We start from the raw sequence: 72,089 nt of genomic DNA on the forward strand, positions 1-72,089 counted from the left end.
ATAGACTTCAAACCAAAATTAATCTACAAGACTTTTGAAGTAGAGCTAATACCAATAGTCCTCAAATTATTCCACAAAATAGAAACAGAAGGAACATTGCCAAATTCTTTTCATGAGGTCACAGTTAGCCTGATTCCCAAACCATACAAAGACTTAACAAAGAAAGAGAATTACAGATCAGTTTCCTCCATGAATATTGGTGCAAAACACTCAATAAAATACCAGCAAACCAAATCCAATTAACACATCAAGATGATCATCCACCATGATCAATTAGGCTTCATCCCAGAGATGTAGGGTTTGTTCAACATATAAAAATCCATCAGTGTAATCCACCATATAAACAAACTGAAAGGAAAAAACCCTCACGATCATATCATTAGATGCTGAAAAAGCTTTTGACAAAATCCAAAACCCCTTCCTGATAAAAGTTTTGGAGAGATCAGGGATACAAAGGATACATATACATAATCTTGGTCACAAAAAGCAATATACAGCAAGCCAACAACCAACATCAAATTAAGTGGAGAGAAACTCAAAGAAAGTCCACTAAAATCAGGAACAAGACAAGGCTGTCCACTCTTTGTATCTATTCAATATAGTATTTGAAGCTCTAGCTAGAACAATAAAACAAAAGGATACAAATTGGAAAGGAAGAAGTCAAAGTACTATTATTTGCAAAAGATATGATAATATACATAAGCAGCCCCCAAAATTCTTCCATGGAACTCACACAGCTGATAAACACCTCTAATGAAGTGGCTGGATAGAACATTAACATCAAAAAAATCAATAGCCCTCCTTTATACAAACAATAAACAAGCTGAGAAAGAAATCAGGGAGACAACATCCTCACAATAGCCACAAATAATACATAAAATCTTGGTGTAACTCTAACTAAGCAAGCAAAAGACCTGTATGGTAAGAACTTCAAGTCTTTGAAAAAGGAAATTGGAGAAGATATTAGAAGATGGAAAGATCACCCATGCTTATTAATCAGTAGGATTAACATAGTAAAAATGGCCATCTTGCCAAAAGCAAGCTACAGATTCAACACAATACCCGTTAAAGTCCCAACACAGTTCTTTACAGACCTTTAAAAAAAAAATACTCGACTTCACATGGAAAAACAAAAAAATCCTGGGATAGCTAAAACAGTCCTGTACAATAAAAGAGCGTCTGGAGGTAACACCATCCCTGATTTCAAGCTCTACTACAGAGCTATAATAGTAAAAACTGTATGGTATTAGCATAAAAACAGACAGGTGGATCAATGAAATCAAACTGAAAACCCAGACATAAATGCACACACCTATGGACACCTGATTTTTGATAAAGAAGCCAAAATTATACAATGGAAAAAAAGAAAGCACCTTCGACTAATGGTGCTAATCTAACTGGATGTCAGCATGTAGAAGCAAGTAAATATCTTTGACCTGCACAAACCTCAAGTCCAAGTAGATCAAAGACCTCAACATAAATGCAGATATATTGAACCTGATAGGTAAGAAAGTGAGAAATAGCTTTGAACACATTGGCACGGGAGACAACATCTGACAGAGGGCTGATTCCCCAAATATATAAACAACTCAAGAAACTAGACATCAAAACAAATAATACAATTTAAAAATGGGGTACAGATCTAAACAGAGGATTCTCAACAGAAGAATCTCAAATGGCCGAGAAACACTTAAAGAAATGCTCAACATCCTTAGCCATTAGGGAAATGCAAATCAGAATGACTCTGTGATTCCATCTTACGCCTGTCAGAAAAACACAAGTGTCACTTGGGGCTTCATCTACAATGACCCCAAATTTTGGGAACTGACTTTGTTCCCGGGGTGTTGATACCCTCATAAAAACCTTCAAAGGCAAAAGGAACAACAAACTCATTGAATAGCTTGTCAGGGAATATATAGCCATTCTAAATGACCTACTTATGAATAAGAAATAAAAAATGGTAAAATTTTTAAAAATTTGATGTTTGGGGGGAGAAAAGGATGAGACATTGAAGTTGAGGTAGCAAGTGTTTATTACTGAATATTTTCATTTTACTTACAATTTTCCTTCAAAGATTTTATTAGAAGACATCCTTCTTTTAAATTAAAAAACTTTATTTATTTTACATCCTGACTGCAGTTTCTCCTCCCTCCTCTCATCCCAGTCCCAAGTAACCCAAACTGTTGTAGAATATTAAAGATGTGATACATTTGTTTATGCTGTGGAACATTTGTTTAATGATGCAAAGATGTGTTGTGTTGTATTTGTTTAACTCTGTGAAGCTGTGTTACTTTGCTTGTCTAAAACACCAAAAAAAAAAAAAAAAAAAAAAAGGAAGAAAAAAAAAAAAAGAGCTGAACAGTCAGTAGCTAGGCAGGAGAAAGGATAAGGCAGGGCTGGCAGGCAGAGAGAATAAAAAGGAAGAAAAATCTGGGGAGAAGAGATCAAGGATTGAAGAAGAGGACTGCAGGGACCAGCCACCCAGCTACACAGCAAGCCAGCAAGCCGTGGACATGGGTTAATGATAAAAGCCCAGAGGCAAAAGGTAGATGGGATAATTTAAATGAAGAAAAGCTGGCTAGAAACAAGCCAAGCTAAGGCCAGGCATTCCTAAGTAAGAATAAGTCTCCTCCGTGTGATTTCTTTGGGAGCTGAGTACCAGGCCCACAAAGATCAAAGAGCAAAAAACAAAACAAAACAAAAAACAATCAACAGCACCAAGCGGAAGTTTTGAGGTAAAGGGTACAATTCAAAGGCTCTTACCAATAACTTCTCTGAGGAAACAGAGGCCTAAGCAACAGGTGGGTGCATAGTAACATCATGTTGGCATGAATGCCTGAGGACGGCAATCATGGATGTTAACTGACTACATATGGAGGACAGAGGAGAGGGCTGCTCCTCACCGACTCCAGTAAATGAAACATGGATGATTTGAAAAAGTGAGTTCTCTGACCAAGGGAGAAGTGTCTTCTGTAGAAGTGACCCATACAACATTCTTAGTCAGGCAGTACTCAAGAGGCGTTTCCAGGGCAGTTCTTAAAACAGAAGGAGCCCGAAGACTTCCATTCATGTGGAAACTGACCAGTAAGAAGGAAGCAGCTCTACCAGTCTGAAAAGAAATTTAGAAAGTGTTTTCTGTTTTGTTTTGTTTTTCTAGCATCCAGGCACACAGAGAGCTGCACCAAATGCTAACATGAATACTGGTAGTTTAACAGGTTTGGGGGTTTCATGATGACATAGAGAAGTGTTGTTTTCTGACAGTAAAAGAATACACTTGTGAATGAAGAGGCAAGAGGCAGCCTGCTACTGGATGGAGCCACATCTGAAATACTTAAGCTCCATACTAGTGGGACACTATCAAAGAAGGAACAAGAGTTTCTTAGGTAAAGACACTCCAGACCTTGAAAGTCAGCACAATACTTTTGAGATTCATTTATATTGCTGTGTGTATTGCTAGCGTGTGGTGACTGATCAAAAGAATTTGTTTTGTAAATCAATGTGCTGTTCCATTCAATTGGCAATTACCTCTTTGGCGGTTAAACCAATGAACTGTCACACACATTTGTGTAGTCTTAGTGTAGATATGTTCTCATTTCTCTTTGGTACGTGCACAGGAAGGTACACCTGGGTCATTTGGAAAGTGTATGTTTTTCTTTATCAGAAACTACCAGATGTTTCCAAAATGCATGTACCACAGTACAGCCAGTGTGTCGGCTTGCTTCACACCCTAATCAGTGCTCTTCTAGCTTTTTTAATGTTAGCCATTCTACTATGGATTTAGTGGTGTCTCATTGTGACCTTAGTTAGCCTTCTTAATGACTAACGACATTGAGCAACTTTCCATGTGAATGTCTTTTTTTTTTTTTTTTTCAAGATGGGGTGTTTCCCTGTGGCTTTGGAGGCTGTCCTGAAACTAGCTCTTGTAGACCAGGCTGGTCTCGAACTCACAGAGATCTGCCTGTCTCTGCCTCCCGAGTGCTGGGATTAAAGGCATGCGACAAACACCGAAGAATGTCTTCTTTTATGCAGTGTATACTCCAATGTTTTGTCTACTTTAAGATGGAGTCATTTTTATCATTTACTGAGATAGGGTTTCACTATGTTATCTTTGCTGTCCTGAAAGTTTCTGTGTGGATCAAGCTGGCCTCAAATTCAGAGATCCACCTGCCTCTATTTACCAAGTGCTGTAATTAAAGTAGTACATCATCATGCCTGGCCCAATATTGAATTGTTTTTAGTAAATGGTAAGAATACTCCCTATTTTCTGATACAAGTCCTTTGCCAAATATATGTACTGTGTATATTTTACTTTGCCTTTCCTGTGGTAAACTTGAGTTGAGTATAAAACAACGTCTATCTAATATTGCTGAATTTGATTTGCTAATGAGGTGTTGAGGACTTTGCTTGTATGTTCATGAGAGACACCGTGGTTTTCTTCAAGTTTTATGTCAGTGTTAATGTTAGTGCCATAGAATGGACAAGAAAACATTCCTTTCTCTGTTTTCTGCAACCCCAATGAAATTGTTGCTTCTGATACTATTTCTCACTAATTTTTTTTTTTTTTTTTTTTGGTTTTTTGAGACAGGGTTTCTCTGTGTAGCTTTGGAGCCTATCCTGGCACTCGCTCTGGAGACCAGGATGGCCTCAAACTCAGAGATCTGCCTGCCTCTGCCTCCCAAGTGCTGGGATTAAAGGCATGCGCCACCAATGCCTGGCCTCACTAATACTCTTAATGGGATTCACTAAAACAGGCATCTGGTCTGAGGCTTGTGTGATGTAAATAATGGATTTGATTTCTGTCAGAGACATGAGATATTGCTTTCTTTTGTGTGTTGTTAATTCGTATTTTTTAAGTAGTTATCTATCTCAATTGGGATACAGAAGTTGGCAATCTTCTAATACAATTTTTAAGACCATGTGGTAATATCCTCCTTCAATTCCTGGAAATCTATTTCCTAGTTTCTAAGGGTTCATCAATCTCATTGGTCTTTCCAAAGAACTGAGTTTGTTTTTATTAATTTTCTTATTTATTTTGTAGTCATTGCTTTCCACAAATATCTTTATTATTTCCCTCCTTCTACTTGTTTTGGGTGTAAATCGCTCCTTTCCACACTTGGCTAAGATGGAGGCTTAGGAGATTTAATTTGATGTTAGGACATGATTTTTCTCATTTTCATTTACTTCAAAATATTTCCAAATGTCCCTTGTGATACCTTCTGTCACCCACTGAATAATCAGAACAGTGCTGAGGAAAAGACAAGTTACTTCACCGGGCAGGAAGGTGGTGGAGAAACATGTTCAAAGTGCTAGATGGTAAGAATTGTCCATTAAGAAACCTATTTCTAAGGCAGGGGAGGAGGGGAGGGGTGGGAACTGGGATTGACATGTAAAACAAGATTGTTCTAATTTAAATTAAAGAATAATTAAAAAAGAAACCTATTTCTAGCAAAGCTAACCTCCAAAAAGGAAAGAAAGATAAAAGCATTCACAGATTGATGAAAATTGTGTGGCTAACAGACATGCTGTACCAGGACTGGAGAGATAGAGTCTCAGCCCAGAAAGTGCTTGCCAGGCAAGTGAGGACCTGAGTTCATCCCCTGAAAAACCCAGGTCTTGTGTTCTTTTAATGCAGGTGTCAAGTGGTGCCAGCACAGGGGAGGTAGAGCCAGTGTGACAGCTCAGAAAAAAAGATAGCCTGAGGAAAGACCCCAGGGTTGTCTTCTAGCTTCCACACAAACGCCAGTGAACACACATATGCATCCATGGCACCTGCACACACATGTACACAGAGCTTAGTTCTACATGCACACAAAAAGAGATGCTCTACCACACAAAAAAACCCAAAACTCTTTATTAGATTTCTATTACACTGGGATAAATACCAAAGATAAACCAACTTATGAGAAGGAGGGAATTACTGACCACTTGGTTTTGTGCCTGTGGTAAGGCAGACAGTTCTGGCATGTGGTGGGAGAGGAGCAGAGAAGGGCAAGCCAATATTCTTTTCAAAGGCATATCCCAGTGACAACTTCCTTCTGCTGTCTCCTTCCTAAATATGCCATCACCTTCAAGCAGAGCCATGGGTTGCTGATGGAACCTTTCTAGCACATGGCCTTAAAGAGACATTCTATATCCAAACTATACCACAGTCTTTCAGGCTAAAGTGAAGGGACAATGGAAAGAAATCAAATCTATACAAAGGAACGAAAAATGACAGACACAAAATACATTATAAAAACCAGGCGTTGGTGGTGCACGCCTTTAATCCCAGCACTCAGGAGGCAGAGGCAGGTGGATCTCTGAGTTCAAGGCCAGCCTGGTCTCCAGAGCGAGTGCCAGGATAGGCTCCAAAGCCACACAGAGAAACCCTGTCTCGAAAAACAAAACAAAAAAACCAAAAAACCCAACCAAACAAAAAAAAAACATATAAAAGACAATGTAAACACATTTTTGTTTTTTCCCTCTTCCTGACTTGAGACAACTCCAAAAAGCAATCATAAATCTACAACACACACACACACACACACACACACACACACACACACACACACACACACACAATTTAGATGCAATTTGTGACAAGAATAGCATGGGAAGTGACTAAGCTGTAGAGAGCAATTATTGTTACTGAAACTGAAATTAATCTGAATGTGACATTTGTCAGCACTACAACCTCCTGCATGAAGGATTCTATGTTTTGTAAAAGTGTATTTTTGTTTCTTTGGCTGCCTTATCTAAGAGGCATTTGACTGAATGAAAATCAAGATATTTACCTCTATTTTCTGTGTTTTACATTTCTTGCTTACTTTTCAATCTAGATAATGATATTGATAATGTATAGATAATGACAGATTTTGCCCTTTATTCTTTCGACTATGCTTCAGGTTGCAAAGTCTCTAATTTTCAAGTTTGTTGACTCTTCTACTAGTTCAAACCTTCTGTTAAGCTGCTAGTGAGTATTTGGCTTTGGCTTTAAGTCCAAAATTGTCATGGGGTTTCTGAAAAGATTATTTATTATCTCTAATGGATGAGGAATTACTAAACTTCCCTCAGTTCTTTTAATCAGTTTCCTTTAAGTTTTTGAATGCACTTACCAATGCTGCTTATCACTTACCTGGTCCATCTCTCAAAGGTTTCTAGTATGCTTTTCTCTGATCACATTTTTAATTCTCTATTTCATAGTTTTGTATTGACCCCCCCCACCACCACCACCACACATACACACCTACCTCCAATATATTACTTTGTAGTGATTTGGCTGAGCCAAATCAGAAGCCCAGTTCTGCCTCAGATGTTACTATCCAAGCATCTGCCTGTTTTTTTTAAGTCTCACTTGCCAAGGAGTTGCTCTTGGGTCTGGGTTTAGTGGTCAGCCCTCTGCATCTGTAAAGTATACTCCCCTTATTACAAGACCCATGCTGAGGGAGTTTACAGATTTGCCCTGTTCAGCCAGGACCGTGTAACCCAGAATCCTTCTGGTCAATCCTCTGCAGTTACAGCTTGCAACAGGTGCCCACTCTATTAGAAGACATGTTTTCTCTGGGTTCCACTTTCACTTACTCTGTCCTTAAACTCCCGGGTGGCACCTTTGGTATGATCCATAACTGCGGGCCTTCCTTAAGTTCTTACTGGTTGCTGTTTTTAGCAATACTATGGGGTAGGAAATGCTCATGTTTTGAATAAAACCATGTCCTGTGATGGGCTTAAGGCATCACTTTGACTGGATTAAAGACTACCCTGAGAATTGTAAAGGGTTTTTGCTTTTTCCCCCAAAGGTGGTAGGCATAGGGCATGCTGTCTCTCCCTTTTTTTAAGTCTAGGACATTTATCTGCCCTTAGATGTCAGAGCTAAAGTCCCCCGGCTCTCAGGCTTTTGATCTCAGACTGAAGAATCATATTGATTCACAGGTTTGGGGACTTGTTCTGAGCCACATTACCATCAACTTTGAGTTTCTAGTCTGCAGACTATTTACAGGGCTTCCCAGACTCCCTAACTGCAGAAGCCAGTCCCTCCAATACAAGTCATGTATACTTGTGCTGGTTCCATCTCTAGATGACCTAACTCCTTGAGATAAGCACTATGGAAGTCTTTGAAGCTCTCTCTAGCCCTCCTCTGAACAGCACCTTTGCTCATGGAGTTAGAGGTTGGAAGAGGAGTTATAGGCAGGGCAATGCCGAGGAAAACACAGTCAGCCAAGTTTAGTACAGGTAATTGTCCACTGAGAAATACTTTCTTAGACTAGTTTTTCCTTCAGATGAGTCATGCAGATGACTTTGTGCCCTTTTCTATAAAGTAGGTCTGCTTCCTTATTAATGTTTTGTTTAGGAATCCAACTCTCAGTGTACATCTTAAAATTTTCAAGATATGGAAGCCAATGATCTTTAATATTTTGCTCTATTAATATTTTTCTCTCTTAGAAAACATCTCATATGTATGGGCATTCTGCCTGCATGCACATCCGTTCACATGTATGCTGTGTCCTTGGAACCTAGGATGGGGGGGAGTGTCAGAACCCATGAAACTGGAATTTACTAGGGATTGTGAGCCAGCACTTGGGTGCTGGGACCTGAAACTGGGTCCTCTGTATGAGCAGCAAGTATTCTTAACCAGTGACCCTCTCTCCAGCCCCTGAAATGTATTTTGAATGTTATGGACTGTCATGGTGGCCTCTTCTCTCCTAGTCACAGAAGGTAACATGCTATTTATGGACCTATCCGTTAACAAGAAAGTTCAACTCTACTGCTACTAAGGTGCTCAAGATCAAAAGTGTTTCCCAGCAGAGCCAAGAATAAATGACCATAAATGTAGCCTGTATTTACTCTCTACTCATCAGACATTAGAGGGAAGGGGAGGTATTTCCCATTAGGATTTCCATTAGGCTTTAGCTCAGTTAAAAAGAAAAGAAAGAACTCTCATGTTAACACAAGCTTAAGTTTAATTGAAGAAAACTTTCAAAACCTTCATTAACAGTGAACAAGGAAATGAACAATGCTTACCATTCTTTAAACATCATGTACATTATTAATATATACTGTGTATTTCCAATCAATTCCACTCAGGCTCAATTCAAGAAACACAATTATAACAGGTTTTATACAAAAAATACTCCACTAAGAAAGTAGATAAACTGCACAAAACAGTACAAGTATAATGTGCATAGCAATATAGCTTGAAGTATCTATTTATGGCTTTGTTTAAATCAAAACTATTAGGGGAATGGGCCCACTTAGGACCTACTGTTACAGTTGACTTATGTAAACTGTTCACATAATTTTTAGGCACTTGCTAAAATAGTGTTTAATCCCTGAAAAAAATAAAATGTATGCCAACAAAAAAAAAGTCAGAAATAAAAAATAACATGGGTACAGTCTTTTTAAATCACCCACTTTTATTAATGCATGCACAGAACTGAAAGAAAATATTTTTTGTGTCCTAAACTTTCTGTGCAAATTTACATAATCAAGTACAAAAATATGTACATTTTTATATACAAAAAAGAAGCCCTGAAATTTTGATCCAATCAATGAAAATGTCATTAATATGTATAGTAACAAAACAAAAAATTTACATTGTATGTCATTTTTTAATAGAACTCCATTATCCAATGAGGCAAAAACAATTGTTATAAATGTGTATGGTAAAGTTAAATCGGTAATTGTTATGAAAGTCCACTTTAAAATTGTTGCGCATGTCTCTTAGGAATTTTTCTTAAAATCTTATGAACTGCTACTGAGTCCATCATTAATGCTTGCTTCTCTATTTTCAAATGCCAACTATTAATACTATTTGGGGTTGTTGGTCATCCTGAAAAACTACTAATGAAAATGGTCTATCCTAAAGTGGACATGTTTAGGCAAGAACAGTAATTAAACACAAGCAAAAATATGATCTGCTTTGCTAACCTTGCTTCAAAATATTATCTCTGTAAAAATAAATTGTTTTAATTTTCAAGAAAAGCCATTTCCTTTGAAGTATTTCCATATTTTTTCTGTTCATTTTGAAGGGTTGCCAACCAAGGGAGAAAAAAAGGCCTCTTGTTATGGACACTTCTAAATCAGATAAGCCTAATGTACAAATAGAACCAAATTCAGGAAAATGTTGACTTTCAAGTGCGTTTTAGAGAAAGTTTCCTTCTCCTCTGGAGACTGCCCCATTTACTTCAATGATTGAGCCAGCCACAGAAATAGAGAATTATCTTGGGAGAGTATTCCAACCTGATATAGGGCAGAGTTAACAGCAATAGGATTTACTTGCCGAAAACTCTTCAAGCATTATTTCAAGTTTAAGAGCAGTCCAGTCAGATGTAGCTTCAAGAGAACATAATACCTTTCAAATGAACTATAACAGATAGAGAGTAACTTTATTCAAGCTCAGTCCATCTTCACACGCACTAAGAAACTCCTGTGAAAGGGTTCTCCATCTCCAGAGAATCTCTATTTGTCAGATCTATAAGGCTGGTGGGAGAAGAAAGGGAATGAGGCTGTCCACCATTACACTCTCTCTACTCAGTCTCTAAACTCAACTGGAAAAACTTTTATCAAAAATTTCCTTGGCCCTACCTTCCCACAGATGCCATCAAGGTCTATCTGTGCTAATTACTTTCTTTTAAAACATGTGTATCTGTGGCATTTTCAAGTACCACACATAAAGCTTTTGCTCTTCCACAGAAATAGAACCAACTCTGAAATTGTTCAAAAACTATACTGATGTAGAAAAAGCCTGAATTATGGTAACATAACCCATTTTTTCTTTCTAAAGTATCTTTCCTTGGTAATCACAGTAAGTTATTCTAACATATTCCAATCCCGAGTAGCTTCCACTAAATGTCTCTGCCCATGCCCAGCCCACACATCCTGATTGTCAAAAACTCTACCACAGAACCAGCAGTTAAACTTAGCTTTCAAGACATCTTCAGAGGTAGTTTTTACAATCTGGTAATTATTTTTGCTTGTCTTTTTGAGTGTTAGTTTTAGCACGAATCTTTCTTTCACAGAATTAGCAGGTTTAAGCATCTTGTGTCTCTTGGAAAAGTCATTGTAAGTTGTTTCAGAAGTGTTATAATAAACTGGTTTCAGTAAAGCATTAATAGTTGTTTGTGACAATGAAACCTTCAGTACACGTCCATTAAACTTTGCAATAGTTTTCATTACACGTTCTACTTCTGGAGCATCTGCATCAGGATGGTTCAAAACCACAACTGGTTGATTTCTCCTAGGACATTTCACCAGCTGTTTGGAATTAAAAGGGAAAAGTCTCAAAGTTCTACCTGAATCCTTTGAAAGCCTGGGTCTGCTAAATCCAAATGTTTCCTGGACATCTTCAGAGCTAGCCTTTTCTCTACATTTCCTATGCAATGTTGACTTCTTCCTTGGGGGTTCTTGATAATTATCAATGTACTTTCGTTTACAGCTTCTGTTTCTAGATACAATGGTGATTTCAGAATCTTGACTTATACGAGTCTTGATTTTTGCAAACTTATTTTTACAAATCTTTCTTTTACTGAAATTTCTCTCAGTTGTACAGTTTGCTTTACACCTTAATACTCTTGTTTCTGAATGCTCGCTGATACACCCTGGTTCCTCAGAAGATTCTGGACATGTTGCAGTTGAAGTAAGAACAATTTCATTTGCTGGCATCGAACCATCTGAGACTGGTAAGGCATCTCTAGAAGATTCTAGCTCTTTCTGCTCTCCAAGTCCCGCTAGTTTAGATGGTACATTTTCTTTCTGGAATGAGGATGCAGAGTTGCTAACTGAAAGATTATTAGCAGTACTCACACTTAAAACAGGATTAAAAATTTTTACCAGTATCTTCTGTGGTGCTCCTTCAGGTCTCTTTGGCTGAATATACTGGTAAGGACTATTTCTGACTAACTTACGCTTAAGCAGTTCAGTGTTATTTGGCATCATATACTTAAAAAACACAGCTTGTTTACCATCAGGCATGAGGGTGTACAGAGATGCTTTGGGCAAGTTTTCATTCTGTTGTTTTCCTGTACCCAAGATATTCATCTTAGGGCCCTGCTGCTGCTCAGGTAGAATGTTAGGAAAATGAACAGCTCTCACTGAAGAACCTACAGGTGTTTTAATAATGTAAGGACCCGTCAAGGGCAATGTATTCTCTGAGCAACTTTTCATGTTGACACAAGTGCCAACACTGGAACAAAGTGTAGGTGTAAAACAGTTACTGTTTTGTTCTACTTTCAGAAAAGACGTTTTGCAAGGTTCTGTAGTTATAGTTCCGTAACTTTGAACACTCTCAGTTTTGACAGTGGGAACACTTTCAGGTTTCCCATTAAGTGTCAAAAGCATTCCAGGTTTCTTGTTTACAAGGAGAGAAGCAGGTACACTCTGTGTATTAACCAAAGGGAGAGGTCTTCCAGAGAAAACAGGGAATCCAGGCTTGTTAGCAACGTGCACTGGTATAATAAAACCTTTTGGAGTTTGAACAAATACAGGATTTTTCTGTTCTGAGGTTAGAAATGGATTCTGAATATATACAGGACCCGAATTTTGTGTTGTGGTTCGGAGTTTGTCTTTTACAAGCTGTTGTGTTATTATTGCATCGGACTGAGTCTTAAGTAATGTGATAATACTTGGAATTTTAGCAGTCACCTCTGAATCTCTCACATCTTGTAATACTGACACCACTTGCTTTTCTTGTCCATTACATTTTAAATTCAAATCATTTGTAGGCATACTAACACCTACACTGGCAGATGGGCCTGGCAAGATGTCTTGCACTTGGAAGTCTTTTGAAGATTCTACTATTATTTCTTCTTCCTCAGCCTTTTTCAATGTTTGGTCACAATCAAGTGGGAGGTTTTCACTGGGAATGTTATTAGAGTCTTCCTTTATATCAGATTTTGGTTTTAATATATCTTGAAGTAACTGGTTTACTTCTGGTGGCAAAAATTCTGAAGCTTGCTGGCTCTGGAGAGAGAAAACAGATGTGATTCTAGGCATCATAGGGGAGCCAGCACTGGGAATATCCTTCCATTTAGCTTCTTCAGTCACACTCAATAAATCTTGGTTTTCATTAGTAAAGAGGCTTTGGTTATCAAAATTTTGTCCTTCATCTAAATTACACGGTTCTTCAATTTCCGCTTTCATTTTTAAAGTTCCATCTTTATCATCTAATGGGCTGACAGGTGCTGACGGGCTATCTGAGTCGGAGCTCTCCTTTCTTGTTGGTGGGGAAAGTGTATCACTGTCACTAGTTGACTCTTGAGTAACTGTTTTGTTTGCAGAGTCCCTTTGAAGATTTTCAAATGTATCACTGTCACTAGTTGACTCTTGAGTAACTGTTTTGTTTGTAGACTCCCTCTGAAGACTTTCAAACGCCGCTGTTCTTGAAAACCTACGACGCTTATTATTCACCTTTGAGTAATTATGAAAAGGTAATGATACTTGGTTGCAGAACTCAAAACAGCTGGAGGATTCATCAGGTAACTCAGAGCTGACATAATTAATGCAATAGTTATGCATATCTCCACAACTGTTTGCATTTGGCTTAGTGGTAAGGTTGACTTTATCTGGACTTTTAATATTGGTGGTACCTAACACATCTGGATGACTTTGAGTGGCATCATTTTCCCACAAGTCAACATTATCTGTTGCTTCAACTTTTGTGGTCAAACTCACCGATGCAGTAACTGATTCTGACGTTGTTGGCAAAGAAGATAAACTTTTACTGTTATCTACCGTCTGAAGCACATTATTCTTTTCAGATATGAAAGCCATTTCTTTTTCAGAAATTTCTTTCTTGGAAAGCACCGAAGACGAACTTGAAAGTGGAGCTGCTTTCACAAAATTTGTGTCATTCACCTCAGTTGTTACTCCAGTTGCAAATCCAGTGTTGTCCAAAGACTGGGGTGGCAAATTAGCTGTACTATCCTTTTCTTTGTTTGGTTGTAAGGCTGGTGCAGGTTTATTGATCGGCAACAATTTTATTACAATATGCTGTCTCCCATCTACCACCTTGAAGCCCATAAACTTGGCGCTGTAGTTAGCAGGAATTGTAATCTTATTATTTCTCACCAGTAACACTGTAGGCCCTTGTACACCACTCTTCAAGAAACTTGAAGTAGCATTTGCTCTCTCGCCAGCTTTATTATATTGCCCAGTGGACAGCAGAGTTGACTTTTCTGCTTCTGTAGGTTTGTCACCATTCTCACAGTGCAGTCTTTCACCCTTTTCATCACTTAATTGCTCCTGACGCTGATCTTCAGATTTAGTCTGTGTTTTGCTCACTATATTAAACACTTGAGCATTTTTTCCTATACTTTCATCATTCCCATTGGTAACTGTCTTACGTTTCCAAAACGTCTTTGTTGGACCTATTTTGTATCTTTTAAGTATTAGTTTAAGTCCTGTTGTAGTCGCCACTCTTTTATCATACTGGTCTTTTTCTAGTTTTTCTTTCGCATATAAGTGTTCTTTATGCAAAGTTATAACATGTCTGACAAGTTGGTCTTTATGAATGGCACCATAGCTACAGTAGTGACAAGTGAAGGGAAGAGTACCAGAGTGGACACGAAGGTGCTTCTGAAGTTCTCCCTTGGTAAAACAGAGGTGATGGCATTTTCCACATTTATAATGCATTTCTTTATGTCTGTGAATGTGCTGAACAAATGTGCCCACATCCTGGGTAAAGAATCTACACTCTTCACACTGAAAATTTCCATTAACACAATGGTTAGATGTGAAGTGTTTTGTCAAGTCCAATAAAGTATATGAACGCTCACTGTTACAAATATCACATTTTACAAAAGTGTTCCTATGGGTTTTTCGGTGTTGCTTAAATATCTGGAAGTCATCTGCTGAAAAACTACACATTTCACAAGGAAATGAAGGTAACTCACCATGATGCCACATTTCAAAGTGTTTCTGCAAATCGTTTGGGCTATACTGAGTACTGTCTTGGCATTTTAAACAACTGAAGTTGAGTATTTTTGCAGACATGTTTCCACTGTCTTCTTCAGCTCGCTCAGATTTACAAGGCAGCACACACTCCTCTGCACAGCTTACCGTCTGGACACTGATACATTTCCTTGCCGTCTGTGGTTTACTCTGAAATAATATTCTGTATTTTTCAACTTCATGTTTCCTTAAGATTTCATCTGGAATATTTATCTTGGGCAAACTGATGTTCACGGTTTTTAGTTCGTAACGAACACTCGTTTCTGAAATTTTTGGTGTAGGTATTGATCCAATAGTATCTGCTGCCTCATTTCTTGCATCAAATTCTTTCAAACTAGTTTGTTTTTCATCACAAAATGGCTGTGTCTGTTCAAATGGCATGATTTAATTAAAAAAAAAAAAGTTTCTTTTGTTCTGAAGACTTGTGAAGTTATTTGCGACCTAAACACAAAACAATACTGAGTTGAAACATCTTCAAAATAACCAGGATTTTCCTCACATCAACTCACCTAAAATTAAAGAATTGAAATTCTCATCACAAAATTCAAAGTAAATTTCTTCTTTCTAAGTTCATTCTGACTCAACAAAGCAAAAATGCTAATCAAACACATACACTAAAGACACAAAGACCTGCTCTGGTAAGAAAGCCCAGGGCTAAAGAAGGCTTCATGCAGCAATTGAAACAGTACGATTAGCTTCTGAAATCTCTTTCATTTAGCTTCACTGTCAGGCTCGACGTGGTGGCAAGGTGACTATTCAAGTTCAGTTAGCAGCCTTTAAGGTACAAATTAAATAAAAGAACATATCACTCCTCCAAAAGCAGACACAGTCTTGGCCCAAATTTTCGGAAGTGTCATTCCCTATAATAAAACAGGTTTCTATGAATGCCCATACCTGATTTATAGGCCCCTCATTGGAGCCAGAGGCATAAAGCACCATCAACCACGAACTGACATCAGGAATTATAGGATGCTTCCCTAAAAGAAAATTAGAGCATTATTACTAACAGATAATAGGAATGGACAAGATAAATACAATAGCAACATAAACACATGGTTTTCTGTTTGTTCCTGCATAAATAAGAGTATTACATAAAAGGCTTTTGAACATCTTAACTCTTTTTACTTTTGTATATACTTCTTTCTAAGAACACCAATGCAAAAAGATCTAGTTCCCCCTTCTAATGGCTATAGAATATCTCACATAGTGGATGTGTGTGGCCTACTTAACCCCTACTCTCCTGCTATTACAAAGGCTGCTTGTAGACTCTGACCACCGAACAAGATCTAGAAGGACACATTGAAGCTGAGCTGCATGTAACTAAATGACTTTTTGTTTCTCGTAATGCCCATATTAAAAAAGTAAAAGCTCTTTTTAAAAGCTAAAAATCAAATAAAAATCTGAAGAAAGCTACAGAACTATCATTCCATGTCACATTTATTGATATAATATTTCTGAAAGATATATAGATATACATCTGTTTTCATCCTAATGTGTACTTCCACAGTTCTAAAAATGCCTTATACCAAACAAAATTAAAAACCTACACTGGAAATATTATGAAAGAATTACAGAATTACAGACTTAATTTTTCTTTCTTATAGCCTATATTTATTTTTTTGTGCCTCTCTCTGAAAAGAAAGACAATGTGTTCTATGAATAACATCAGAGGTAAATGTGTATTTATCTTCTCATATATTGAAAGGGATTTAAATTGAAATGACTATTGGCTGCAAATTATAATATACTAAAACCTCAAAACATAAAGAAATAAAAAACCTATAAGCAAACTTCCTAGCAACTATTTTGTTGCATTATATTAATAAGCTTGCTGCATTATATTAATAAGCTTGAAGGCAAGATTCTCAATGATGGTATCAACAAAGACAACTGCCATTAAAGTCACTATTTGATCTGATAAGCCCATTAGGAGCGCAAACTAAGTTACTGACTCATAAATTTTTGAAATAGTGAACTAGAATAGGATCTTTAAAACTTTTGTATTACCAAATACACTGTTACACATGTGTAACAGTGAAGGTCATATGAGGGCATGGGGTCCTAAAAGAAGAAAAGCTACTAAAAGTAACTAGAACTGCTGGGAAGCCAGGATGTAAGGATGTCTAAATGAATGCTCTCCTTCATGCAGATAGACCTTAAAGATGATTCAATAATGACTAGCTATGTAAAAGCTTAATTTACAAATAAGTAATATCCTTAGCTTTTACTTAAATTTGATAACTGGAACTGTGAATTAATGCAGAATGTCAATACAGTGTGGGAAGAGCTCATACATTTCAGGTAACTGAGGGCTTATAATTTGATCTCAAATTTCAACTTTACCTGGAGAATCTCTGTGATCTTGAAGCATGTTTACTCTCTAAGTGTGTAAGTAATGCCACCAAGAGAACAGAACAACTTATACTAGAGCTGCCACCTTTGGTGGAAAGGGAAAGGAAAAGGGAAAAAGAAAAGGAAGGAAGGAAGGTAGGTAGGTAGGAAGGAAAGGAGGGAGGGAGGGAGGAAAGAAGGAAGAAAACAAACTATGTTATAAATACCTCAGGTAACACAGGACAAGAATTTTATCATAATTTTCACCTCTACCTATTAAGCTAGTTTTTAATTACAGTCCAATTTCCATCTCCACCAACAAAGATTACTGGTTATTTGAACTACGGTTTTACTAACTTGTAAGTTTACCAATATCCAAATCACTGAAATAAAACACTTTTATAAAAATAGTACAATAATCTGGAGTTTCCTACATTGTGATTGCCAATAAAAACTATAGGCTTTCTTCCCTCTACCACCTGACAAGTGAAATAACAAAAAGACTTAAAAAGATCTAGAAACAAACAAAATTCCATAAACATATTACAAAACAGTTGACAGGAAATGGCCTGGTGAGAAAGACAAACGCTGACCCACTAACAACCATCTTTTTTTTTTTTTTTCCCCTCCAAGACAGGGTTTCTCTGTGGCTTTGGAGGCTGTCCTGGAACTAGCTCTTGTAGACCAGGCTGGTCTCGAACTCACAGATATCCGCCTGCCTCTGCCTCCCGAGTGCTGGGATTAAAGGCGTGAGCCACCAACGCCCGGCACAACCATCATTTTAAGAAAATGTATTTGTTTGTAAGTGACACACTAGCTATTTTCCTGTGTTGCCTAAGCTGGACTCAAATTCCTGGGTTCAAACGCAATTTTTCCACCTCAGCTAGTGAGTAACTGGGACTACAATAAAATATTAAACACCATTTGGGAAGAGGAAGAATTCCATTAGGAGATACCCATTCAACCAATATTTAATGACTATCAATTACACCGTAAGTAAGGAAGTGACAAAATTTTGCCCCCTTTATCCACTAAACTTACCTTGGGAGAGATGGAGACTTGAATGAAAGATCAGATCGGAGCTCTTTGGGGGACAGAAGGCTCAGGCTAATATAAGAGCGAGAAGAAAGGAATCCAGAGTTTCCTGCTGAGTCCAGAAACCAGGAAGAATAGGGAACTTCTAGTATCAACTGTCAGGAGAGATGTAAAGGGAAAATTATTACTGCACACAAATGAACCTTCCTATACTAACAGCTATCTTCCTCTGCTAGGACTGTCTTCTCTTAAGTTATGCCTATTTCACCTTCTAATTAAAAAAACTGAGAAAATCTTGTTTTTATCTCATCTCATCTCAGCTATTGATGTCATTAGAAAAGTTAAGCAGGAGCTGGACATGGTGGTGCCTGCCTTTAATCCCAGCACTGGGAGGCAGAAGGATCTCTGTGAGTTTGAGGCCAGTCTGGGGCTTATAGTGAGTTCCAGGCCGGTCAGGGATACACAGTGGGATCAAAGAAAAAGAGAAAAACAAAAACAAAAAGGATAAGTGCAAATAACTAGATAAAGTGGTGGTTGGTTGAAAGAAAGGAAGGAAACAATTTAAATATTCGGAGAAACTTCTTTTTCTCTTTCTCTTATCCAAGTAACTACAAAGTTATTGCCTTTGAAAAAAAAAAGAAACAAAGAATATTTCTTTTAAAAAAAATCAAGTAGTACAACAGCTCCCCCATATCCCCCTTGACCTCACCTAGGGACAGGGAAATATCCCAGTGGATTCCTAAACATGTATATACATTTATCTTCTTACACATATCTATGATGAAGCCTAACTTATAAAATAGACACAGTAAAAGATTAACAATAAAAATAAAATAATATGCTATAATAAAATGTATGTAGTTACTGTATTATATTTATCATTCTTCGGGTGTTAAGTCTAATGATACAATGCTCCCAAAGCAAGGTAAACGATACAGACACTGCAGCACAGCACTGAGCTACTATACTGGGAAATATGATGCCATGAACATCAAGCTGAAAACCAAGACACCTCCCAGGCAGACAGGTAGCATATACAGTGTGGGCAGGCTAGACAAAGAAATAATTCACATCACATCACAGAAATAAACTTCAGCACATCTCTCAGAGTAGCATGCAATTAAGAACATATCAACTGATTATTTCTGGACATTTCTATTCATCATTTTCAGACTATCACTGTTAAAAATGGGAGAGTTCTATAGTTGGCAATTACAGTGAGATTCAAGGATATATATATATATATATATATATATATACACAAACATATATATATGTATATGTAGCTAATGTTATATAAGAGAGAACAAAGTAAATGAGAAAGATAATTTTGAAGTCAAAAGAAAAAATTACAGTAATTTAAAAAAGAGACTGAATTTTTAAAATCAAAGTTTCTCCAAATGCTAGGCAGATTATGAGTAGGAAGAAAATATAAAACTCAACACTTAACAACTTACCTAGTAAAAATTTTCAGTTTAAAAGACAAAATAAAATTGTATCAAAATATGGTAAAGGAGTTCTGTTAAATGGGATTAAAATTTTCATTAACTGCATCAACTAGTTAGGTAACTATACCCAACACCAATACTAGCCAGCTATAAATGTATTGAGATATGGAATACGGATCACACATTTATGGAGTTTTCAGGGGAAAGGAGAAACCTAAGAGTTGATTCTACATCTAATTAAAAACTCTCAAGTGAGAAAAAGTATACAAAGATCCAGAGACTATGTCATAAAATCTGCAACATAGAAGTAAATATAAACAGTATTACTAGTATAGTTAAGGAACTAGAAAAGATTGGAAAAAAGGGACATATACAACATCAAATACATAAATTCTTATGGAAAAATTAACAGTGAGTTTCCATTGCAAGATTATAAAAAGAAAATGTTAGATTGTGGAAAGCAAATGGGCAGTAAATGACCAAGAACACTTAATCTCTGGCCAACAGTTGGTAAAGTTAAGAACCGATCCATCTTACACTCTGAATTTTCAGAAGACCCAAGAATTGCAGTACCAAGCAGGCAGAAAAGCTGAAGTGAAATTTAGAGAAAGAAATTGTATTTTTTAATATAAAAACAAATAGGCACATCCACTATATTAGTATATAAATTTGCTTTAAGCCTTTGCTAAGTTATAAAATTATATGTGTACCAAATTATGGTTTTGAAACAAGTTCTTATAATTATCAGTAAACATTTAATCTGTGTACCTATTTTATAAGCCTATTTATCCAGAGTTCCATAAAAAATTCTTGGGCAAAGGGGTAAATGAGTAGAAAAAAAACATAAGAAGCCTGTATTAGATAAAATACTATTTGTTTTGAGACAGGGTCCCTATACATAGCCCTGGCTGTTCTGAAATTCACTACATAGACCAGGCTGGCCTCGATTTCATAGAGATCCACCTGCCTCTGGCTCTGGCTCCCCAATTCTGATACTAAAGGTGTGCACCACCATGCCCAGCAGAATACTGCTTTCATTTTTTAGGAGCAGGGTGGGAGGAGAGGACAATGAGGCAGACCAAACCCAGGGCCTTATATATGCTAGTAGGTAATTGTTCTAGGTAAGTGTCGGGGGACTACAAACACATCTCAACGTAAAGAAAGTCTGGATTTGACCTAATAGAAGTTTTATTTAGAATTTTTTTAATGCTATCTTTAACAGTATGAATTTTGGTATTACAGAGAATTTGAACAATGACCTAGAATAGAACACTGTCTACCATGTCATATACTCTGTACTAGTTAACTAACCATAATAACCCTCTTCTGGCCCCAAGGGCACTTAATGCATATGGTGTACATACACATATTAGAAAAACACTCACTCATACATACAAAAAGTATTATTAAAAGAATATATCTTATAAAAAGAGTATGTATCAATAATATTCAAACATAGGTTAAGAATATGAAAACCGGGTGGTGGTGGCGCATGTCTTTAATCTCAGCACTCGTGAGGCAGAAGCAGGTGAATCTCTGTGAGTTTGCGACCAGCCTGGTTTACAAGAGCAAGTTCTAGGACAGGCTCCAAAGCTACACAGAGAAACCCTGTCTTGGAAAACTAAAACCAAAATAGAATATGAAGTAAATTATAAAATATCCACAAGAAAACATTACACGGGAAGATATTATTGAATTGGGAAATATAGTTTGCGTAACATTTTAATGTTAAAAGGGGAGTTGAACATTAAAGCATACAATGTATTTTCAAGTTAGGAGGAAAGGCAATCATGTGTATGATAGGAAAAATAATCTAAAAAGCAAATAAACCTCTATGAAGACACTCACCAAGACACTGATAGCAAGTGAATTTTTTAAATGAATGACAGCATGTTTTGTACAATAAAACACACCTAATCAGCAGACTCTTCATCCCTCCCAAGTATGTGGATGGCAACCAAGGAACAACATGACTACCACAAGCCTTTAGGCACATCTGTGTATATAGTCCAGCCCATGAATCTTGGAAATCCTTAATCTTTAAAGTAAGTCCTCTTTTGCCTTATGCTAGCTCATACTGCTTCTATTAAATGTAACCAAGGGCTCACACATAGTAGACAAACCAATGCTAACTGTAATTGTTTCACAAAAAGGTAGGCTGTGTGAAAATACTTTGAAGTACAATAGTACTTAAACATACAAGAAAGACTGAAAAGGCCATCTAGACCAAAGAACAAGAAACATGAGAAACATTTTTTCCAAAGTGCTACAGGATCTAGCTCAAAGAGAATGCGGAACAGAAGGCTAAGCAAGAATAAGATTATAGACAACTATGAATTTATATGAAAGGTTATCAGAGCATGGCTAGTCAAAAAGGAGAAAACATGAGAGCAGGATGGCACTAGAAAACAAGATAAACTGAAGAGGAGTAAAAGTAGAGGAAAAGAAATCAGATCAAGATTGGGTTATAGTGGTAAACACCAGTAATTCCAGCACTTAGGAGGCAGAGGCAAAAGGATTATGATTTCATGGGCAGCCACTACACAACCAAACCCTATCTCAAAAGACAGCAATTTTTTTTTTTTTTTTTTTTTTTTTTTTTTTTTTTTTTTTTTTTTTTCAGGTCAACTAGGTCAGGAGATGGTAGCACACACCTTTGATTCTAACACTTGGAAGGCAGAGCCAGGGCTACACAGAGAGACCCTCTCTAAAACAAAACAAAACAAAACAAAACAGGTCAGGAACCAGGAAAGAAACAATGCTGACACAGGTTAGAAATCAAACAGTGGGTGATAGACTGAGAAATTCCACAGCAAAATGCCAAGGATAAGGAGATCCCAAAAGAGTGAATCACAAGGTACCATTCTTAGAGTTATTCTTGCTTCCTACAGCAGATCAAAGACACTCTGCAGAGCCTAAGAAGGAAAAATTGTGGGTTATTCACTAAATTCCAGTTAATAGCAAAAAATAACAAATAACAAAAAGCCTAGTTTTTATCTTAGCAGTGCTTGTAACTCAGCACACAGCTCTGTAACATCACAGTACAGATCAGAAAGCTAATAATTGTCATGACTTTTGTCTTTATGATGACTGCATTCCTTGACAATAATTCAATCCTTTTTCTATAGTGATACTAAGTGCAAACAGACATATGAACACAAGTGACTGGAGAAAAATAAAACAAAGCAGCATAAGGCAGAAAAAAACCCTACTGATTATTCTGCCTAAGAATCTACAAAAACAAAAGCAAAATGACAAAAAACTTGTCTATTTCTTTAAAAGCAGATCCTGAAGCTTTTCTCTTTTCTTTCAGTAGTCATTCAAAAATTTTAAAATGCCTACCTAAGGAACTCAGACCATTGTTAAATATTTTATAACTGCTTGGCTTATGATTTGTGGTTTTCTTTTCTTTTCCTTTCTTTTCTTTTTCTCTTTTCGGTTGGGTCTCTTTAGTAAGGACAGTAATTTCACTCATGAAGAATTTGTCTTCATAATCTAATCAGTCTCCAATGGCTTGATATTATCTTAATAATAATTAAGATTATTCAATCTATAGCACCACAGTCTTAAATTTTAATCTTTTTTGCAAGGGCCTACCAAAAAAGCAATACCTGAGGCTGAAGAAATGATTGAGTAGTTAAGAGTACTTTTTGTTCTTCCAGAGGACCTGAGTTTGGATCCCAGCACATATATTAGGTGACTTACAATCACCTGTACATCCACCTACAGGAGACCTGACACTTCTGGCCCAGAATGGACACCAGTACTTAAGTGTACATACCCATATGCAGACACATACACACCTATACAATACAACCTATAAAACTATTAAAAAAATTCAGTAGTGTCTTGGACATGCTAGGCAAGTATACTCCAACTAAACTACATTCCCCAGCCCCTGAAGCATTTTTAAGAGAGACTATCTGGGTTATTATATATATTATGTATATTAATATACATAAAGAAGATTTGGGAGACATGGAAAGTTATTAAGAGACCAATTTAAAGGGTATTATAATTATCTTGTATGAGATGATAGTGACATAGCAGCATCTAGAAGGCATAATCGGGTTCTGATTTGATTTTGAAGAAAGCACCTACAAGATTTATTGGCCTATCTTCTCTGACATAAAGAAATCTACCAAAAGCAACTAAAACTTCCAAATCCAGTAACTTGAAGAACTATGTTCTATTACATAAGTATTATAATATAATTAAAAGTATGTCAAACATTTACTGAGTTTTTTGTTTGTTTGTTTGTTTGTTTGTTTTTTAACAAGCAGTAGAAATAGAAATAGATCAATTATACCTGTGCACAATTCAGGACATCTCTCTGACATTCAAATGGAATTGTATAATGAATACTCCATTATATTAGTTATAATGGAGTTCTACTTAAAAGACAAAATTTCAGTTGTCACCAGGATATAACTGTGTTTGTATTTATGTATTTGGGACACAATTAAATCACCAAAGCATAAGTAAACAGAAAAGTTCAAAGCCTAAAGCCTCAAGGTATAACAGCATTGCTAGGTGATTGGTGGCAGAGGCAGGTGTATCTCTATAAGTTCAAGGCCAGCCTAGTCTACACAGTGGGTTCCAGGACAGCCAGGGCTACACAGGGAAATCCTACCTTGGAGAAAAAAAAGAAAAAAAAATGACATTTTTAGGAGGAAAAGATAAACAATAGTGAGGAAGAAAAGGAACATTCACTGAGACTAAAGCTAAATGAGAATATGGTATTCTAAAAGCAAGGTGAAGAAAATGGGATCAATCAATTCTGTTAAGTGAGATTAAGACAGAAATTACCACTGGTTTTAAGGTCACAATCACCAGGAACAATGGCTAGGATAGTTTTGGAGGAGTCAATAGAGAAGGCAGAATAGTATAGATTTAAGAGAAAAATGGGAACAAAACTGCACTATAGACAACTCTTTCAGGGAGTTTATCACAAAAGATCTACAGGTAGACCTGAGGTGTTTTGTGGTTTGTTTTTTTTTTTAATAAGCAAAACTACAGTATGCATGAGTATTTATGACAATGGCCTAATAGAAAAATTTTTTAAGCTGAAGACAGAAGAAAAAATGTAGTAGCAGTGCCCTTAGTAGATCAGAAGGGATGGAGTTTAGAGTAAATCAGAATCATACTTAGAAAACAACAGACAATTTGTCTATAGGAACTACAGAGGATGACACAGACGCTACCAAGTGGGCAAATCTGTGAGAGCTTGTGGAATAAAATGTCTCATCAAGTTATCACCACAGAGGCTGCCAAACTACAAACTATGGGCCAAACTTGGACAACAGCTTGTTTCATAAATTTCACTGAAACACAATCCACATTTGGTTACCTACATATTGTCTATGATGATTTTTCATATTACAATAGCATACAGAAACCATATGGTCCAGAAAGCCTAAGATATTTATCATTTGTTTATAAGAAAAGTTTGCAAACACAGGTATACTTAAACTAGTAACAATCTTAAATTTAGAGGCAGATCATCTGGCTATGAGGATAGAAGACATGATCATAGATAACACCAGCATCTAACAAGCAAGTGACACATTAACTTTTATGTTCTTCCTAGTACCAGACAGGTACTCACTGTGTGGCCCTGGCTACCTGGAACTCACTATGAAGACCAGGCTGGCTTTGGACCACACAGAGAATCTCCCAACTCTGCCGTCTGAGTGCTGAGATTAAAGGTGTGTCCCAGCATGATCTTCAGGAGATGAATTCTATGACTAATCAATTATTACTTAAATTTCATTCCTTATCCTGTTTATCAAACTGTCTTGTTATCTACTGCCACATCACTTTGACTGCTTTTATATCTAAAAGAAGTATAGTTTTTGTCTGTTACTAAGGGATCTCTCAAAAAGGGCGAGGTAAGAAAAACATCAGTTATATTTAAGAAACAGAATAGCATTCCAAGTTAATTATGACCATTTGTTTACTGAGAGAATTCAAATTGAATGTACATGCTAGGTAAATACAGAGCTAAATGCTTTAGCCCAATGACCATTTTTTTTTTTTTTTAATTTCAAGAAAGACACAACAAGGCTTTTTACCACAATGAATAAATAATTTCATACCATTTAGGTATACTTTATGTTTAACATAAAAATGGTATTAACAACTATCTATAGAGCTAATACTTATTTTTATCTATTATTACTTCTTGAAATGAGACCTCTGTGAAGCCTAATTTTTCAAACTCAAATATAATTTTTCTGATATTCATGTAGCAATACCAATCATAGCATCAATTCTACAGCATCTAATAATCTAAATTATTTTACTATGTAATCATGCTGCAATTTCTTATTTATTTCACTTCATTCAATGCTTTCACTATTCATGAAATCATTTTTAACATAGCACACATCAAATAGTGGTTTTGAAAATTCTCTACATTCATCATTATTTTACTAAGGGACAAAGTGCCATGGAAATCTGGCAAGGTGTCAAACATTTTATATAAAAAAGTTACTCAAAGAAGGAACATAAATGGTAACTTGGTATCTCAACTCAACTTTATTGTTCTACTCATCATAGTTGTCAGACATTAATTTCTAAATAAATAAAAGTTCATTCCTTTGTGAAAAAAAGGCCCTAAAAAGAATTCAATCTTTTGGTAAAGTTCTTGAAAGAACATGGTTTTAATTGTCAAGTAATGTAAAATCAACTCTGGCTATTTTAGTACATACTTAATGCTTTTGGAGAGGAGAATTAAGATACCAGGACCTAACTAACACAAACAAGTGTCCCGATTTTTTTGTGTCGAAGATAGATTAAACCATGTTTTCATAGAAGGGCACAGTATTTTCCACTATATTCTTATAGCTACCATTACAATCTGTTGGCAGTTTTTGCCTTTCATTTTGTGTATCAGGATATTCAGATGTTTATCCCAGGAAACCAGTTATAATTCTTTAGTGATTCTCCAATACCTTTTCTTCTATTTTGGCTAAAAATAAAACACTAAGGTAACTTAGAAAATTCACAGACATGTAGCCATTCAGTTCATTTAATTCAGTATTAAAACATGTAAACTAGTACTCTAGTACTCCAATCCTCATCATACCTTTCTCCCAGGAACAAAGGCACACAACTTAATGCTTGGACAATGCCATAATCAGGTACAGTGAGTGATCAAAAGAGATGATATCTGGAAATGAAAAACCAAGATTTCAAAATTCTGACTGTAAAAGTAAAATGTTTTTTGTCGATTATACTTCATATTTAACTTAGGCATATAAATTTGTTTTTAAGATCCTCAGTACTTAGGCATAAGCATATCACTGACACCCAGTGATAACATGTCACAACTTATATAATACAAAAGCTACAACTCAACGTATAAGAATCTAATACATTAGCATCATTTAATACAATAAAAAGACTGGTCTTACCCCACCCAAAGCACAAAAGCAGAACTAGCACTGCATCTGATTCTGAGCCACTTAAATGGTTCACTTACATGACCACTACTAAAGCATCTTGATGATGCTCAGTGCTGGTATCTAACATCCCATGAAAATTGTCTACCATGTGAAGCCAGTATGAATAAATTCATAGTCTATATGTGAGAGCAGACAACAAATAAAAATTTGAAAACTTTGTAATAACCTTTTTTTTTCTGCTTATTGCAAAAAAAAAAAAACAACTTTCAGTAGAGTAGCTGAAGAAATGCAAGATTCAAACTTTGCATTAAAACAATTAGGAAAAGTAGGAAGACTGGTCATATTAAGTGCTCTACAGGGCCCAATGCTTCAGTGAGAACAATCCCAAACAACTGCAATTGGTAGCAATAAAAGTACATCAAAAAGGCACTGTAGTGTATTTTTGAAATCATACTGTATTTAAAAAGTTTTCTTCATAATATTTCAAAATACATCAGCTTTTGGAACCATAGTATACTATTTCCAGATAATATATGGGAAGACATTAAGTATGCAATGACAAAATCCTCGGGTAAAAAGTTTATATAGTATGAGCTCACACAGTAGACATTCATTGTAACTGCTGTCCTTTTATCCTTTCCAACACCAGACACACAACGGTTTAAATTGGTAATAACAATTCGGTAAAAAAAAAAAAAAAAAAAAAAAAAGTAAAGTCTATGTGATTAGCCATCCTATAGAATGCCAATACCCCAAAAGTGTCAATATGAGCTGACTTTCATGAATTTCTCAAAAAATACAGCTTTGCTGAAGGATAATGAACTCATTTTGCACAGAGTTGCAAGTATAACTTTTAAGATGTGGGGAATTTTAGCGAGTCACTAAATATTCTGTGTTCACTCTGACCATACTAGAGCACACCCAAACCAGATCTGTTTTGCTGATAAAAGAACAATTCAATCAAGAGTGCCCAAAAAACCAGACTTTCAGATTAATGACGCTCCAACCTCGATGTGAGTTATTTTCAAGCTGCATCCCTGAGATAATCACAGACAGTTCAACATCCTCATGGATTCCTTAACAATTGACCTCCCCCCCCCCACCCCTATTCTCAAGACTTTGGAGAAAAAAAAATTTGATTCACAAACCCTAAATGCCCCAAACTTAAGCTAACTGAAGAGAAAACTAACCCTTAAAACTTGTGTCTTCTAAACTTCGAAGCTCCATCTGGTTCCACTGGTCTAGACAAGAAGAGTTAAAGCACATCACCCGTCTACTTTGGAGCTACCAAAGCCATCTCTACTCAGAGACTCCACACTTAACAAAGAGGACACCATGTTAAGAACTGATTCAAGATGGACCCTACAAAGTAAAAAAGCCAGTTACAAAGAAACCCATCTGCCACTGGGTGTGGTTGGGGTGGGGTGGGGGGCGTCTGCACAGAGGGGCACTTTTTCTGCCCAACTCTGAGGAGGGCGCGGAGGGCGTGCGCCTGAGAGCGAGCGGGGAGCCTTCGCCAGCCACGGCCCCCAAGAGCCGTAGACGGGGCCCATGGTGGGGATGCCGTCGAGGCGGGCCGGCGAACCCACAGCTCCCGGGTGCGGGCCGTGCATCCCGCCGCGCCGCCGCCGAGCCCGACGGGGGACGGCTTCGCGCGCCGGGCGCCCCGCGTCGCCCCAAATGCCGCGCCCGATCCGCCCCTTCGCCCGGAGTCCCGCGGCCCCGCGGAGGTATACTGTCGCCGCGCGCGCGCCCAAGTCCGGGGCTGGGAGCCCGTGGGGAGTTCGTACGGACAAACAAACTTACAGCAAGCCCGAGCTGAGACGACCACGGCCAGCTCTGGCAGCTGGCAGAAGCCCCGGGCTGAAAAGCCCTGGCTTCTCTAGAAAAACTTTGCCGCAAGTTGGGCGGAAGCGCTGGATGGACGGGACTATTTAACATGAGCTCCCTATCACCAAGGCGGATCCCTAGACCTTTTGGGGGACCCTGACAACCCTCAAAGTCGCCCTTTGTCCCTGGCTGTCTTCCCGTGCGTCCCGACATCCCAACTGGTCTTGGCGGCTCCGCACACAGCCAATACCTGTCGTGGTCCCCATTGCCTGCGAGTCCCAGATGGCGGCCATTACCCGTCCATCCGGGTATTGCCGGAAAGCCGAGCGCGCCGCTGCCGGCAGCGCACGCTGCGGCGGAGGGATCCGCACTGCACCTGAGGCGAGCGGAAGAGAACGGCGGCCGGAAGGGCCCGCGCCTCAGCCTCAGCCTCACGAGAGTAGGCCATGGCGCCGACTGCTCGGCTGCCCTCTGGGTGAGGCGGCTCCCTGGCCCTCCCTCTCCACCCCCACTGCGCTCACCAGCCGCGGGGACCCTACTGCGGGTGGAAGAGCGGGAAGAGGCCACCCCACTCCTTCCAAGCAGAGCTCTTGGCCAGCCTTGGCTGACAGGAAATGGCCTCCACTAAGGGCTTCAGCCAGCCCCATCTTGGCAAATGGAGTCCCCCCATTACTTACCCGGATCATGCGAGTTTTGGTTCCCCTAGGAGTCTCGGTCGCTGCAAGGAGCCAACATTGAGCTCGAAAGCGGGCTCACGGGCTACCCTGAGGGATGGTCTCCTCCCCACGACGCGCCAGACGACCTCGTCCCGAGGCAGGGAGGTGTCGTCTGAGCGAAGCAGCCCCGGGCCCACGCACACACCGCAGTCTCAAAAAACGGAATCCTTGCCCCCAACAAAAGAATCCGCCCCCCACGGCACTCAAGAGCACGCAGAGCTCAAGCGTGGCCCCTCTCTTCCCGCCCACGCATCACACTTGGTAAACAAGTACCTTCCTTTAGTACGTGGTCCGAAGCACGAGGCAGTTGTGGCAGTTGGCTGCTATCAAAAAACAAACACTAGGCGAGCCGGGCGTTGGTGGTGCACACCTTTAATCCCAGCCCTCGGGAGGCAGAGGCAGGAGGATCTCTGTGAGTTCCAGACCATCCTGGTCTACAAGAGCTACTTCCAGGACAGCCTCCAAAGCCACAGAGAAACCCTGTCACGAAAACAACAAAACAAAAACCAAAAACCAACTAGGCGGAGGGATATAGTAGAATATTAAAAAGCGAAACGACAAGAATTTTGGCTTCAACGGTGTACCGTAGATTTTGTTGTTGTTTTCTAGGTATGCCTGGCAATTAGGAACTTCACTTAAAAACTTCTGTTTTTCATTCTCATAGACTATGCTTTTGAACACGTTGACCTGCCCCCACGAAGGTTTTCCTCTACCCTTTACTTAAGAACCCATCAGTTTGGGGTGGTACTTAAGTTGGTGTACAACAGTCCTCCTAGAAAAGGCAAGCTGATAATCACATGAGTATTACAAATATAAAACCAAAGGAGAAGTCTATTAATATCAAAAAGGGCATTTTATAGTGAGGGATATTTTCTCTTTAACAACACAACATTCGTATTGCTTCAGACACACATCACTGAAGAGAGAAGGGGAAAATAGCTTGTTTGTCCTGGAACAATTCTCTCTCTCTCTCTCTCTCTCTCTCTCTCTCTCTCTCTCTCTCTCTCTCTTTCTCTCTGTCTCTGTCTCTCTCCTCTCTCTCTCCCTCTCTCCTCCCTCTCTCTCTCTCTCTCTCTCTCTCTCTCTCCTCTCTCTCTCTCTCTCTCTCTCTCTCCTGGCCCCCATGTTGGCTTCCAACTCACAGAGATCTCAAGTACTGGGATTAAAGGCGTAAGCCATCACCACTAGCTAAAATGACTTAAAAAGAAAAAGTGCTGAACACTCTCTGTGGACCAGGTTACCCTTGGACTCACAAAGATCTGTCTGCCTTTGCCTCACAAGTTATAAGTTCTAGGATTAAAGGCTGGTATCGCCATTGCCCAACTTTTTTTTTTGTTTTGTTTTGTTTTTTTGTTTGTTTTTGGAGACAGGGTTTCTCTGTGTAGCTTTGGAGCCTATCCTGGCACTCGCGCTGGAGACCAGGCTGGCCTCGAACTCACAGAGATCCGCCTGCCTCTGCCTCCCTAGTGCTGGGATTAAAGGCATGCGCCACCAACACCCTGCCCAACTTGTTGTTAGTAGTAAAAAAAAATAATAATAATTTTAAAAAGACAGTTGGGAATATGGATAGAGTTTGTTATAATATATTTTTACGTCAAGAAAAATATGCACCATTATGCTCTGAAGCATTTCCGTAAAATTACACACATACATATGTGTGTGTGTCCTTGAAAACCTGTATTTATATGAGAAGATTCAAAGTGTAGATACTAAATAAGCTAAAACATTGTTGAGCTCTTCCCCTTGCCCGTTTTCTTCATTCCTACCAAACAGCTCATTCTTTGCTCTTTTAAAGTCGGAACACTGAAGTGAACAGAAATGAAAGGAGGAGGAGATAGAGTGCAAAGCCTCATTCTATGATGGTCCACACTTACAAAGAATCGTTAATGGGAATAGGATATCCACATTAATGCTTTCAGAGGTTGCCTGCTCTGAAGACCAACCTGCTGTTAACTAGCAGGGGGCAATGTTTTCTGAGCTCATAATAAACCTGGTGGTGACAATCACAGACTCCTTCCACTAACAAATCTTTATATATATATATATATATATATATATATATATATATATAATTAATTCATGAACATTGTACCATAAAACAGGTTAATATAAAGCAATGACATTTGCTCTTAAGAACAAATGTACATAATGCATTTCACTTTAGGCATTCTGTCTTCTGAATCATATAACATCATATCATAATAAAGGCCACAACTTACATATAAATTCACAGAAAAGTAACCATAGCTTGGAACACCATAAGCACTGCAATCATAATGAAAAATGAGATGTTTATTTGTTGTTGTTTTTTGTTTTTTGACAGGTTTTCTCTGAGTAGCCCTGGCTATCCCAGAACTCAATCTGTAGACCAGGCTGGCCTTGAACTCAAAGATCCACCTGCTTATGCCTCTCAAGTGTTGGAGTTAAAGGTTTGCACCACTACTGCCCCAAAAGCTGTTTAAAGAACAAAACTCTCCTAAAATTAAATCCCTTTCTGTTGCTCTTTCAACTCAGGCCCATGCTCCATGCTCCATGCCCCCAAAATATAATTAAGTGCATTTGGATGTGGACAAATTAGGCATAAAGAATCTGGGTGATCGAACATAAAGTGGCCAACCTGATCTAAAGATAGAGCAAAACTTCTTAAGATTTAGCAAGTAGAACAGAAAGCTATCAAACCAAGAAGCATATCCTTTCTGAAAAGATAGGCAGATGACTAAAGCTTGCTGGCCAACCAGCCTAGCAGAATCCTTGAGTTTCATGTTTAGTGAGAGACCATCTCAAAAACTGAAAGTGAGAGCAATGGAAGAAAGACATCCAAAACCAGCCTCATGCCTCCACCTCACACAGACACAGCCTCATGCCTCCACCTCACACAGACCCATGCACACTTACACACTCCAGACAGAGATGGAGGAGAGGGAAAGAGAAATTTTACAGAAGAGTTGGGAGTATGGATGCTACTTTCATCCTTATTCAAGCAAACAAACAAAAATGGGTAAAGGACAATTCAAAACTTGAAGACAAGATGTTTGATAGTGATACTTTTCAATATTTACATGTAATATTGGCTATATATTGTTAGGTTTTTAAAGTATGTTACTTGGAGATATATTGCATTTCAACATATGAAGTGATAGTTCATCAGAGATTTATTTCACAATTAAAAGGAAGGCATATAGGAAAGAATAAATGATTTGCTTTGAGTTGATAATTCTTGACCCTAAAGAAGGAGACAGAAAAAACATTTAAAATTTCTTTTTTATTTTAACATTTGACATAGAAGGAAAGAGAGAAGCTGAATGATTTATGGTCAGGTCATTGGATATTTCACTGATTTCCTAACAGGAAGGGAAAACTAGGATGTAGCAGGAAAGGAAGAATGGGGTTTGGAAAGATCACTCAGCAGTTAAAAGCACTGATCGAACTTCCAGAGGACTTGGGTTCTATTCCCAGCACCTGCATGAAAGCTCACAACCATTAGTAATTTCAGTTCTAGAGAATCAGATGCTCTTTTGACATGCACACAAGTATATAAAATATATATACATCCATACAATAAAATAGATTTAAAAAATTTTAAAGGTTGCCGGGTGTTGGTGGCGCACGCCTTTAATCCCAGCACTCGGGAGGCAGAGGCAGGTGGATCTCTGTGAGTTTGAGGCTAGCCTGGTCTCCAAAGCGAGTGCCAGGATAGGCTCCAAAGCTACACAGAGAAACCCTGTCTGGAAAAACCAAAAACAAAAATAAATAAAAAATAAAAGTAAAATAAATAAAAAGTTTTAAAGGAAGAAAAGGAAAAGATTATCTAGGGAATAGGTATTGTGTAATAAGTAAAATGAGAGTGAAAACAAATGCCTGTAGCCCCATAGTCTTCACTTTAACTGACCAAGTCACCAAACAGCCTTCATTCCTCAGAGACAAGGGACCAGTTGCATTGAAGGAGCTTCATCTCAAGGCAACAGATAGAAACTCAACAGATTTAAGGGGGAGGGGAATGTTCATAGGCAGACTGAGCTAACCTCTGCTGCCTTCTCTAAAAACCCAAAACAGCTAAGTAGCTAGAAAACATAATACTGCCAGCATCCTACTCTTAGCTCAAAGTATATAACAGAAGAATTTAAACACTTAGCTGAAAATCATGCATTTACAAGACTTTCTACCTAGACAACTATTAGCACAGAGAGATTAATTACAAATTAACCATTTAAAATAAATACACTTCATGCAGTAGATATAAATTTCACTTTTATCCAAAAGAAGACTTACAAAAAGAAAGGCATCTAGAAATGATTCTGGGAAGATGACAATAAAATAAGTGCCAGATGTGTATCACACTATCTAATCAAGAGCGGTTTGTCACAGTCTGCCTGATGTAACTATTTTGGAACTCTGAAGTCCACTGAAGGCTTACAACTTCCAGAGGAAGTCTTGTCTAGACTGATTGATAGTAATTTTAGTCCATTTCAGCTCATAGCTCATGCCCACTTCTGTAGTCCCTTTAGGAAAGCACCCAGGTTCTTGTTCCTGGAGGAAAAGCCAGGATGTTCAATAACAAACACGTGTTTATTCTTCACATACAAAAACCAATTATATGTTCCCCTTTTCCTTTTCTCCCTCTTTCCTTCCATTTTATTATGTTTTGTGGCAGTGGTGGATGGATACAGTGGTTCACATGCAAGCCGGAGGTTAGTTCCCACACTGGGCTCTGCATTAGGATTACTAATCATTACTTCTAATCACAGGGACACTGACATAAAGGGGAAGAGGCATTGTTGCACAATGGTCACACAAACCTACTGCCAGCCAACATTGCAATAGCCTCCTCTGCATGCTGAAGCAACTGCCGGGGCATTTAAAGGGCCCTTTCCCCTTCCTTTTGTTTTTCTCTTTCCCCTATTACTACACACCAAGGGGAAATTAGAATCTCATTGCACATACCTGTGTGGACATTTAGCATTGCATGTTCCTCAGGCTCAGCCTTGGCATGGCTACAATGATAAAAAAAAAAATGTTAAAACACAACAAGCTTGGAAGGAGGTGAGGGAAGCCCATATTTGCTCTGGGGTGTGCCTCTGCTTAGTTCTAGGTAATCTCATGATCAGAGTTATCACACCATTAGACACAACTGTCACAAGGCATACAAAAAGTAGCGAAGTCTGATCTACTCAAAGAGGAGAAGAAAAACCAACCAACCAAACAAACCAGAAACTGCTTCAGAAAAAGACCAGATCCTTGACAAACATTTTCAAGCAATTATCTTTAAAATGTGGTTAATCTTAATAAAATAGACCAACCACCATCCACAGGAAGTGGCCCACAGAAATCTCTTAATGTAGTGAACTATGAGTTAGCTTGATATGCAAGCAGTTTGAAGCTTGATCAGGGAATACAGACTCCTAACTACCCAATGGAATTTCAGCCAATCCCAGAAGCTAGCCCCTTAAGCAATCCCAGACTGAAGGCTATCAAATCATGCCCAGATAAAACAATGCTAAACCACATCAAATAGGTAATCGATGTAGGTTATTTCTTACCTTTCTGGTTTTCCACTTTTTAAGGAGGTTGAGGCTTTCTGATTCATCTTAGTGCTGAAATGCATGGTTAATTAAATATGAGTGTAGAATTAGGACATATTCAGAAAAATACATTCTCTGAACTTTACCAAACAATCTTTCAAAGATAGTCAATGTTTCCCTAAAATTAAACCAAGAGATATCAAAACACAGAGATTAAAAAATAATAGATATAACTCATGATGAAATAAAAAGAAATCTCAAGAATGATATTAAAAGGAGGTTCCAAAGACAACACCAAGGATCATCCACTGGCCTTATAGAGAGTTGAGATGGCCCCAGTTTACTCCAGACCAGAAGCCAAGTGGGTTGAAAGAGACAGTTTCAAAACAATTAGATAGGGAAGGGTGAATCACAAGCAAGTATGAGAGTGCAAACAAGAGAAATAACAAGCAGGACAAGATTCTCATCCAGCTGAGCCTCCAACCCCATTAAGTAATAGACCTAGGAAAGGAGTCAGTAAAAACCAGCTTCAGAACAGAGAACTACTCTAGAAGAAACAGCTTCTTCACAAGGGTGGATGATGGGATGATGCTGAAAAGAACAGGCAATGAATCATGAGGTGGTCAGAAACAGAGCACAGGCTGATATTTTAAAATACCAATACTTCGCCATTTTTATTAAGAATAATAATTACAGCTGAATGCCATGTGTAATGGCTCATCCTATAACACCAACACTTGACATGAGAAGGCAGGAGGATCAGGGATATAAGGCCATTCCTGAGTTAGAGACCAGCCAGGGACTATATGAGACACTGTCTCAAAAAACAATTAAAGAATTACAACTTTAAATATTACAAAATACAGTATTAAAATATTTTAAAAGAACAAACTGAGAAAAGTCTGCTGTGGCTACCATGAAAAAAGAAGGTATATGTGTACTAAGGATCTGCCTTGAAATGTAGGGAAATGAGAGAGAGAGAGAGAGAGAGAGAGAGAGAGAGAGAGAGAGAGAGAGAGAGAGCTAAGAGCACAGAGAATAGGCTGGAAGTTTCAAACCAGAGGTACAAAAATGTGTGAAAAAAACTATTTGAAAAGATGCAGTCTTGTCATTTTTTTTTCTGAACTGAAGATATAATTCTCCATTTTTAAAAATGAGCACTGAGTAGAGTAATAAAAACACCTGGGCATACTGTAGTGATGTTGTAAAACAATAAAAGCAAAAAAAAAATTTAATCCTCTATCAAGGAAAAAGATTAAATGCAAGTAAATGACAGAGTAAAAGCCCTTCCATGAGTGAGATCATAGATACTGTAAGACCATGTCTGAATTGCTAAATGTAAAGAGGACATTACCATCAACACAGGACTTCACAGCTAGCTAAAATAACAGTACAGTGAGGGCAGAATAAAGGTATTTGCCACATAGGAGGCATAACCAAATATTACCTTCCTACACATGTTGAACTTTGCCAGAAGGTAAGTCAGCCGAGAGGAAAAGTCACAGATTTAACAAATTGTGGATTTCTGAAATTTACAAAGTGTTTCAGAAAATTAATTCTTTGAGGAAACTTTATCTTCAAAAAATCTTGATGCTAAAACTATGCAACAGTTAAAATATTTTGGAGTTAAGCTTGACATTTACTGGGAAACATTATGTTCAGAATAGAGATAAGGAACACTGCTAAAAACTTTACAGAGGATGTACATCAAGCATTAAAGATGAGTAATAAAAGAAGAGACACAGATCCCACAGTTTCAAATCCTGGAGGAAATTAAAAAGTAATGCATGTTTTCCATCAAATATGAGAAAGGAAAAACATAAAGAACTGATGATGCTACCGTACTAAAATAAAAAATAATCCGATTGTACCAATAACCACTTCAACAAATTAGGCAATGAAAGATAGATTCCGAGACTGAATCCCAAAAAATAAATGCTGTCTCTGAGCTGTGTACAAGAGAAAACCTAAAATAAAATTATACAAAAAGTCTGAAAGCAAAAGATAAAACGACATACCAAGAAAACGGTGACAGAAAATAGAATAAACTATTAACATGGGTCCAAAATATCATTTAAAGACAAAAGCATTCATAGAGATGAAGAAATAGTCACTCAAGAGTAACAATCAAAAGAACAATCCATTAAGAAAGTATCACAGTTCTGAACTTGTACATAGCAAGGTAAGTTTTTTAATAAGCAAAATCTAAAAATTGAATGAAAACAACTGATTGATCCATAATCAATAATCAAAGGGAATCTTAGCACACTTCTGTCAGAGACTTATAGGGTTGGGGCATAGATTTGTGCAACAAAACATAAACTGGATCTCCTTTATATATTACTGTCCTTAAACTGAGCACACATAAGTGAAATATTTATAAAATTTCAACTCACTTTGAGACAGTCCTGCTATGTAGCCTATGGTCTAGAAATTGCCATCCTTTGCCTCTGTTTCTCGTGTGCTGGAGTTGCAAGTGGCAACCATCGCACCCGGCTAAATGCAATTTTTATTTTTATTGCTAGACATTGGTTGAGCACATTAATGGGTGTGTGTGTAATATGTCAGTGTATAAATGCCGTGTGCATGACAACATTCTGCTTCCTTCCATCCATGCACTCCCACTCGTAGCTTCTAAAAATCTCTATTCTACATTCAGATCGACTTTATTTAAAGCTTGTACATAGGGGGGAAATATGAAGCAACTGCTTTTCTGTGTCTGGATTATTTCAGTCAACATCTTCTTATCCAGCTCCATCCATTTTGATACAGAATAAGGATTTCCTTCTTTGCTAATTGGGAAACAATACTCTCCTACGTGTATATGACACTCTTTTCTTTATTTGGTCACCTGGTGATGAGCAGCTATGTTAATTCCCTGTCTTAAGCTACTGTGAATAGTGAGGCAATTAACATGAGTGTTCAGATAGCTCTTGGTGTGTATGTAGATTTCATTTCTTTTGGATTTATGCTATATAATGGATTTACTTGCACTTTTTGAAGCAATTTCCATACCAGTCTCCATAATAACAGTACTGATTTACATTCAGTTCGGTTTATTTATTTTCTAAATTTTATTCTTAGTTGGTGTGCATGTTGGGGAATCAGGATGCATCTTTGGGGAATTTAGTTCTCTCCTCCCCCCTTTGAGTGCATTGTGAGATTAGCTCAGGTGACTAGGTTTGTGTGTAGCAATCGTTTTACCTGCTGAACCATCTTGTTGGAGCACACACCACTATCTGAGGGTTCCCTTTTCTCTACCTTGTCACTAACAATTGCTATTTCATTTTTTTTGTTTCTTTTGAAATAGCCATTCTCGAAAGGGTGACAGAATGATTTATTATGGTTTTGACTTGCATCTCCCTTGCAGCTAGTGACCCTGGGCATTTTTCAAAGTATATTTATTGGCCACTTGAACTTCTTCCTTGGAAAAGTTTTCACTCAAATCCTTTGCCCATTTAAAAATACATAGAGTGGGACTTGATTGTCAGGAGACTAATTCAGCAAATACTTTATTCCATCCTATTAGCTCTCTCTTTACTTTAGGGATAAATTTTAAGACACAGAGTTTCAACACTTTCAACAAATTTCCTAGAATTTATACCATGCAAACTATTCCAAGACCAGGACAAATAAATGATAGATAGATAGATAGATAGATAGATAGATAGATAGACAGACAGACAGATATGATTTCACATGGTGGAGCTTTCTTTAATATTTTAAATATTAGCCAAATTCCCAAACTGAGAACCTTAGACATAAAACATTTCAAACACAGTAATAGCATATAAATAGCATGAGTTTTAAAGAATATTAACATTAAATATGTTTGTCATTTGAATATAGTTTTAAAATGCATTAACTAAAAGTACATAAGCACAAGCCAGGTGGTGGTAGCACACTCCATTAATCCCAGCACTCTGGAGGCAGAGATAGGGGGAACTCGGAGTTCAAAGCCAGTCTGGTCTACAGAGAAAGTTTCAGGACAGTCAGAGCTACATAGAGAAACCCTGTCTCGAAAGACAAATAAACAACACTATCCCAGAATGGATAAGATTTAAAATGGGCAACTCAAATGAAGTCATAGTTGATTTTTCAGAATGCACAATCTTACCTGGAGGAGGTGGCTCAGTGGCAGAGAATTTGCCTATCATTGCATATGGCTTTAGGTCAGATTCCCAACACCAAAGAGGAGGGGGTTGCAACCTTAGAGACAAAGTGTATTGACAATGATGTCATTGGATCACATGCGTATCTTCCACACTTTTTCCTTTTCCCAGACATTCACTTCCTCTTCTTATGTTCATTTATTTTTATATTTTCTTAGAACATGTCGGTTTTTTCTAAAGTGTTAATTTCATTGTTATGATTTTATCATTTTCCTATTTGTAGATTTTTTCATAGCCCCTTATACATCACTGATATAAACTTATTTCTCCCCTGCCCCTGAATCTGAAGCACCAAAAGTTTTAAGTTTGCTGATCCTCTTTATTGAATATTTTGTTCATTTCCGGTGTTCATATCATTTCCTCTCTTTACGTGACTTGAGCTTGCTTGTTTCCTGCTTCTGGACACTTCTTTAGTGAATCCCTAAACTAACTGATTTCTTTTTGCATTATTCATGCACACAATCCTGTAAATTTTCCCTCTAAACACTACCTTAGCTGTTTCAAATTATTTTTTTAACTTCTATTGTGAATTTTTCCTTAACCCTTGAGATTTCTTTTGAAATACATAGGTTAATATCTAAGCCCATGGTGTTTCTTTGAATTTTTTTTATTCTTTGCCGATTTTTGTTATGGATTTCAAGCACAATTTCATTGGGATCAGAATAGATATTTCTCACAATATCAAATATTCCTAAATTGTTGAGATTGCTTTACAGTCTTCAATATAGTCAATGTTGATAAATAGTTTGTGTGCTCTTCAAAGTAATGTGCATATAAGGTAATGGTATCATGGTCTATAGATGTCACTTAGGTAAATCTGAACTATTGTTTTCTTCTAGATCTCTATATTTTAATCTATTCTCTTATTTACTAGGAGTGCATGTATATGGCTGGTGAGATGGTTTAACAGGTAAAGACACTTACCACATAAGCCTGATTATCTGAGTTTAATCCCCAGAATCCACAAAATGGTGCAAGAAGAAAATCCTCTACACAAAATGATTCTCTGCCTATTATATGTGTCTTATGATATGCCCCTCACACACATCATATATATATATATATATAGTTTTTAAAGTTAAAAAGGAAATAGTCTCAAATTGCCAATATATACAGTTAATATATGCTAATAAAAATAATGAAATTTCCATTATGAATGTAAATGTATCTTTTTTATAGTTCTTCCCTTTTACTTCATTTTGATGCAATGTTATTATGTACATACAATTTGTTATAGCTACCAAGTAAACAGAATGTTTTTCTTTATGAAGTGAGGCTATTTCTAATAATACTCTTTCTTTAAAATATGTTTTCTGTAATAACATATTTACACCAGCTGTCTTTAAGTTGGTTTTGACATGCCTGTCATTCAAATGTGTCTCTTCTCAATAGTGGATTGCCTTTCTTCCTGGTAGGAACAATATTACCTCCAGTTGGACTATGCAATCATTTATATTTAATGTAATAAGAATACATGTGAACCTAAAGTTGCCATCTTAAACTATATTTTCCTACCTTTTTATGTTCACATTCTTCCTTTTTCCCCTTCTTGTGGATCTAAAGTGTTTTAGTATTTCTGTCTATTCTGTCAGCTTGGGGGTGATCTATTCTTGTCTTTAAGCACCTTATCTCTAGCATATACAATCCATTTTGAGTTATTAACTTTTGGTAAATATTAGTGTTTCAATCTTTTCTTTGTCAATGAAAAAAGAACATCTTATCTTATTTAACCCTCTCTTTCATGTACTTTAATTTTCTCTGTATTTTAAAAACACAACATTGTTATTTAGACAGAACTGTTATTTTAGGCAGAAATAATCACTCCAGATTTACTTACACTTGACTTCACAATGGTTTATAACTCCAAGCTTTTATCTAGGTCTCCTTTCTTCTTCATGAAAATATACCCTTGATTATATTTTTAGTATAGGCTTTCAGGTATTTTTTTCAGTGTTTATTGGTCTAAAGATGCATTTGCTTTACCTTTGCTTCTTCATGTTTGGCTGGTATGGAATCTAGGTTGACAGTTATTTTCTTGCATTGTAATGACGGTATCTCCCATCAACTCTAACTTTGGCTGTTTCTATTTAGATATCATGGCTACCTATCCAATTTCTGTTTCATTGAAGATAATGACTTTAATCTGAGTTTGTTTTTAAAGCCTTCTTTAATTATTATTTTTATTTATGTATGGATTAAGTGTCTGTGTGAAGGTATACAACATATGTGCAGGTGAACATGGAACCTGGAAGTTATCAAATCCCTTGGGATTGGAGTTACAGGTGGTTGTAACTGATGTGGGTGCTGGGAACTGAACTTGGGTCCTTTGGAAGAAGGGAAAGTGCTCTTAACCACTGAGCCATCTCTCCAGCATGAGTTTTGCTCTTAAAATTTTATGCTTGTCTTCTTCCAGAAGCTTTGCTCTTACATTCTAGCATGATGTTTTTAAAAAATAACATTTTTTCATTTATTTTACATACTGACCAAAGTTTCTCCTCCCTCCTCTCCTCCCAGTGCCCCCACACTTCCCATTTACCCTCTTCCCCTCCACTCCTCCATCTCCATTCAGAAAGGAGCAGGCCTTCTATGGGCATGAGCAAAGCATGGCACACCAAGTGGAGGCAGGACCAAGCTCCTTCCCTTGCATCAAGGATGGGCAAGGTAATCCAGCATGAGGAACAGGTTCCCAAAAGTCAGCTAAGCTCCATGGACAGGTCCTGATCTCACTTCTGGCATGACTTTGAAATATGCATATTGCTCATAATTTTTATGGGAAAATATACCTTCATATTTTGGGGAAATTCTTGTGTTAGAAATTTACAATTACATTAACAATTACCTCAAGCTTCACAAATAAACTTAATCATTTATTATTTTGTTACAGTTTGTGTTTGAAGGACCCAAAAGCAACATGATAAGGAGTCTCAGGCACTGTGTCACAGAGGGAACAGCAGTCAGGGTACTTTCTAGAAGTATCATCACAGAATGATTGTAGTTAACGATCTGTCTTCAGATGTCTTCCATGCCTCACAGGCTGGTGGCAAGTGGCTCCTCTGAAGCAGTCCATAGCTCCACCAGGCTTCTGTATGTACCCTGGCATGGCAGCTGGCATCCAGCACAGAAACGAATCTGAGAGAACTCAAGGTAGAAGTTACCTGCCTTTTATTACATAGTCTTAGGTGTCCTCCTCCCTCATTTTCACTATGTGGCTTTGGCTACAGAGATCAAATGTTTGATACAAGAGAGTCTGTTAAGAGTTTGTTACTGTCAAATGACAAAAATCACTGGGCACCACCTCAGTGGCTACCTACTACATTTCACCATGTACCCCTCCCCCAATTATTCATGTCCTCTCCTCTGGGAAATACGGTCACGTTCAAATGTGTATGAGCACAGTATGAGCACAGAGCCCTACTTTTATTCCTAGCTGTGATGCCTTGCCTTGGGGAGTGTCCAGAGAGGGCACCTAAGACAGATCATGGACGTGATTAGTAGCTAGTGAGCTCATATTGCTCACAGGAGCATAGGTAAGAGATTACTTAAAGGAGTGTAGGTGATGCAGAGAGAGCAGGTGCCCAGCCTATCCCAGCATGGGTGACAACTCAGGTGCTTCTCCCATAACTTGCAGATGGCTTGACTGGCAGAAAGCTCTCCTCTCCCCAGAAACTGTTTATTGCTTTTATAACCTTGAGGGTGGGGCCTTGTGAATCTAGTAAGTTTCATTTACTTCCAACTCTTCACTCCAGGAAGAAGTGTTTCAATTAACAGGAGATGACTACTGGCTACACAGGTCTAGCTGAAGCTTTGTTGTGAAGTCCTTAATAAAAGCACCTGCAGCCAGGTGTAGTAGTGCAAGCCTTCAATCCCAGCACTTGGGAGGCAGAGGCAGAGGCAGAGGCAGAGGCAGAGGCAGAGGCAGAGGCAGAGGCAGAGGCAGAGGCAGAGGCAGAGGCAGAGAGCAGAGGCAGAGGCAGAGGCAGAGGCAGAGGCAGAGGCAGAGGCAGAGGCAGACAGATTTCTGTGAATTTGGGGCCAGCCTGGTCTACAGAGCGAGTTCCAGGACAGCTAGAGCTACATAGTAAGACTCTATATCAAAACGAAATAAAACAAACAAACTGAAAAGCTCCTGGATATTGTCCCTATTAATATGAAGTCATGTGAACTAAGAAGACAAACTGTCTGTACTTTCCAGGCCGAAGAGAGAATGGGTAGGGAAGGCCTACGAGAACTGCTCTAGATGCTTTGCTGCACAAGGTGGGAATGGGTACAATACATGGTCTACACAACTCTGATAAATATCTGGGTGATAAAAGAGCTTTTAGTTAGACTCATTCCAAATCATCTGTCTTTATGACCCAAGCTCTTGGTTCTTTTTCAATTAGATTTTCTTTTCCATAAAGCACAAGCTTGTACTTTGAGCCTATGGAGCTTCATGCAGCCAAGTTCATGGTTTTGATGACGGACTGCTGCTTTTGCAGTATGACACTGTCTCTTATGCAGTTCTTAGTCACTTCCCAGTAAGCTACTTTGTATGACAGTATCTTTACTAGATAAGGTCTCCTGGAATGTTCTTTCTGTTTCTCCATTCTTCACCTCTTGTAGTGTTATTTTAAGGTGTCTCTCATAAAAAAACGCTAAAGATGAGTTTTAAGAATTGTTTCACCTAATATTTATCCTTGAATGGTTATGATACTTTATAAACTTAATTTTTTTATGTGTGTGAGAGTATGTGTGCTTGTGGGGTGCACATGTGTGTATGTGGAGATCAGAGGACACTCTTAGCTATCTATGTTTTGTTGGAGACAGGCCTCTACCTGGTCTGGGACTTGGCCATGTAGGCGGGGCTAGCTGACCATGAGCTCCAGGATTGACTGCCTTACCTCCCATTTCACTATCTCTGGAGTTAGTAAGCGTGTCACTGCGCCTAACATCTTATGTGGTCTTCAGACATGTGAGGAAAGCATGTTGTCAATTGAATCATGTCCCCAGTTCCTAAACTTACTCTTTCTTCTAGTCTCATTCATAATTGATATTTAGTCCATTTATGTATGCCAATGTTTTCCTTGTACAACTTACCTATCATATTAGTGTATTTCAGATTTTGTGATTGCAAAAAATTATTGCTGCGCTCAATATTATAAACAAATCTTATGTTATGGATTCTGTGTGGGCCAGCTTCAAAGCATAGAGACAGCTCATCTCTACTCTGCGGTGTTTGGATCTTTATTTGGAAGACTGAGGGCCTGTATTTTGGAGTCACTTCAGATCTTATCACTTAGAAATCTAGTGGTAGACGTTGGCTGGGTGTCTCCAAGTGACTTCTGCTTGTAGATTACTTTGGGCTTCCTTACAACATGGTGGCTGGTTCCCAGAATAAACTTCCCAGAGAAAGAGTCAGACAGAAGCAGTATTTTGGAGCCCTCAGAAGTCACATGACACCACCTGTGTGTACTTTGCCTTGAGACAGCTGGTATGAACTACTCAACTTAAAAGGGAAGAAATGATTCTGCTGACCCACATAGCCACTCTCAACCAGGGATCAGCAGCTGCCTCATAGGCTGGAACTCAAATCAGAGCATCACTTAACCCTCATCAGAGAAGCTGCTCCTTGCAATAGATGGGAATTAACACAAAGACTCACAGCTGGACAATGTGTAGAGAATGGAAACTTTGGAGCACTTAGACCTAACTGGGATGTCTTTATCAAACCATTCCCTCAAGGGTTGGGGATCTATGTGGAAGAATAAGGAGAAAGATTGTAAAAGCCAGAGGTGGTGTATGACTCTACAGAAACAGCATCATCCAAACACAAAAGGACTAATGCACATATGAACTCACAGAGACCATGTTAGCACTCACAAGACCTGCACAAGTTCAAACGAAACGAAATCTCAGAATGAAGAGGGAGGAGTGATCACAGAGTCCTACCCCTAATCAAGAAGGGATTTGCAATTGCCATCTTTTGGGAAAGGGAAAATTACTTTTCTCCAATGTAGTGTCACTGGGTGTATCAGCCACACGCCAGGACAGGCCCCATGCCCAGGAGTACTTGGCCAACACAAAACAGATTCCATAGTGTGTTTTTGTTCTGCTTTGTCTTATTTGGTGTTTTTTGGTTTGAGTTTCATTTTTTTTAACTTTTCTTTACTTCTTTGAGAGAGAGAGAGAGAGACCATGAAACTGGGCAGGTAGCAAGGTGGAGAGTTTCTGGGAAGAACTGGAGGAGGGAAAACATGGTCAAAGTATACTGTGCAATTTTCTTAATAAAATAATTTAAAAATTGAAAACTAAAAAATCCTTTTATAAACAGCATTTCCTTAAACAATAAGTGATCCTGTCTCTCAGATATCATTCTTTTTCATTCCAGAGGCCTCCTGCCAGTGATACACTTTTGAATGTTTGAAATGCCTTAAAATACAATTTCATCATTTGACTTCAAAGGTTCTGGGACTACAAGGTTTCAGGTTCAGAATGAGAATGTAACTTCTTTCCGTGCTTTCTGCTCTCTTATGAATAAGAGAAGAGCTGGGCAATGGTGGTGCATGCCTTTAATTCCAGCACTTGGGAGGCAAAGACAGGTGGATCTCTGGGAGCTCGAGGCCAGGCTGATCTACACAGCAAGTTCCAGGACAGCCAGGACTGTTACACAGAGAAACTCTGTCCAAAAACCAAACTTCCCTCTCCTCACCCCACAAAAAGAAAAGAATAAAAGGAATAGTGACAGCAGACTCCTGACAGGCTTGCTCAGACCATTCTATGAGTTTTATGCATACAGACAGGATAACACTGTTAGCATAGCAAAGCATCAGTTATTCTTATCTCTCCTCTTTCTCCCCTTCTGTCACTAACATATCAATTTACCATTGCAGATGGCTGAGCAAGGGTCCCTTTGCTCCATTCAGATGGAAATCATGAACAGACAAGGAGCAGCTCCCTTAGCTTTGGCATCCCTGAGCTCTCAAACATAGGAGGCTTGCAGGCTGGGCTTTCAAACCCAGAGGCTTATGGCTTTAAGCCCAGAGAACTGAGAGGCTGACTGCTGCCAGGTTTCAAAGGCAAAGACTTACAGATCCAGGTGCTCAGGTCAGAAGATTATTGGTTGTTCTAGCCTTTGATTGGCAGCAGCCCAGTATTCTGCAGCTAGTGTGACAGCTCCTGAGCTGTGGATATTGGAACCTTGGTTCTTAACTACTGTCGGCTTTCAAGATTTCTCCTGGAGACTAAAGCTGAAAGCTTTTGCCGGTAGTTTCTTAAAGCCTCTTTGCCCTCTTGGGTCCCAGCTTTGCAGATTTCAGTCTCCACAGCACTCCTGAACTCTTCAGCAGCCTTCTCACTGCTGGTCAGTGAGGTTGGGGCTAAAATTCCTAGCAGTTCTGGTTTCCCTTGTATAGCCAGCTGAACAGCCTACAAAAAAACTGCACATAATCACTAAAAGACTATTCAGAAGCCAGGTACAGTGGTGTACACCCATGATCCCAGCAATTTGGAGGCTGTGTTGGAGGAGGGTGAGTTCAAGGATAATGTGAGCTACATGGTAGAGCCCTATGAGGGAGGGAGGGCACATTTGGGAGAAGCCTTTTCTGAAGCCAAATGTTGCAAAACTGGGTGACTGGGGGTATTCAAAGAATGTCATTCTACCAAACACAGCTTTATGTGTGTATCTTCCAGTTTAACCATCCATAGTTTTACATATACACTTATCAGACACCTCATCTATGAACCAATCAGAAGCTTTACATAGCAACCACAGGCTTTGGGGGAGGTGCTTCCCCTTCCTATCTGGAGTAATAATAGCTTCAGGGTTGACAGGAGCATCTAGAGTTCCCTGAAGCTTGTCTTGCCCACACTGGAGTCTTCCAATTCAACTATGAGTTGCCTGGAGTGACTGTGATTGAAGCAAGTTCTCCTGAAAGAGCAGTTGGACTCCAGCAATCGTCATGGTTGCAGTGGTCCTTGTAGATGGAATAGAGTTCTATGAATGCCATGGGGTATTCAACAAGTCTGGACTTCCCTGTGCAGGTCAGCCAGCTACCAAGGAAAAGTGTGTATGACTAACAGCTCCAAGGTCAGGGAAGCCAGGCTTTCCTACAAGGGGTCAGATGATCCATTCTTGACTCTTGCTCAGTCATGGGGATGGGGATTAAAGACCTAAGAATTACAATAAAGGCTAAGAAACTAAGGTTTTAAATAATATTTAATAATGCTGAACCCCTCACCACAGGCCCCTCAGGAGGGCTGGGTTCCTTTGATCTGTCTTAACCTTACTGATCTTCAACTAAACTTTTCAACAGTTAATCTCCCATTTCCAAGACCTGTAACTGATTTACAAAATAACTTGCACTTGTTTATGTATTAAATCTGTTTATGACCTTAAGCTAGGAACATGGACTTTACGTATTATCAGTTGTTAATTCCCTGTTTGCTACCTTTCTTCACAGATCCTTAAGTGTCTACTGAAAATTGACTATGAACTTATCTTTACAGTTGTTAGTTCTTGCTGGTCTTCAGCAAGGTCTTCATGGTAAAAGAAAAGAAAGCAACTAACTAGGGGTTGCTGTCTGCTTCCAGCAGAAGTGGGTGTGTTATGAATGTGTTATGTCTTGGAGTAAGGGGTGGTCACCAACATGAACAAATAATTGCACAACCAAGAGAGAAGACAAATTCAGAGAAAAGCAACAGAGACAGGTGGGAGTGCCATGGCCACATACCTGAAAGGGGCTGTGCCTATAAAGTGAAAGTGACAGACAGGAGTAAGAGGGCAACAATCATAGGGAAACAGAGAAACAGCAGTCATGGGAAGGAGAAGAAAAATAACACATTGTATTAGAATTGACAAACAGTCCCTGTCAGCATGGAAGGAGCACCAGAGTTGTGAGTCCACCATAAGGTTCTGGGTACAAGTTTATAGGATTCTAGGGCCCTCCCTTTTCCAGACTTCCTCCCCTTCTCCCTCATTCATCCCACCTGGTATTTCTGGTATTCTCCCAGAAATCCCACTGAAAGGCCTTTGAAATGGTTGCAACATCCTGGGAAGGCTGAGAGCAATCCCAGAAGCAAGCAGCATCCCCTGCTTTCCTAAACACATACATACATAAATACACACACAAACTCCTGCATGCACACATGCATGCTCATTTGTTGGATCCATAAAGAAATAAAAAAGAAATTTTAGTTTATAATTAAAGTCTGAGAAATACTAGCATTTGCTCAGAAATACATTGTATTCTGGCCATCCTACATGGCTACATGAGACCGTGAAAGGTCATTAAAAGCTGTGTCCTTGAGGAAGGACTTGGGACTTTCAGCTCTAAAGAAGCAGGAACTGCAGGAAAACTTGAACAAGCAGCTTGCCCTAGATAAGCAGCACTCAGTTTCTCTATTGATATTCCACCTAGTCATTGCTTTGGATTTTCTACTAATCTAAGTCACACAGACTTTCTCTGCTTAAGCTCATCTCTCTTCTTAGGCATGTCAAAAGGATCTAAACCAAGTCTCATGTGGTCCACAATTGATGCATCATTTACCTTGACACAATGGGCAATATCAACATAGTGACTCTCCTTCACCTCTGCCAAAACTTTTTGCTGGCCCATTGCTCTTACCCTTGAAATTTCGCAGATATATGTCAAAATGCCATAGTATTTCTAAAAGTCCTGGTGATACCTAGGCACTTCTCTGAGTAGTGCCATTGATTTCTCATGTCACTGACTTAAAGCAGTCACTGGACTTAGAGCTGTGACAACACTCTAAAAACTCCTACTCCTCTTATCATCTCTGAAATTCTCTCAAGACTTGAAACTTGAGGCTGAGGTAGGAGAATAGCAGAAAGTTCAAAGCCCATGGGCTACAGAATACCAGGTCAGCCAGGACTACATACCAGGACCCTGTGGGGGCGAAGGGACATTTGCAACAATTATGAAACCCCTCTTGAACTGCTGTGGCAAACTGGTCCAGGGAGGTCCCCTCTGATGGCTGGTTTTAGATTGAGGATCCCAACTGATTTGTTGAAACTTAACTGTCTAGGACATTTTCACCAACTTCCCTGACCTCTGACCTTCCCTCCTTAACTGTTTCAGACTGAGAGATGGCTCTTTGAGCCCCCCCCCTGGTTCTACCCATTTTCTGCATATTTACTCTGATCTACACAGTTCAGAGTTCTCATCCTGCTATGTTACCAATCAACACAATAAAGTAATAGTAAAAGTGCATCATGTTGATAGAAGATGAAGTTTTATTTTGCCGAGTCTAAAATAAATTGCTTAGAACTGCGTTTTCCCAAGGTTTGTTCCCAGCACAGGAAAATACTATACCCCCAAGGAAGTCAGAATAAAAAGTCCTTGATTAAAATCACAGGTGTGCAAAGGCCCCAATGCCATCAGGATGGATGAAGAGATGATGGAGAGGCAAGAAAGGAAGAGAAGCAGAGCTTTTGCTCTTTCGGGTGTGGTTCTGTTTTGTTTTAAAAGGTCTTTCTTTCTCTTTCTTTCTTTCTTTCTCTTCCTTTCTTTCTTTCTTTCTTTCTTTTCTTTCTTTTTGTTCTTGCTTTTGATTGCTTGCTTGCTTGCTTGCTTTATTCTTTCGTGTCGGTGGGGGGATGCAACAGGGATGAGAGGAGACTATGGGGGGCCTGGGAGAACAGAAGTGGGGTGCGTCATGTGAAACCTCCAAAAGTTCAATAAACGAATCTTAAAGAATCATGGGTTTGGCTTAGTACCACTCTTGAGGCTACTGAGCTGAAGAAATGCTTGCAGGGGCAACAATCTATAATGACAAGCAATAAGAATTTAAGTCTTCCAAAAAAAAGGAATCACCACGGAGGATGGTGTCTGGCTTAGACTAAATACTACTGGTGTGGTCTTAGATACATCGCTTGCCCTCTCTCAGCCTTAGTTCCCCCATATATATGAAATAAAAATGGTAACAGCTTCTGTCTCTCGGGCTGTTGACAAAGGCACAGCATAGCTGGCTTTAAGCTCGGTGACAGGGTTTGTGTAAAAGGCCACGCTCCTCCTACCGCACTGTCCCAACAGCAGCGGCCAATTGCACCCACTTCCGGAGACCACTTCACCTCCCTCGGTCCCACACGCGTATCCTTCCGCGTCGCGTCACTTCCGGGAGACTCAGGACATGGTTCCCGGTCATACCCGGATGCAACTGTCATGGCTGCCGTGTGTGGGCGCCCGCAATGGACATGGAGTGAAGGGCCGCCCAAAAGGCGTTTAAGTTAGGGAGTTCGAAGCCTGCCATCTAGAGGCAGCAGAGGAGACTTCCGCGAGGCAGGACGCCCCCAGAGAGCCCCAGACTGCGCCCCGCGCGCCCCTCTGGGTTTTCTAGAGTTCTCCCCGCTTGGCCAGGCGGGGCGGGCGGCGCGGCCGGCTCCAGCCTGTGTTTGTGCGCTGAGCGTTTGGTCCGTCGCGGGCATCGCGGCGGCGGCGGCGACCTGGAGGAGACGGCGTGCGGGGCCCGGAAGAGGTGGGGGCGCTGAGGACCTCCCACTAAGTGCCAGCCCCTGGGGTCCTGGTCAGATCTTTGTCCTCACTGTGGGGCACTTGTTTGCTGAGCCCGCCACCCTCAACCCGCCTGCCCGGCCCTTCTAAAGAGGATGGGAACGCTTAACACTTTAAAGTCTAAAGCCTCAAGGATAGCTGTTGGTTTCAGTGGGCTTGGTTTCAGATTCCAAAAACAAACAAACACAACCCCCCCCCCCCAACTCCAATATGTAAGCACGGTAACACAACTTTATAATTCAGAATTCGTAACCCGCATGTTGAGTCGTGATTGTGTTAAGGATGTGATGTAAAAACACAAGTGTTTTTGTAAAACAAGAAGAGGAACATTTAGAAAAACTGAACTCTCCAGTGAATTGCAAGAGGAGGGAAGACAGCAGAGTTGTTCATAAGGTTGTTGTTGCCAGAGTTTCTGAAAATATTCTAGGTACATTAGTTTTAGTTACTTTACCTTTTCCGGGGCAGGGGCGGCATAAAAAGATCTTGTCACCAAGTAAACAGAAACAAACACGGGAGTTGATGTACTAACGTTTCGTAGTAGTCAAAGTCAACTTAATACCAATAGGATTAAAACACTCAGTTAAAACTGTTTACTTGCCTGAAATATGTAATATACAACATATATTTATTTTGTTTATAGGAACAAAAATGTGGAAGGTAGTACTCACAGCGGGCTAACTTGACAGACTGTCACCTAAAGTCTCACAATTACCAGTGATGACTGAGAAAGGGCTTTTTAAGAATAGTGAAAGAAAAGAGGAATAAGAACCATGGTCGATTTTCAGAATATCTTATAACATAAAAAAATATGACATTAGGAAGCTCCTTGAAAAAAGGGATTTTTGTTTGTTTGTTTGTTTGTTTGTTTGTTTAAGACAGTCTTAAACTATAGCTCAGGGGAGTCTGGAATTCATTATATACCAAAATGGCCTCAAATGCATAGCAATACTCCTGCCTCATCTTCTAGATTTCTTTTTGTAATTATGTACTATGTGCAAGGCACTAAGTTGGTAATGAATGAGAAAGTGCTTTAAAATAGGTTAAGTAAATCATAATCAGTTATTATGCTTCTGCACAAATTATGTGTCCTATTACACTAATTATCAAAACTTCTGTTCCATTTTGTTTTGGTGTGTGTGTGTGTGTGTGTGTGTGTGTGTGTGTGTGTGTGTGTGGTGTATGTGTGTGCTATATACTCATACACACTTAGCTTCAGTATTTTTGTTTTGTTTTTCAAGACAGGATGTCTGTGTAGCTGTGGTTGACCTGGAACTTACTCTGTAGAACAAGCTGGCCTCAAACTCAGAGAGATCTGCCTGGCTCTGCCTCGTGAGTGCTGGGACTAAATGTGTGTGCCATATCACCTGTCTAGTTTCAGTTTTTTTAAAGACAACCAAAATAAAGTATCTGTTCCTACACTGTATTTTGTTCCTGGCATGTGTTAAGACTGATTTGTGCCTGATAAAGTATTTAATAATTTGACCATAGGTTGCCTAAATCCTTACTGTTTGTATGGTTTCTTGAATGCAGGTCTTCTAGGTCCGTGATGTAGCTTCTGGACAAAGCAGTGTCAAAGTGGTCATTTTTATTGCTTTAGTTGAAGCATTAATCATTGTATTCAGCTTTCCATTATTGTAGTCAGATGGAGGCCTCATGTAATGGCTATTATTTGTGAGGTAACTGAGGCTTACTTTATTTCCTGCTAAATATAATATTCTCATATTTAGTAAATTGACTCATTGAACCTTACTTACCTTTAATCTTAATATATTTTATTTTGGTGGGATTTTAATTTCTTGCTATGTGGTGCCAACTGTTCTTGAACTTGGTATATAGGCATGACTAGGCTCAAACTCATGATAATTCTCCTGCCCCAGCTTCCTGAGAACTAGGATTACAGATGTGTACCACCATAGTTGGCTGAACTTTTATATTGCTTCAGATCTTGAGTCATCATGGATCCTTAAAATGACCTTTTCACTGTTAAATCTGGGTTTTTCTTCTAAGCCCCCACACGGATTTCTCTGTATCTCTAGTGGTGGTCTCTCCACCTCCTGCTGTCTGGCCATACCCTAATTATGATGTCTCTAATTTCTGAGATGACCAAGTTTAAGAGAGTATACATCTTGGTTCTAGGCAGCTTTTCCATTCTAATTTTATATCTATATCTTTATAGCATTTTATTACTGTGTTGTGTAGTTTTCATATATAGATTTCAAAATTCTATAAGCTCTTGCTGGCCATAATGGTGCAAACCTGTAACTCAGTACTTGAGACACAGAAATAGGTTCAAGACTAGCTTGAGCTACTTAAGTTCAGGCTAGCCTTCATTACCTAGCAAGGCTCTGTCTCAAAAACAAAACAAAGCCAAACAAAATAAAAAGTTTGGTGGTGATGGGAAAGTAGGCATCATTTCTGTTGTTTCACAATTAGACATTAACACAATGTCTAATGTGTGCTAAGTTCTGGTCACCATTTGCCAAATGAAAGCATGGTGGCACTCGCTATAACCCTAACACTGGTAAAGTGGAGGCAGGAGGGTCACACAGCAAATTGGAGGCCAGTCTTGCCTTGTCTGAAAAATCCCGCCTCCCAAATTGCTAAATGAATTAAGCACATCATTTCACATTACAAATGCAGTTTTAAAAATTACATGTGTTTTCAATTTTCTGTATAGTATACCAAAAGTGCAGAAGTAAGTGGGCCTAGTGGCACAGGCCTACAATCTTAGCACTCAGAGGCTATATATAGCAGGAAGAATGCCAGTTTAAGGTGAATTGAAAGCCAGTCCAGACAATTTAAAGATACATTGCCTCACTTTTTTTTTAAGGAAAAAATGCTGGGTATGTAGTACTTGGCAAGCATGCCTCAGGCCCTAGCTTTAACACAGGTACACACACACACACACACACACACACACACACACACACACACACACACACACACACGTATGCTCACACTCACACTTTTACACACAGGCATCTGCTCACTCCAGAAAGTGAACTCACAGCCCATTGCAGTGATGATTATAGCAATATCCCACTTGGTGAAACAGTGGATTTTTCCCAGGGCTACTAACAGAAGTATGGGTGAGGAGTTACTTACAGGAGCAGGGATGACTCAAAGACTTTTGCCTCACAGAAGGGTGAGGACTCAGGGAAGTTGCAGTGCCCTCTGCACTGCTGGGAGAATGCTGGAGAGAGGGAGAGTCTTCCCCCTGCAGTTGGGCTAGTCTCCTCCCCCACAGTGGTTTTACTCCCTATTTTCTTTCAAGTTTCTGTCCTTCCAGACATGTGACTTTCTGTTTACCTTCTAGTCTCAGGAGCTTCTCCCTTCCTCCTGAAGGGGATGTGTTGATTCCAATGAAAATGCCCTTAAAACAGTTGGTTAAAACAAAAAAGTTTGTATTTTGCAGTAGTGCGGATTCTCTAGAATCCACATGGAAAAGGCTGGATATGATGCTAGCTGTTTGTAATCCTGGCACTGGGGAAACAGAGACAAGAAGATCCCTGGGGTTTACTGGCCAGCCATCTATCCTGCTTTGTGAGTTCCAGGAGAGTAAGATATCATATCTCTAAAATCAAAATATGGACAGCGTCTGGGTAATGACACCCAAGGTCACACTCAACTTTCACACACATGTGCACATTCAAGTACAGGCACATATACAAAAGCAACAGTATCTCCAAATTTCATTTTCTCTCTCTCCCTCTCTCCCTCTCTCCCTCTTCCTCTCCCTCCCTCCCTCCTCCCCTCTCTGTGTGTGTACAGGTGTGCACGAATGTGAAGGCACAAATTGAAGTCAGATGTCTTCCTCAGTTACTCCCCACCTACTCTTTTGAGATGGCATTCCTCACTGGACTTGGAACTCACAGATTCAGCTAGACAGAGTGACCAGTGAGCTCCAGGGATCTGGTAGTCTCTGGACTCCAAATATTAGGGTTACAAGGCATGCCCCTATGTGAAGCTCCTCTGTGGTAGCTGGGAATTCAACTCAGGTCCTCAAACTCATGTGTCAAGCACTTCAGCAACTGAGTCATCATCTCCCCAAGTAGCATTCTTTTCATCCGGATAACATCAAGCATCTTTTGTCGCTTGTAAAACTGAAACAAGTATGTACAGACTTAAACCAGAAACCTAACTGATTTTATTTTTAAACTGGCTAAAGATTTTCACAGTAAGAAAAGCTATAAAAATGTCCATAGCTTGCTAAATTCTTGTATTATAAAGATGTATAAACTTACAAATAGCATGTATGTTTTCTGAGTTCTGAATTTTAAAAATGATAGCTGAAGATATTTTAAAAGTGTATGAATAGGCAGGAAAGTGTTCAAATTTGGGTTTGCAGGAGAGTGTGATGATGCAGCCAGAGAGACTACTCTGGCCTTATTAAATTGTGCTTCGTGAGGTGGGTACTTTTGTTGAAATGAGGAGAGGTTGAACTAGTCTTTTTCTGTCCTGCCAGCTCCCAAATATTGACACAGAAACTTCTTACTAATTATGAAAGCTTGGCCTTAGCTTAGGCTTGTTCCTAACTAGCTCCTTTTTTAAATATATATATATATATATATATATATATATATATATATTTCCTAACTAGCTCTTATAACTTAAATTAATCCACTTATATTAATTCACATTCTATCACCTGGCATTACCTCTCTTCCATCTTGTACCTCCTGTTTCCTCTCTGTGACTCCTGGTATCTCTTATGCACCTAGATTCTCCTCCTCTTCTTTTCTCTCTGGGAAATCCCACCTGGACCTCCTGCCTAGCTATTGACCATTTGGCTTTTTCTTACACCAGTCACAGCAATACATCTTCACACAGTGTACAAATATCCCACGACAAGGGGGCTCAGGAATTAATGTAGAACTGTAGACCATTCTCTGTAGACCATTTGCTGAGTGTTCTGTGTTCTTTCTCTAATCTCACTCTTGCTGGTTTGATCTCTTTGACCCTGTCATTGTCACTTGACATGAAATGGTAAAGCTTAGAAAGCTGATATTTTGGCTAATATAATATAATATAATATTTTGGCTAATATAATAATATAATAAATTATATTATAATATAATATAATAATATTTGGCCACCTAAGGGACACATTTTAGAGTTTTGTTTTTCTTACAAAGGGGCTGGGATTTTTTGTTTTTGTTTTGTTTGCCCACTATACGTTAGAACTAGGGAATGCATTTGGTATTGGTAGCCCTCAGCTCCGGAGACTTTGAGGGTGGGCCCTGGAACCCAGAGACAGACAGGCCTTGAGGACTAAGGGTTTTCAAAACTGTATGTATTCAAGTAAGTGTCATGAGAGGCCTTGAGTGCCAGTGGCCTAGGCTGGAGTAATAATGAGTTGGACCCCAGCTTTTGACCTTTGGTGACTCTCTGGAACTTTTCCACTAGCCCTCCATGGTCTCTTGTCTTCCATAATCTTAGCTGTCCGCTGCTTCTTTTCTTAGCAGCCACAGTCACCTGGAGTCCCCATAGTGTCTCCTCCCAGTCACACTCTGGAACTCTTCCACATTCTCTTAGGTGCTGAGTTCAGGGATTGTAGCTTGGAAGTCATGAGGACTTACAGCTTAGAAGGTCATTCTGATGCAACTGTCTACTGCTGCCAGCCAGGGTTTTGTCTATTTTTTGTGTTACCAGCCATCACACTCTACCCATGATAAAGAGCTTAAGTGATCATTAAGGCCATTTGAGAGAAACGTTTACTGGAGCCTAGTGTTAAAGTAGCAGGGGAGGAGGGCCGTGCCTGATGAGAATCCTCCTGGACTGACCCAGAGAGTTTGGAAAACACATGGCTTAAATAATCTGAAGAAGGATGCGGCATGCTTATGCACAGCTTCTAGGTCTAACAATCACAAGTTGGAAATGTGTACCAATCATAAGCTTTTCCTGAGTCACTGAAGGAAGAGCTCCTCCCTATTCCTAATGAGAATAGCTACAAGATCGGTGGGGGCATTTAGGTGTCATCAAGGCTTCTCATGGCTGGAGCTGCCTGGAACTACTTTGGTTAAGCAAGGCCTCCTGCAGCTGAAGCCCAGGGCTTCAGTGACAGTCATGGTAGTAGCTGTCTTTGCACTGGAGTAGACTTTCCGCAAGGGATCCATGAAGTGTTCACTGCTCAAAATGGCTGGGTTGCCATGTTGGAAGTCCAGCCTGTAGCTTAGGAAAGAACTGTTTGATCCGTAGTTCCCTTTTCAAGGCAGCTGTCAATCAAGTGGCTGGTATGACTATTGCTAACAGTTTGGCTACTTGAAAGAAAAAATATTAAAGGATTCTTATGATAAAGTTCTACTGTGAAGTTAACATTCTCAGCAGTACTTATGGTGTTCAAAGTCAAATACCTATGGGAGGAGTTGGGTGCCTCTGATCTCACTTTGAGAACATTTCTAGTTTCTCTGTGCAACAGAGCTTTCCCGTTGCTGTTCTTATGTACTTCTCTCTTCTATATAATTAAGAGGATACCAGTACCTCTTTATTCTTGTGATGGTTGATATTGCTAACTTGACAGGCTCTAGAATCACTTAGGAGACAAACCTCTTATCTGTGGATGGCACCATCAACACTGGGGTTCCTAGACTGAATGAAATAGGAGAAAGAGAGCTGAACAGCAGGTTTCATCTTTCATCTCTCTCTGCTTCCTGACTGGGCATGCAGTGTGACCAGCCCCCTGAGGTTCCCGCTGCCAAGCATTGTCCACCATGCTGTATTGTATCCTCAAATTGTGAGCCGAAATAAACTCTTCCTTCCTTAAGCTGCTTTTGCAAGGACTTCTTAAGAACAATTAGAAAAGTAGCTAACACATGAGCAACCCCAGACGTCAAACTTTCTGTGTCTTACACTCCTCCACAACACTGACCTGACTTTCAGACACTCAATTTCACCAGCAAAGATAGCCTGTGGTGAAGAGGGAGCTTTCTCATAAGCCTGGAAGACCCCCTGAGGGGAAAATCGGATGCTGGAGAGGACCAGTGCACACCAAGTCATCAGTCGACGACCATAACTTCACCTGGTCACTCTCTGTTTCCCCCTCTCCATAAGAGAATTTGTCTGTTTACTCATTTAAGTGAGGTAGGGACTTGCATGTTCATGCTGGCCTCCAGTTCCATTTTAGCTTCTCAAGTCGCTGTGACTTGCTCTGGTTCAAGAACTTCAAGCATTCTCAAACATCATCTTACCTCAGTTCTGCCTGTTCCTCCAGAGCCACCCCCCACCTTCATTCCCAGCAGAGTGTCTCAGAGATTCTCAGAGAAGAGAGAATCCATAAAACAGGGCCTTCTCACAGTAGCACCACCAGACACTCCAGCATTTCTGTGGAACAAATGATGACTGCATGTGTTCTTTGCTCTCTCTCCTTACAGGTCAATGCCTTCCCAGTCTTGCTTTTTAGAACCTTTGCCTTTTCAAGTCCTGCTAGCCCCTCATGTTGGCTGTTGGGTACTCTGAAAACCTTTCTACCTTACAAGAAAATAAAACATTCTTCTAGCACTTTGTCTTTCTCTATTCTGTGCTGTGCCTTTTTTTTCACCCCCAGAGTTCATAAAAACATTATCCCTACCACTTTTTCTCACTTTGAACTTCCTCTTAATTCTTTGGCCAACTGCAATATTTTACCTCCACTCAAATGAACCAGTTTTAAAGTCACTAGTTACCACAGTGTTTCTAAACTCACCAGTACCTCTTAGGACTTGTCTGATGGGGCCCAGACTCTAAGGATGTCAGCTTAAACACCCACTTTTAATGAAAGCTCTTCCTTGGGCATCAATGACAGTGTTTCCTTGTGGCCATTAGCTATTTCTCTAGTCCTTCTTTCTTGAGTTTCTAGAACATCTTCATCTGTTCTCTTGTTTTCATATCTATAACTTCATAAAGCATCTGTTACATGCCATGTGATATACTGCTTACTGGAGACTGAGGGAAAACATTTTTTGCAGTATTTAGACTCTGCAGAAAAAGGCCTGAGTAACACATATATTCAAAGTTTAGCATGTGTTTTCAAGTGTCTCACAGTTATATGTGTTTTTCTTCATTCTAAATTTTTAAATGTTGCTTCAAGACCTACACTCTGTTTTAGCAGAAACTTTTACAGAAACATTAAAAGTTGGTGGGGTGGTTAGGGAAATGTCTAAGTAGGTAAAGTGCTTTCAGGGACCAGGGTTAGGACCCCCAGAACCCAGGAAAATGTTGGGAATCTGTAATTACAGCATGCCAGAGGCAGAAACAGGAGGTCTCAGTGCAAGCTGGCTATCTAGAATAGCTATATATTGGCTTGTTCAAAGTTCAGTGAGACAATTTTAAAAAAGTGGAGAGTGAGAAAACATCTAACATCTCCAGGCACACACACACACACACACACACACACACACACACACACACACACACTTCTACATACCACACATACTAAAAAGAAAAGTGTCTCAAGAAGATTAAGTTGGGGTTTAGGCTCCAGATCAGAGATAGTGCACTTGTCTAGCATGTAGGTGGCTATGGGTTAGATCCCCATCCCTGCAAAAAAGAAAAAGGTTAAGGAAAAAAGGAGGCTTGTGGATAGTGGAAATGAAAACAGTTGTATAAACTGAGGGTTTTGGCAGCAGACATATAAACTGAGGACATGACCCCTTTAAGGTTTTGTGGAGGTTTTTATTGTAGATATGAAGGAGGGTATAGCCAGAGGACTCTTAAAGGGCCCAGAGCAGGGAGTGAAAGTCATACACTGAACATGGGCAGCAGATTGGACCAGGTCATGGGATGTGGGAGCAGGGAGGAGAGAGTGCATGCAAGGAGATCTGGTGAATGGAAGTGAGGGTCAGACGAAGACAAAGAAGAGAGGGGGGACCAAGACAGTGCCAAATGTAGGATTATAAGGGAATGAGAAGCTGGGGAAAGGAGAGCCTATGAGCTGGAGAAGATCAGGGTAGAGAGCACGGTGAGAAGAGCCACGGGTACTGAGGGCCTGGAAGCCAGGATGCACTTTGGTATAATAGGCACCATGATAGCCATTTGTCCCTTCCAACAGTGATAAGGAAATAGCTCCTTTGGTGGAAGGGAACAGACTGCAGAATTTGGGGGGAATGGAGTTTCCTTTAGACCTGACCATTGTTCCCCAAAGAGAGATATTAAAGCCATTGCAAACTTCCTTCAAGTGTGAAGCCTTGGGTGGGGGTAGAGCTTAACTCGTGTGAGGGACGCTCTTGGTTGGATCTGCCTGTGGTGGAGGGTATAGCTTGGTACGTGGGACGCGCTCGTTGGATCCTAACCCAGCCTCACACCTTTGAACATGCTGTTCTTCCTCCCTGCAACCTTTACTCATACATTCTCTGATGGTGTCACAAGAATAAAAGTCACCCAGTCATCTAACAAAAGAGGAAATGGAGTGATGGAGAGAGGGTAACTTTATTCTGAGATGAAGTTGTGTGGTACTTTACCTTCTACTAGAACAGAGAAGAGGTTATAGAGGGAACTGAATAATTCCTTACTGGATGAAGTTATATCTAGTGACAAGGGATGATCCTGGTGTTGACATCTTGCAGTCACCAGTAACAGGATATTTGCAGTCTGGGCATTATCCTTGTATGTCCTCCATACTTCATTAACCCCTCCATGTTGAGTGGGCACCAAGACAACTCAGCTCTGTGTACCTTGCATAATGTATTATTAATGAACTTGTCTTCTAGCTAAAGATCCCAGAATAGGTTTCCTATGGACATTGGTAACAACAAAAAGGAAAAAAGAGAGATTCATGGTTCATTGGGGACCACTGCGTAGGAGCAAACAGTTACTGTAGCAGATTGCCAATAACCCCAAATCACAGACAAATACAAAAATACAAATATATACCAAGAAGTACAATTAACACAAGAACCGAATTGTGTCAGGAGTCCAGAAGTCTTTCTAATATCATGCTCAGCTGAAATCTGAAGACATGAGGAAATGTTAACTAACAGAAGAGGGATATGAAGTATGCCCTTGAAGAGAGATGAAATGGACGATACACGCTCTAGAAGAGACCAGTGAACTGAAGGAAGGGCTGGAGGAGAGAATGGGAAAGAGATGTTGAAGCCAGCTTTGAACTTTGAGATCTTCTTAGCTACAGTTGCACAAAGGACTTCAGTGGAACAGAGAAGACCTAAAGGAGCAGCCACCCAGGTATTAGATAACATAGCTCTCAGTAATGGTGATGGACACTCAGAAGAACAAATTGGTAGTAACCTATTTTTGATATGAATATTGGATAGATTCAATTAGATATAATCTTTTTGTCAGTAATTTAGCAGAAACTGAATTTTGAATATTTCTTTTGGCAGTGAAATAAGAATATTGGTTGTAGAAAGTATTCATGCATATGAAGTCTTCTAGGTTGAATAGCACTTGCAGTGAAGTTGGAAGGAGCCTTGAAGACAATATATCCTCCTCTGGAGAGAGATAAGAATAAGCACTCCATTCTTTAAAAAACCAAAAGAGTGTGTGTGTGTGTGTGTGTGTGTGTGTGTGTGTGTGTGTGTGTGTGTGTGTGTGTGTGTGTAATGAATCTTTTAACTGAGATTGCTCAGATAACCAAAAGATAGTATTTTTAGGAGGACATATGGAATGTACTTATAGTTGGCCACATTGGAGATGTGAAAGATTAAAAAAAAAAAAAGCTGTAGTGTTTTGGCTACAAGTAACAAAAACCCAGAGTCAAAGATTAGTACAATTGTGGTGGTTTGAACAAGAATACCCCCCAAAGGCTCATAGATTTGAATGTTTAGTCACCTGGGGGTGGCAGTATTTGAGAAGGTATAGAAGGTGTGACTTGTTGGAGGAAGTATGTCACTGAGGGTTGGCTTTGGGGTTTCAAAATCCCAAACCAGGTCCAGTGTCTCTCTTTTCCTGCTGCCTGTGGATATTGAACTCTCAGCTCCTTCTCCAGCACAATGTCTACCTGCATGCTGCCATGCTTCCCACCATGATGACAATGGCCTAAACCTCTGAAATTATAAGCAAGCCCCAATTAAATGCTTTCTTTTATAAGAGTTGCTGCGGTCATGATGTCTGTTTGTAGCAATAGAACATTTAGATAACAATTTACTTATAGAACAGAAACTCCAGATGGAAGGGTGTGTGTGTGTGCAGGTTCAGGGTGGGTTGCTCCTATTCATGGTGATTAAAGAAATAGGTTATTGCCATTGTCTCCATCACTGCTTGCACAACACGTATGTGTGTGCACGCGCGCACACACGCACACACACACACACACACACACACACACACACACTGAAGGGGATTGAGCCCACTGCTTCGGGGCACTATGCAAATACTACACCATTGAGCTACACTGCCAGCTTCTGTTGCATTTTATGTTACAGTTGGTAGATAAAAAGGTCATAACTCGAGTATCAAGCTGCAGCATTGGACTGCAGCAGCTCCCAGCATCCTATGCAGAACTGGCAAGGATCCCTGTGCACTGTTAGATGGTTTCTCTTGGAATCAAACCTTATTGGCCCCAAATCAATGTGTCCACTTCTGAAACAAGAACATATTCTCTTCCTTTCGCATGTTCAAGCTGGCAGAAGAGGTGAGTATGTCTTGCTCATACCTGCTGAATGGTTATTACGGTAAGCCTTTTCTGGTGGGGAAAGCCTACAATTGTCTTGCCCAGCTTCTCTAGTTGAAAATACTGGAATCTGTTATATTTATTTGAATGGCTATTGAGTTAACACATCAGAGGCGTGTCCTTGAGTCAGAGTTTTCCAGTTCTAAAGCTGGCAAATTTCTCTTTGTCTTAATTATATTTCTCTGTGTGAATTGGCTTTGGTTCCTCCATATTTGGGGAAGCCAAGGATGAACTTTCCTGATGTAGATCTATACTGAATTTGTCTCTCCCCAGAGACAGGGAGGAGAACTGAGCCATGAGCATGCCTGGGATATACATCAAAGGAAGGGTCTGACTAAATTCCCTTAGAAACTGCTTTCCTCAGCTCTGAGGCTTGTGAGACTCTTTTCTGAGGCGCTTGAAAATATTATTTATCTGTATCTTGCTTTCTAAAGGGCTCAGTTACACAGTCATAACTTTGACTGTCACACAACAAGGGTAAATGTGCCAGATGTGTGTGCTGTTTTAGAGACAGCTCTGGGCGGGAGAAGAGCTCTGCTCATGTGCTGGAGTAAACTCTCATTACCCTGTCTATGCTGACGCTTTCCCAAGGCTCGCCACAGCCTTCGTAAGAAGCCTTGCCAGACACAGTATGTACTTTTTGTTAGAACCTTGGCTTTGTTTGGGAGGACACTGTGCCAACCCTGTGTCAAAATTGGTATGTGTCAGTCCCAGAAATCTTATCTCATTTTGCAAGGGCCTCATTAACTTCCTTGAGCCTATAGATGGCCTAGAGATCCATTTCTGGATGGCGAAATACGAAGAAATCTTCTGGGGACTTCTGGGAGGACTCTTGCTTTTCCGATAAAAGTGACATATATAGCTCTTCCTGACTGGAACATGGGCATGTTATCTTGGCTGTGGCAGCCATCTGACTTTGTTCTAATGATGGAATGTAATGCATTTTCCATGAAGTCTATGGAGAGCATTGACTCTGGTACCTCATCACTTTAAATACTGATCTATAGTCTTCACACTCCTGCATAAAGGCCGAGGTACTGACATAGTTTATCTCAAAAGATCATTTTTAGAAAAGCACACTGTGACATACAAATCCAGAACAAGGTTACATTGATGTGTCTATATGTTTTTGTCTTATTGTTATTTTGAGACAGAGTCCCAAGATGGTGTCCTTTTGTTTCAGTGTTCCAAGTACTAGGATTCTAGGATGTGTGCTACTACTTGGTCAACATTTAACCAGCTGACACTTTCCTGATAGATAGAGGCTTCAGAAGAATGTTTGTGGAATGAGGGAAAAGTTAATAGTTGAAATGGTAGATGGCTTCTATAATCCCAGTGCCAAGGAGGGGAAGACAGAAGGGTTCCTGGGACTGGCTGGCCAGCCACTGGCCAAATTGGTGAGCAGCAGGTTCAAGAAGAGATCCTGTCCCCAAAACAAAGTTAGAGACTGATTGAAGAAGACAGTTGGTGTTGATCTCTGGTCTCCACACATGTGCACAGATGTGTGTATGCATTTGTACACACACACAGACATATACACAAACAAAATGTGTGGGTGAATGAATAAAGGCACTAATGAACCCAAATACCATTTGTTATTAATTTATAATATGATGTGATTATATAATAATAATATAATATCATGTTCTCTTTTGTTGCAAAATACAAGCAAATACTATGCGGAAATAAAAATAAATTGGGTTGACAAGGTGGCTTAGTGTGTAAAAATCTTGCTGTGCAAGTCTAGTGATGCCAAGCCCACACACACACATCACATACAATAATAATGAATAAATTAATTAAAACTTAAGAAAACAACATGGTGAACCTCAAACAGCATGGCAAATGAAAGAAGCTAGTCCCGATTGGAACACATGGTATGGGTTCATTTTTTGAAACCCTAGGTGTCCTGAACTGGTAGGAACAAGGGTTCTGAACAGCAAGGTATTACATAGGAGGATCCAGGATGAGAAATAACGAAGACAAACAATAGCTGGGACCCAGCGATCTCGCACAAGCTGATGACTTATGCCAAGCAAGTTTATTAAGAAGTACAACATCATATATACTATTTACAGGGGAGAAACAGAGAAGGTCAGCAGAGAGTTAAGTCAGACAATGTTGGCAAGAAGAACACGGGATACCTCAGACACAGCTGCCTGAGGAAGAGTCAGGTCACCAGAAGCTGCAACCTTGATTCTCTTGAGGCACTGGCTCCAGCCCTAGACTGGCCTTGCCAAGTCCACTCCTGGACAAGGACACAGAAGAAAGTTCCCTTTGTCCTTTTATCAGGAACTCTGAGAAAATCTTGGGTTGGTCTGACTCCCTGTATCTAGGAAAAATAAGTTTATTAGACATCAACAGGTCCTAACCTGTGTTGTTCCTGATGGGTGCCTCGACTGTGGGCTTGGTCACAGAGAGGACTGAGTAGGAAGGGACACAGAGGACCTTTTTAGGACAATGGAAATGCTCTGAGTCTTGGTTTTGGTGGTCATCACACAGGTTTATATTTGCCAGAACTAACTGAAGGTGTGCATTCTCTTGTTTATATACCACACTCAAGCCAAGTGTGGTGGTTCACACCTGTAAATTGAGCATTTGGGATCAAGGCAGGAAGATTACAAGTTTAAGCATAGCTTGGGCTACATAGTGAGACCCTGTCTTTAAGTAAATAAATAAATAAATAAATAAAATAAATAAATAAACATAGCTCAGTGATAGAACACTTGATTAACATGTGTAAAGCCCTGGATGAGAGGGTGAGAAAGGAGATGGGGGAGGGGGAGAAAAAGGGGAGCAGAGAGAGAAAGAGAGAGAGAGAGAGCACAAGCATGAGGAGCCAGTAGCAGGGAGGAATGCTGATGCTGTACATGACTGGTAATTCACACAGCCATCAGAGAGACATGTAACAGAGATCAGAGAGTTCCTATATAGACACAGCTGGGGCTGGGAGATTGGCTCGAGGGTTAAGAGTGCTTGTTCCCCTTGCAGATAACCAGAATGCCAGTTCCAGCACCCACATTGTGCAGTGCACACCCCACCTGTCACTCCAGTTCCAGGGGATCGGATGCCCTCTCTGGCCTGTAAGCACACTTACACACAATGGTGTGTCTTAGTGTTCTATTGCCGGGAACAGACACCATGACCACAGCAACTCTTATAAAAAGAAAGCATTTAACTGGGGTTTGCTAACAGTTTCAGAGGTTTAGCCCATTATTATGGTGTTGGAAAGCATGGCAGTACACAGGCAGATACTGTGCTGGAGAAGGAGCTGAGACTTCTACATCCAGATCCTCAAGCAGCAGGGAGAGAGAGACTCTGGACTTGGCATGGGCTTTGGGGTTTCAAAAGCCTCTAACAAGGTCACACCTCCTAATAGTGCATACATATACACAGACAGGGAGAAACACAACAAATAAACCTGTTCCTAAAAAGAGTTGTAGATCTTCTACAAGTGAATCTTTTAATACAAAGACCCCTGGGTTTCTTCAAACCAGAAAAACAATCTGCACAAATATCTGTTGAAGCTTCCACCTAGAACCTTCTTTGGAGTATAATGGAACTGATTCACTTCTTGACCAGAGAAGCCTTTTCTCTAAAAATAAAAGAGGCTGGGCTGGAGAGATGGCTCAGAGGTTAAGAGCATTGACTGCTCTTCCAGAGGCCCTGAGTTCAATTCCCAGCAACCACATGGTGGCTCACAACCATCCGTAATGAGATCTGGTGCCCTCTTCTGGTGTGCAGATATACATGGAAGCAGAATGTTGCATACATAATAAATAAATAAATAAATAAAGTCTTTAAAAAAAGGCATATTTCCCATTATATATATTTATAATATAATATAATATAATATATATAAACAGTAGTTCACTTTTTGTTCTAAATGATTTTAATTCATTTAAATGTTTAAATATAAGCAAACACTCATGTATTTAAGGAAAAAGTCTTGAAAACAAATAATCTAAAAAGAATCATTCTTTAATATACACAAAAGTCAGTTAAAATCATCTGAAGATGGCTGGAGGATGGCTGAGTACAGGTGCTTGCCATGCAAGCAAGCATCAGGACCTCAGCTTCAATCCCCAGACCCCACATAAAATCTGGTTACATAGTGCAAGCAAATCTAATCTCATTCCCACTGTGATAAGATGGGAGACTAAGAAGAAAGAATCCCAAGTTGACATTACAGTGCGGATGAAGGAATCTCACAAGCCCCCACCCTTAGACAAAGAGCTATAGATAATTAATGGCTGTGAAAGGAAGAAGAATCAATCTTCTCCATGACAAGTGGCCACAAGTGGCCATCCCCTAAATACATATACATAGGAGTAACACTAAATAGACTCATCATGTTGTTTTACACACACACACACACACACACACACACACACACACACACACACACGGCATGAAATAAAGAGGGAATGGTATTCATATTAGGAATTCTCAACAATAATAAATGTTTTTAAAAAACCACATCAAGTGTCTTAGTTAGGCTTTTTCATTCCTGTGAAATGACCACAGTAACTCTTCTAAGGGAAACATTTAATTGGGCAGGCTTACTTACAGATTCAGAGAGTTAGTTCATTATCGTGGCGGGGAGCAAGGCAGTGTGCAGGCAGATGTGGTGCTGGAGGACAAGCTGAGCATCCTACATCTTGCAGGCAACAAGAAGTTGACAGACTGTCACACTGAGGGAAGTTTGAGCAAAAAAGACCTTAAAGCACACCCCCAAAGTGGCACACTTCCTCCAACAAGGCCATACCTCCTAATAGTGCCTCTCTCTTTGGGGGTCACTGTCCTTCAAACCACCATTGTACTGTTATGATAAATCTTTCTTGGCCCCACCTGAGTTAGGGCCCAAATGAATACACAGAAACTTGTATTAGGTTCAAAGCTGCTTGGCCAATGACTAGGACTTCTTGTCTGCTAGCTCAGTCTTAACTATCATAAATCTATATATTTTATAAGACTTATCTTATCGGATGCCTTATTGGCATCCCTCCTTGCCGGTGGCTCACATCCTGCCGCTGGAGGAGGCGAATGGGAAAAGGGGCCACTTCCTGTTTCCTCCCTTAGATATGAATCTCCTTGCTATGTCACTTCCTGCCTGGAACATCACTTCTCTACTAAATTTCCCAGAATCCTCTTTGACTCCTAGCCCTGTCTAATTTGCTGTTTCATTGGCCAAACAGTATTTTATTCAACAATCAATAAGATAAACATACACAGAAGTACTTTCCCCATCATTCTACTCCTTAACCCCAAAGTCGTATAGATATATCATAAAGCAAAAGTGCATTCACTTCAACTTCAAATGTCCCCATAGTCTTGAACAGTCTCAAACTTGTTTCAAAGTCTCTTCTGAGATGTATGGCAATCTCTTAGCTGTAATCTCCTGTAAAATCAAAAAGCTGATCACATACTTCCAACATATAATAGCACAGGATATGCATTACCATTCCAAAATGCAGGGAGGGAGCATAATGAAGAAATACTGGACCAAAGCAAAACTGAAATGATAGGGGATGTCCTTTTGTATATGTTTCTCTTAATGATTGATGAATAAAACAGTGTTTGGCCAATAGAGGCAGGAAGGTAGACAGGACTAGGAGATGTGGAGAATTCTGGGAAAGGTAGGCAGAGAGGGACTTGGAGGAGACACCATGTAGAGACAGGGAAGATAGGATGTACCAGGCGTTCTCCGGTAAGCCAAGACCACATGGAAATACATAGATTAATAGAAATGGGTTAGTAATTAAGACAGAGCTAGCCAATAAGAAACAAGAAGTTGACTGACTGTCACACTGAGGGAAGTTTGACCAAAAAATGATCTCAAAGACTGCCCCCATATTGACCCATGTACCTATGAATACCTTATTTTTGGCAAAGGTGCTAAATCTATACAATGGAAAAAAGATAGCATCTTCAACAAATGGTGCTGGTACAATTGGATTCGGACATGCAGAAAATTGCAGATAGATCCATACCTGTCACCATGCACAAAACTTAAGTGCAAATGGATCAAAGATCTCAGCATAAATCCAGCCACACTGAATCTTCTAGAAGAGAAAGGAATTACCCTTGAACAAATTGGCACAGGAGACCACTTCCTGAACATTACACCAGTAGCACAGACATTGAGGTCTGCAATTAATAAATGGGACCTCCTGAAACTGAGAAGCTTTTGCAAGGCAAAGGAAACAGTCAATAGGACAAAATGACTACCCACAGAATGGGAAAAGATCTTCACCGATCCCACATCTGACAGAGGACTGATTTCCAAAATATATAAGGAGCTCAAGAAGCTAGCCACCAAAACACCAAACAATGAAATTAAAAAGTGGGGTGCAGAACTAAATAGAGAATTCTCAACAGAGGAATCTGAAATGGCTGAAAGACACTTAAGAAAATGCTCAAAATCATTGGCCATCAGAGAAATGCAACTCAAAACAAATCTGAGATACCACCTCACGCCTGTCAGAATGGCTAAAATCAAAAATACCAATGACGATCTATGCTGGAGAGGATGTGGAGAAAAAGGAACACTCCTCCATTGCTAGTGAGAGTGCGAACTTGTAAAACCACTCTGGAAATCAGTATGGCGGTTGCTCAGAAAAATGGGAATCAGTTTACCTCAAGATCCAGCCATTCCTCTCTTGGGTATATACCCAAATAGTGCATATTCATTCAACAAGGACATATATTCAACCATGTTCATAGCAGCATTGTTTGTAATAACCAGAACCTGGAAGCAACCTAGATGCCCCCAACTGAAGAATGGATTGAGAAAATGTCATACATTTATACAATGGAGTACTACTCAGCAGAAAAAAAAGCAATGGAATCTTGAAATTCACAGGCAAAGGGATGGAACTAGAAGAAACCATCCTGAGTGAGGCAACCCAGTCACAAAAAAGACAAACATGGTATGTACTCACTCATATATGAATTTTAGACATAGGGCAAAGGATTACCAGCCTATAATCCTCTTCACCAAAGAAACTAGGAAGCATGAAGGACTCTAAGGAATAAATGGTCCCCAGGAATGGAAGTGGCATGAACTCCTGAACTAATTGGGAGCATGAGGGTAGGGGGGAGGGAGCTGCTACAATAAGAGCAAGAGAAGAGGAGTAGAGAAGAGGAAATGGAGGAGCAGAAATATTGAGTTGGGGGAAGAATAGAGGAGAGAGAGCAGGATGAGAGATACCATATCAGAGGGAGCCACTATAGGTCCGAGAAGAGATCTGGAACTAGGGAGATCTCCAGAGACCTACAAGGATGACACGATCTGACAATCCAGGCAATGGTGGAGAGGATAACCTAAAAGCCCTTCCCCTAAAATGAGATTGATGACTTCTCTTTATGCCATCCTAGAGCCCTCATCCAGTGGCTGATGGAAGCAGAGGCAGACACCCACAGCTATACACTGAACTGAACTCTGGAACCTAGATGCAGAGAGGGAGGAATGAAGAGCGAAGGGGTCTGTTCCAGGTTGGAGAAGCCCACAGAAACAGTTGGCCTGAAAAAGGAAGAGCACATCGACCCCAGATGCTGTCAGGGAGGCCAGTACAAGACTGATCCAGACCCCTGAACATGGATGTCAATAAGGAGGCCTCTGCACTCCAGGGAGCCTCTGGTGGTGGATTAGTATTTTTCCCTGGTGCAAGAAGGGACTTTGAGAGCCCATCCCACATGAAGGGATACACTCTGGCCCTGGACACATGGGGAAGGGCCCAGGACCAGCACAGGAAGACTTGGTGGACTTTGCAGAGCTCCCTTTGAGGGCCCTACCCTGCCTGGGGAGTGGTGGGTGGATGGGGTGGGGGGTAGGCTAAGGGTGGGGGAGGAGGGATGAGGGTGAGGGGAGGGAGAGGGAGAGGGAGAAGGGACTTACATGTGAAACAAGCTTGTTCCCTAACTAGAACTAATAAATAAATAAATAAAAAAAGCCTGTCCCCACAGTGACACACTTCCTCCAACAAAGCCACACCTCCTAATAGTGCCACTCCATTCAGGGGTCATTTGCTTTCAAACCACCACAACAAGTATCCTAAAATTAATGTATAAACCTTACAAAATCTCAGTGTTCACATAAACAAGAATAACCTGGAAATTTTTAAAATAATGAAAACACTAGTTGATATTTGCTATCATCCAGGCACATCTGGCCCTGCCCCATGGGGACCTGGCAGAGTGCATGCATGGCAAGCAGTGCCTTGGCTCTGTATGATGGCATAAAGGGCTCTTGAAGAGACAAGCCCTGCCCACTCCCCCTCTCCCTGCTGTTCCTCCGAAGAGGCAGGCAGGGATTTTCCTGTCTCTCTCTCCCTCCCTCCCTTCCTCTCTCCCTCTTTCCTTCTCTCTTTCTCTCTCTTTCTCTCCCCCTCTCTCCTTTCCCTTCCCTACAACCTTCCCTTCTGTTAGATGGAGGTTCAGTCCCACCTGGTCCCACAGGCATTTAGCCCCAAATAAACACACAGAGATTTATATTAATTATAAACTGTTTGGCCAATGGCTTAGGCTTCTTACTGGCTAACTCTCTCTTATTAACACATAACTATTAATCTATGTATTTCTACATGGCCTTATCTTATCGGAGAATGCCTGGCATCCTATCTTCCCAGTAGCTACATGACATCTTCCTTGAGTCTCCATTCTCAGTTCTCTACCCAGAAATCCCCTTATCTGATAGCCCCACCTATTGGCTACTGGCTAATCAATATTTTGCTCATCAACCAATGAGAGAAATATATATATACAGAAGGACTTTACCCCCATCACCCGTCTCCAATAAAACTTCCCACATAAGCTCTGTCTGCATAGTGTGGTTTGTTTCTTGCCTGCAATGGGCCTTCCTGCCAAGGTCCCTCTCATGCTGTATCATAACTATATTATTGTACACCAACAATCAATGAATGATGACACTGGCAAACAAGCTGACAAAGTAAAACATAATAGGAATTTTCAAAACAATTATATGTAGAATTTATTGTACATGTGATAGACATGACATCTTAAATTAGTGAAGGAAAATACAGATCATGATAAAAATTGAGTTGGACCAACTGGGAAAACATCTGGAAAAAAATAAGTTGGATTCACATCTCAAAAAATTAAATTTTGACCTAAGAAAAACCATGGAAGAATTATTTTATAATCTTTTTTTTTAAGTGTAGCTTTTCTAAATGTGTATAAGAATTCTAGATGTGATGAACTTTTTACAGGGCTATACAGATGTGAAACAAGAAAGGGTAGATTACTTATTTCACTATTATTGATAAGAGTAAAATATTACAAATGACTGACATTCATCAATAAGGGATTTATCTTGATGCTAAAGTGCTATTAAAATAATAAACTGTTTCTGTGTTACAGTTGGATATTTCTGACTCCCAAGATATATCAAAGGATGGAGCGAGATATCCTTACACCAGTGCCCACAGGATGACATATTTTACATGACCTGTATATTAAATACATAATTTATATTCTACTTTTTCTATTTCATGATGGATTAGCACAACTTTTTATGAATTTAAAGCAATAGCCACGACATGCTGAGAAAGGTTGTCAGAATACATTGTACAAATGG

General features: G+C 39.6%; 1 protein-coding gene across 8 annotated transcripts; it reads right to left on the reverse strand.

Annotated features, from left to right (window-relative positions):
• Window positions 1-8,916: 8,916 nt before the first annotated feature.
• Window positions 8,917-29,337, reverse strand: Znf518a (zinc finger protein 518A). 8 transcript variants are annotated; one of them, XM_027407349.2, is made up of 7 exons: window positions 29,226-29,319; window positions 28,336-28,507; window positions 26,827-26,910; window positions 22,598-22,651; window positions 18,295-18,443; window positions 15,817-15,899; window positions 8,917-15,363 (listed from the first exon to the last, which is right to left on the reverse strand). In XM_027407349.2, the coding sequence occupies exon 7, from the start codon at window positions 15,301-15,303 to the stop codon at window positions 10,786-10,788; it is 4,518 nt and encodes a 1,505-aa protein (XP_027263150.1). In that variant the 5' UTR covers window positions 15,304-15,363; window positions 15,817-15,899; window positions 18,295-18,443; window positions 22,598-22,651; window positions 26,827-26,910; window positions 28,336-28,507; window positions 29,226-29,319; the 3' UTR covers window positions 8,917-10,785. The 8 variants fall into 8 exon arrangements, with proteins under 8 accessions (XP_027263150.1, XP_027263146.1, XP_027263149.1 ...); XM_027407345.2 differs by lacking the exons at window positions 22,598-22,651; window positions 28,336-28,507 and adding an exon at window positions 17,266-17,359 and having other exon boundaries at window positions 29,226-29,337; XM_027407348.2 differs by lacking the exon at window positions 28,336-28,507 and having other exon boundaries at window positions 29,226-29,337.
• Window positions 29,338-72,089: the final 42,752 nt, after the last annotated feature.

Source organism: Cricetulus griseus, chromosome 3 (genome assembly GCF_003668045.3).
Source record: "Cricetulus griseus strain 17A/GY chromosome 3, alternate assembly CriGri-PICRH-1.0, whole genome shotgun sequence".
NCBI lineage: Eukaryota > Metazoa > Chordata > Mammalia > Rodentia > Cricetidae > Cricetulus > Cricetulus griseus.

What these genes read in the sequence shown, in the direction of transcription:
- Znf518a (XM_027407342.2), bottom strand. Translation starts at nt 15,303, where the DNA reads ATGCCATTTGAACAGACACAGCCATTTTGTGATGAAAAACAAACTAGT.